This window comes from Cyprinus carpio, chromosome A1 (genome assembly GCF_018340385.1).
Source record: "Cyprinus carpio isolate SPL01 chromosome A1, ASM1834038v1, whole genome shotgun sequence".
NCBI lineage: Eukaryota > Metazoa > Chordata > Actinopteri > Cypriniformes > Cyprinidae > Cyprinus > Cyprinus carpio.
In genome coordinates this window covers 31,100,923-31,165,854 of record NC_056572.1, presented here as the reverse complement: position 1 = coordinate 31,165,854, position 64,932 = coordinate 31,100,923, and the positions used below count along the sequence as shown (strand labels likewise).

At 35.9% G+C, this 64,932-nt stretch overlaps 6 protein-coding genes across 6 annotated transcripts; 2 read left to right on the top strand and 4 right to left on the bottom strand.

Annotated features, from left to right (window-relative positions):
- Positions 1–9,997: 9,997 nt before the first annotated feature.
- srd5a2a (steroid-5-alpha-reductase, alpha polypeptide 2a) lies at positions 9,998–16,712 on the bottom strand. The gene is made up of 5 exons (XM_019120599.2): positions 16,374–16,712; positions 12,529–12,692; positions 12,315–12,416; positions 11,400–11,550; positions 9,998–10,920 (listed from the first exon to the last, which is right to left on the bottom strand). The coding sequence occupies exons 1-5, from the start codon at positions 16,646–16,648 to the stop codon at positions 10,854–10,856; spliced, it is 759 nt and encodes a 252-aa protein (XP_018976144.2). The 5' UTR covers positions 16,649–16,712; the 3' UTR covers positions 9,998–10,853.
- A 2,067-nt stretch (positions 16,713–18,779) lies between these two features.
- Positions 18,780–27,739, top strand: psen2 (presenilin 2). Its single transcript, XM_042762047.1, has 11 exons — positions 18,780–18,915; positions 20,242–20,406; positions 20,556–20,764; positions 22,282–22,423; positions 22,526–22,593; positions 22,837–23,057; positions 23,562–23,660; positions 23,822–23,872; positions 24,018–24,137; positions 24,374–24,489; positions 27,111–27,739. The coding sequence occupies exons 2-11, from the start codon at positions 20,275–20,277 to the stop codon at positions 27,264–27,266; spliced, it is 1,314 nt and encodes a 437-aa protein (XP_042617981.1). The 5' UTR covers positions 18,780–18,915; positions 20,242–20,274; the 3' UTR covers positions 27,267–27,739.
- Positions 27,740–29,568: 1,829 nt separating this feature from the next.
- On the bottom strand, positions 29,569–31,257 carry dpy30 (dpy-30 histone methyltransferase complex regulatory subunit). The gene is made up of 5 exons (XM_019094861.2): positions 31,161–31,257; positions 30,838–30,878; positions 30,686–30,733; positions 30,393–30,544; positions 29,569–29,828 (listed from the first exon to the last, which is right to left on the bottom strand). Exons 1-5 carry the CDS (start codon positions 31,168–31,170, stop codon positions 29,756–29,758), a joined length of 324 nt encoding a protein of 107 aa, XP_018950406.1. The 5' UTR covers positions 31,171–31,257; the 3' UTR covers positions 29,569–29,755.
- A 671-nt stretch (positions 31,258–31,928) lies between these two features.
- spast (spastin) lies at positions 31,929–44,287 on the top strand. The gene is made up of 16 exons (XM_042762031.1): positions 31,929–32,400; positions 34,811–34,894; positions 35,250–35,333; positions 36,506–36,586; positions 36,687–36,847; positions 36,962–37,101; positions 37,890–37,983; positions 38,226–38,360; positions 41,311–41,386; positions 41,470–41,561; positions 41,647–41,729; positions 41,808–41,850; positions 42,596–42,675; positions 42,769–42,839; positions 42,936–42,976; positions 43,439–44,287. Exons 1-16 carry the CDS (start codon positions 32,073–32,075, stop codon positions 43,562–43,564), a joined length of 1,719 nt encoding a protein of 572 aa, XP_042617965.1. The 5' UTR covers positions 31,929–32,072; the 3' UTR covers positions 43,565–44,287.
- Positions 44,288–45,122: 835 nt separating this feature from the next.
- Positions 45,123–53,640, bottom strand: ugp2a (UDP-glucose pyrophosphorylase 2a). The gene is made up of 10 exons (XM_042762023.1): positions 53,241–53,640; positions 52,554–52,681; positions 51,538–51,645; positions 49,891–50,076; positions 48,876–49,009; positions 47,784–48,108; positions 45,985–46,164; positions 45,636–45,878; positions 45,324–45,428; positions 45,123–45,247 (listed from the first exon to the last, which is right to left on the bottom strand). Exons 1-10 carry the CDS (start codon positions 53,254–53,256, stop codon positions 45,140–45,142), a joined length of 1,533 nt encoding a protein of 510 aa, XP_042617957.1. The 5' UTR covers positions 53,257–53,640; the 3' UTR covers positions 45,123–45,139.
- Positions 53,641–56,949: 3,309 nt separating this feature from the next.
- Positions 56,950–61,259, bottom strand: mdh1aa (malate dehydrogenase 1Aa, NAD (soluble)). The gene is made up of 8 exons (XM_042762016.1): positions 61,164–61,259; positions 59,828–59,924; positions 58,671–58,846; positions 58,389–58,511; positions 57,918–58,094; positions 57,634–57,747; positions 57,198–57,287; positions 56,950–57,080 (listed from the first exon to the last, which is right to left on the bottom strand). Exons 2-8 carry the CDS (start codon positions 59,889–59,891, stop codon positions 56,958–56,960), a joined length of 867 nt encoding a protein of 288 aa, XP_042617950.1. The 5' UTR covers positions 59,892–59,924; positions 61,164–61,259; the 3' UTR covers positions 56,950–56,957.
- Positions 61,260–64,932: the final 3,673 nt, after the last annotated feature.

The window sequence follows — 64,932 nt, the reverse complement described above, 5'->3', positions numbered from 1 at the left end:
TATAATATATATATATATATATATATATATATATATATATATATATATAATATATATGCTGATCCTGTTTTATGTGGAGTATATTGTGCTGAGAGTCCATCTCTCTCTGTGAACTGAAAGCACCACTGTGTTGTTTGTGTGTATTTGATCTCACCCTACAGTGCAAACTGATAAAAAAACACACTCAACTGCACAGAACCACTAAAGAACAAAAATGACCTGTTCAGACCCTCTGAAGATCAAAAACAAAGTGGCCAAAAGTAAAAGTCACAGATGTACTGCCAAGCACATGCACACTGCATCGAGTTTTTAACACTCATACAGATCTCCACACCTGCGATCATTTCTGTGGTATTCATGATGTAGAATAGTTTCCGTCCAAGACTGCTTTGTTCTTTGTTTCAGTTTGATGCTGTGATGCAAATATAAATGAGGTGATCGATAAGTTACATGATGTTTTTGCAGTCAAGTATTTGCAGTGTTGTTCACTTTTCAGGACCTAGAATTCGACTGGGCATGCTCTCAATCAACTTCGGGCGGATACAGTTCATCATAAAAACTGAGTTTGTCTGCGTTTCATTTGTCCCCCTGCCTCTTGTTCCCGTTCAAACGACTGGGAGTTTCAGGCCATACCCAAAATTGATTCTGACCACTTAGTCATCATGGCACGGTGCATCCATCGTGCTTACAATGCATTGTTCATTCACAAGAAGCTCCAGGAAAAAAGGTGTTTCCATTTGGGTACCATTCACATGGCTGTTATCCTTGGGCAGAACTGTCAGTGAGCCCACTCCCTGCATGTTAAGCAGCCCCCACACAGTGGTGGGATGTTTACTGTTGGCATGAGCTGGACTGGGTAGCGCTCACCTTTTCTTCTCCGGAACAGTTCCACATGCCCCAAAAATCAAAAGGTTACAGCGCTGACCCAGTCCTCGCAGTCCAAAATATACTTTCTGATTCAGATCTTGCCTGTTTCTTTTTGGCTGTCTTTGCTGGAATTCTTGACACCAGGCCATCTTCCTGTTGCTAGGGTGCGTCTCTGCCTGACTGCCATTGCTGAGCAAGCTCTAGGAAGTGGCACTCATTAGGGGGTTCCTCTTTAGGAGACAATCCTGGCACTGCTGCTGTCTTGGACGCCCTGTTTTTACAAGGCTGTGGGGAAGTTCTTGAAGGTTGTTTAGGTGCAATCTCAGTAGCCACAATATCACTTGTGTGAAGCCATTTTTATGCAAGGGTTTTCTAGGTCACCATGTTAACAATGGAAGACATCATTTCAAGTCACCCTGGTTAACTGTTCTGCTATTGTAACCCCAATCAGTTGACAATAATGAGTTGATGCTCGTCAACATTCTCACCCTGAGTTAACAAGATTTTACTGAAATGATGGGGCAGGTTTTAATGCAGTTGCTAGGGTGTTTTTTGGGACTGTTGCTTTTCATGGCAAAGAAGGATATGCAATTCTTGATCACTGTTCATGCTAGCAAATTGCTATTATACAAAACATCAAACTCTTGGCAATATTTTATGCAAAACTTGGGACTGTAGTAGTTTCTCCAAGGCAGTTGCAAAATGCAAAAAATGGACGTTGACGCAGCAGTGTTTTCACTTCTATAGAACAGCGTAAGTGTTTGAGTACTGCGCTGTTTCCCGTCTGGTGACGACATCATCAGAGTGTTACTCTGGCTGACCCTGAACGTTTAAAAATGGATTCAGATCTTGCCTGTTTCTAGGCTGTTGCTGGAATGATTTTTTGCTTTTTCCAGGTTTAAAAATGGATTCAGATCTTGCCTGTTTCTAGGCTGTTGCTGGAATGATTTTTTGCTGTTGCTAGGGCCTGCTGAGATGTTCTGGAAGTGTAGAGGGTGTTGCTAGGGTTTTCTAGGTTGTTGCTAGGACATCACAAGTCTGGTCTGTTGCTATTGTGTTCTAGTGAGCTGTTAGAGTGTTTCTAGGGTGGGGTGTTCAATGCAGTTGGAGTGTTTCTAGGGTGGGGTGTTCAATACAGTTGTGTTGTAAGAAGTTGTTATATTCTATCTGTTGCTAGGGCATCTCTTGTTTGCTGGGTGTTCTTCGCAGTGCAGTTGCCAGTTTGTTTAGGTGTTTCTAGTTTGCTGGGTATTTCAGGCCGTGTTGCTAGGCTGTGGGCTAATGCAGTTGCTAGGGCATCGTTAGGCTGCTGTCACTGGACTGTTCTAGGGAGTTGTTTGCTCTGGGGTGCTGCAGGCACATTGCTAGTCTGTTGCTAGCAAGCCATTCGCTGGTGCAAGCTGTTGCTGTGGTGCTGTAAGAGAAGTCTTATATGTTGTTGTGGTATTTCAGGCCGCTTCTAGTGTAGCTCCAGCCCGTACATAGTCTAATGCTTGTCTAAGAAAGATTTTTTGCATGCTTCGCACAATTTGCTATTCTGCTGATATTGCTTGGCTAAAAACAAAATTAATTAGAAAATAACACATTTAATTAGAAAATGCAGAACAGGTGTGGCTATTTGTAACAAAACACATTTAATTAGAAAATGCAAAATGCATACAGAAGTATTTTCACTAGTTTTAGTACCTTGTGTGTGTGTGTTTCCTTGTTTGCTTGCAGGTAAATGAAAACTAGGCACATTACCCTTAAAACTTCCTGTGAGTGAGAAAGAGCGGGGAAAAGAGGAAAAGAGTGGGTGAGAGAGGGGAAAGGTTTCTCACTAATAGATGTAAGTCATTGCTGTCATCAGGGAAAATGCCCCACAGCCGCTTCAAGTAATAATGGAGAAGCTGCAGTACCAGGTGTTACACTCACAACACACCTTGCCAACACACAACACAACACTTGATTTCTCCATGGGGATATATAGCCGGAGGCTGCTGTCCTTCAAAAATGGTAGTCAATATGAAAAAAACTGCAACATCACTGACTAACCATGCGCTCAAACACACGCGTATATGCACACATAAGAGTGGACTTCAAACACATACAAACAAAAAGACTATATGATTAAAAATCAATTCATCAAAAAAAAGTTTGCAAACAAAGGGACCATTTGAGCAACACATAAAGCTTCCAACCACAGTTTGCTTTTTTCTTATGTGCCATATCATTTTATGATACTACAATTAAAAAAAACAGTACAAAAATATACTTGGAGTCCAGATTTATATATTAAATATATATTGGATCCAGATATATATATATATATATATATATATATATATAATCATATATAGAATATATATATATATATTATTTATTATATCATTTTTAATTTATTTTAATTTATTTTATTACCTAACCTATTCATTAATACTATTTTTGTCACTTCTTTTTATTGTATATGGAAGCCCATTTCCACCACATTAGAAGAAACACATGCATAACATACTTAGTCAAAATTATGTCATAATTACAATATTAGTCAAAATTATGACTATGTATTTTAATAATTAAAATTGTGATATTTTATGTCATAGTACATAAATCATAATATGTATTATAATATGAAACTCATAATTTTTTGTTTTGTTTTTATCTTATAATTATTAGTTAGTTACTTTATCGTATAATTAGTATCTCGTTATTTACATTTTTTTAGGTCATAATTATAATTTGCCAAAGCATGATTTTGCTCTTGTTTTTCATATGTGGCAGAAATGGGTTTCCAAAGTTGTTTGTATTAATGCTTTGGCAGTACTTGAAGTACTTGTATTGAAGTATTTTGAAATTGAAAAATTTATTTAGTTGTCTGCACATGCCCCGGGAGAACCGCTGCTAAACGGTGGATTAGAATGGGATTGGGGGGGGGGGGGACTACATGTGAGGCGTGTCACTGTAATACAAATTAGTTTCCCACACTGACTACATGTGTATGTGTGTGTGATAGATGACTGCCATATAGCCCTGAGCTAGCCAGTATATAGCCAGTTTAAACTGTTACTGCCCTCTGTCATTCCTTCAAAAGCTTCCATTTCTCTTTCTACTCATGGCATGGTAAGACTGGAAACTGTTTGAAGAGAGATGGAAATGAATGCAATAAAGCATCCTGCTAACTTTTGGGAAATAAACAATCACCTTAATACCAGGAATGACTATGACACATATTTTCTGTGACTTTGTAGTGATCTGTTACGACAGTGAATGCAGGCTAAACACACAAAACTGAGACAGACACTCCCTCTCATTTATCTTTATTTAACATCTTATAGTAATAGGTATAGTTGTCATCTTAACACACACACACACACACACACACACACACACACACACACACACACAATGTGGGGGAACCTGGCACGCTCTCGGTGGGATTACTTGTGGAGTTACAGTGTGTGTGAGGGCAAATTCTCATGGGAACTGCAGAGATGCTGGCCTGTTTTAACAAATACAGCGTGTTTACCACACGGGCTAATTAGAGAGAAAGCCTGGTGTCGAAATGAGTGGGAATGCTGTATTGTGAAGGATATTTCAGTCCCACTTCATACAAAAAGCTCAGAGGATTGCATTTATAGAAACGTTAAAGGAAAAGTTCACCCAGAAATGAAAATTCTGCCATTATTTTCTCACACTCGTGTAGTTTTTTTCTCCATGAAACACAAAAGTAACACTTTTTAAGGATCTTTGATAGTTTTATTCTGAGAAACAAGAACTAACGTTTTCCAAACGTTCCCAGTTTCCAGTTGTTAGTTCTGCATCAAGTTGTGTCGTTGTACAAAAAAAGAGCTATTTCCCATCTATCAGGGAACATTGTCAGAACTATGGCAAACATTCTGGCAAGGTTCTCTCAAAGTTATAAATGTTCTTCCAGTAACACTGATAGAATCACAAACTGTCTTAAAGGTATAGAGCATTCATGGAATTAACACAAAAACTTCCTTAAATTCATAAAGCACTCATAAAATTAATAAAAAACATTCTTTGATTCAGAATGTTCGTAGAACATTCAGGAGTAACATTCGTATAATGTTTGCAATGTGATAAAATGGAATGTTCCAAGCAAAAACGGTTTAAAAACCTTAAGAAAAAAAATCCAACAGAACATTAAGAAAAAACATTTTAATATCTTAATGGAAATGTTAGCAAAACGTTATTAGGACATATTTTTGTTAGCTGACGTTCCTCCACTGTAATTTGCAATCGGTTACAATTAAGTTTTCCGGGAATTTCTAGTCATGCCAGTGGATCGGAACTGTGTGAAATGATATCGCTTTTAATGTTGGAGTATCAAATCCTTCAAAAGCTCCACACCCTGTCATTAGTGTCTTTAAACAGAGAAGACCCAGATGCTGCACATTCCAGGCATTATAAAAGATAGTCACAGACTATACTATAAACGACATAACAGTAAAACTGAAAGCTCAGGTAGACTGTCATTACATTTTATTGATGTTTTTGGAACATTATGCAGCGGAGGAAAATTCAGCAACACCTTGTTACACAGGAATGAGACACAGAGACAGTTCTTCTTATTATAAACGCTCGGCCAACTGTGTTCTCGGCTAGCTTTGCATCAAATCAGTGGTTTAGGGTTTTACTAAAAACTAATTCATAGTTCATACAACAACCTGAAACACATTTAGGTCCTTTGCATAATGTAAACTGCATAATATGCTGTAAATAGTATTTCCATTCAAACTCCATGCTCTCTGTCCATACATTGCACACACATTGGCTCATTATTTTTTAAAGTGCATGCACTCAGAAGTGTGATCACTACCATGCTGCTGCCTGCTGAATGAAACTATAACATGAGTACATAGCTCCCTCTGCTGGTGCTACAAAGGTGTGACAATTTTTCTCAAATTTAAATCCGCCTATTTCTGTTGGGAAAATAATATCACTCCGCATTATTATTATTATTATTATTATTATTATTAATATTAATAATAATAATAATAATAATAATAATAATAATAATAATAATAATAATAATAATTTGTATATCTTTATCGCGCCTCTTCGAATAATAAACAGGCATTATCACCCAAAATATATTATTCCGTCAGCATAAATTTAAAAACCAATGCTCATAACCATATACTATTAATAATTAAGACAGCATTTACATTTGTAAAAAAAAAATAATAAAAAAATAAAAAGCCCACTATTATCATACTAATAATAGTGGCCTTTGAAAAAAACGTATTGTAGTCTAGCTTTTTACAAATAGCGCGATAAAAAATCTCTGAACGACCAAAAGGCAACTTTGGTAAAGAGTAATTAAATACAATAATTAAAACAGCGTTTTAATGTTTGGACTGGATTCAAATATTTAAGTTAAATGGGAAAATGTTCAAATTTTTTGGTCAGGACGATTATTGGCTACCTACGTCTCCATCTTCAGGACCCAAAATGGTGGCGGCGTGAGCGTAGAAGCAAACAGCTGAAGGTGAGAGAGTTATATAGTTATAAGCATGTGCACATATAACATTATATCACCGAACAGAGATTTCATTTGTCAGGCCGTCTATTTACGTCTAAACCTGTCAGAATGGTAAACGTCATATTACTGGGTCTAAAGTGTATGAGAATGTTAAATAACACGCAGAAGAGAGACCGGGGCAAGTTGTCACACAGTGGCTCGGGAGAAAATAAAAAAAGGCACTTTCATAATGTACTTAAAGTGCGTTTTTGTTCGCGCACTAATTTTGTACTTAATACTAAAAATGTTTTTTTTTTTTAGTACATCTTAAGATAAACTTAAGGTCATCTAAGTTAAGTGTACTCAACTCAGCTGTTTTGACACCATGAATATGAACTAAAATGCACAGATAACAACCGGCATAAAGTTGGCTTGACGTTCGATATTCGCAAACCTAGGGACCGTCTCTAAAGTTACATGCGGAACTACTATACACTTCTCTAACGTCAATAGCATGCAAGGAGAATGACTAACAGTCATGAAAACAACTGTTAACTGTTCATCCAGGTGTCAACTATAATGCACACCTTTCATATTTTTTGATAATTATAAAAATAAAGTGTAAATCAAATGGAAAACAATTGCTACTTTTCATTACCGAATGGACTTAAACACTAATTTGAAGCTCAATAGCATTTGAACAGCTTTCATAAAACATCTAAAGTTTTCTAGGTGTCAGCTATAATGCACACCATTCATAACAATTAATCAATTAAACTGTAAATCAAATGGAAAACAATTGCTACTTTTCATTACCGAATGGACTTAAACACTAATTTGAAGCTCAATAGCATTTGAACAGAATGACTCACTTTCATAAAACATACTGTAAAGTGTTCATCTTCGTGTCAGCTATAATGCACACCTTTTATATTTTTCATAATTATTCAAATAAACTGAAAATCATATGTAAAATATTGCTAATATGGCATATTTACATTTAAGCCCATTTGGTAATGAAAAGTAGCAATATTTTACATTTGATTTACAGTTTATTTGAACAATTATGAAAAATATAAAAGGTGTGCATTATAGCTGACACCTGGATGAACAGTTAACAGTTGTTTTCATGACTGTTAGTCATTCTCCTTGCATGCTAATGACGTTAGAGAAGTGTACAGTAGTTTCGCATGTAACTTTAGAGACGGTCACTAGATTTGCGAATATCGAACGTCCAACGTCAAGCATTTTATAAAAACAAAAACATCATACAAAAATATCTCTTACCACTTGTAGTACACTTGAACCATCTTTCATACAGTAGTGACTAAACACATTTTTAAATACAAAGAGAGTATATTAAAAGCACATTTTAGTTCATATTCATGGTGTCCCGAAATAGCACAGTTGAGTACTCTTCATGATCTTAAGTTTAAGAATCATTTTTAGTATATTAAGTACAAAATTAGTGTGCAAAAATAGAGCACGTTAAGTATAGTATATAATGGAAGTGTACTCTCTTTTTGGGTTGACAGCTGCCAAGAACCGTCTCTTTCTCTTGTTCCACACGACTCATGTTTTTCATGTCTTTTTATTTCTATAGACATGAGTAAGCTCCGGAGCTTTTGGCATAACTATAAAGTGCTGATTGTTATGGGCTCTGGCCTCGGGATGGTTCACTGGGGTTGGTACTCGATCAAATCCAATCCACTACTGAAGAAGAGCAGGGAGGAGTTTATCCCCGAGCCGGGCATCGTGTCGTACATCTCTCCGTCCCCACCGCCTCTGCCTCCTCTGCCCAACAAGAGAGCCACCAAAGACCAGGAGTAACTGCGGATGCAGCTCAGCAAGGTGGGAAGAGTGTAAGGTTAACTGTTAAAGGGATAGTTCAACCAAAAAATTAAAAGCTTATCATCATTGAGAGATGTGGTAACTGCAACCTTGAGCTCTGAACTGTCATTATAATGCTAGAAGATTCCTCAGAGTGTTTGTTCTCCATGCGAGGAAAAGAGTCACACGGGTTTGGAAGGAAATGAGTGAGTAAATGATGACAGAATTCATTTTTAACTGACACTTAGATAAGTGTGTGTGTGTAATCTGCCCTTGAGCTCTGTCTCTCAGGTCATAATGTGTGTAATGTGTATACACAAGAGTATGAAAAACATGCCGCTCTGTCCTCTGTTTAAATTGTGTGCATTTAATCTTATCTCTAAAGATTACGTGAACGCTTATTGATAATGTCAGATTTGGTCAAAGTGTAGAGAGTGCGATTTTTATGACGGCAATTCTCTATTTCGACAGCGGAAGATTGCCATGACGTGTCCAAATTTGAGTTTGTTATTTTTGTATTTTTATTTAAAGTTTTAGTAAATTTGTCGTCTTTTTTTTATTCATTTGTATAATGTCTATGAAGTTTCAATTCACTTTTATTTCAGATTTTGTTAAGCTAAATGAAAAAGAAAGAATGTGGCAGTTTTTTTTTTTTTTTCTAATTTTTTTTTTTTTTCAGTTAGCATTTATTTCAGAGGACAAGAATGTGGTTTGACGATGATAACCCTGTATCCAAAACACTTCAAAACAAACTGAACTTCAGAACTGAACCATTATCATTAGAGCCCTGCATTTCAGCCCGGGCCCAAGGAGCCCTGACTTCTTTATGCCCCTAGGGCCGGGCTTTGGGTCAATTTTAACGTGATAGCTAGATAGACGCGGGCTGGACTTTGGGCCTGTTTTAGGCTTCTCCTTATTTTGATATTTTAGATATCCCTCAGTTATGGTGATGAAAAAGATTTGCCGCTCTGGTGGAAACAACAAGAGACCACGCCACGAGACCATGTGATTAGTTTAGTAAAGAGATATTTGAATTATTTATTAATAAACCAGTGTTAGTTAGTTTCGCAAAGATGAAGTTGACGATCCTGAAATGCATCTTTACAGATTACATAATGAAAAAAGAGTTTTTGTTTTCAATTTGAATTATTTCGTTTTAACGTAGTAATTCAAAGCTTTCTATAGATATATTTGTCATTTCTGTGAGGCAAGTATTTGCTGAGTTTTGTGAAGCGCTTCTGTTCAAGACCGAGATGGCAGAAAGCGCATCCTGTTTGTTTTCTTTATTTTATAAATGCACATTGGTTTGTTGATATTGTGAGTGCACACAAATAAAAGTAGACCCTTTACAGTTCTGAATGTATTACTCTTACCTTTATGAGCAAAAATGACGGTGTATTTTAAGTTGTTTCCACTGCTACTAGGAATGCAAGTGATCGCGCTTTAGCTTCCACTCTCCGCACAAACGATTATGCGGCTAATAGTGCACATTTATCTAGGTTAAATGTTTAAACTAACATTGTGATATGCTTGAACTGTTTTTTATCTTTACATTTTAATTTAGGCAAGTCGTGATGATTTGAGGAAAGGCTAAATTGATCAAAAATAGGCTATGATCAACTCTCTGTCTGCTGCTGGCCGTAACTTTAAAAACTAAAGAAAAAATGCTCTAAATTTTTTTTCTAAATGAACTTATTAAAAATTACAAAACATAAATGAAATATAAACACTTTACCATTCCATACACAACGGAAATATTTTAATAGCTGAAACAGTAGTATAAGCTGTTTTGAGAGGAGGAGGGAAAAAAGACAGGCTCGGGTCAGACAAGGGCATGGTTAGGGCCTTTATTTGCAAATATAGTGGGTTATTTCTTTTCTCAGGTTATAATAAAAATAGCCAAACACATCCTAGTTTGTACAGATGTTCAACTCATGAGTCTTGTTTAGCATGTTTGGTTTAGGGGTGTATTTAGATTAGCTTATCTAGTCTATGAAATGCTTCTTGACAGCCCTTTATAAGTATCGTTCTCCTAAGAGTGACCAGAAGTCATTCATTTTCATTAAAACAACAGCAGCTGTTTGTGAAGTTAACAATATGCAAATAACTAAAGATCGCAACACTTCTGTCAGCCACTGATGTGTCCTAACTTGCATTTTGCAGGTTGTCCTCTTCTGAAGACGTTAGTGTACTGTGAGGACAAAGAAGATGAGGAACCAGAGCTGGCTGAGGAAGAACTGGTTCTGGGTTGCCGGATGTGCATTTGCTAGTATTCATTTAGGCACGTGGCTCCTGCAGAAGGCAATGAAGAGCTCAGTGCAGACTGAACGGCAGCTCAAAAGCAAGTCGGCTCCAGAGTGAACTTTGAACAGCAGCATTGCATGGTTTTTTTTTTTTTTTTTCACTTGACTGGTTATAATTATTGATGACTGATGAAGTCTTTTATGACAAGTCTGTGAAAATGGGAATATAGTATGTATGTAAATGACCATTCTCCACTATGTACAGATGTAAACATGTTTTAAATGATGTATTTAAAAAAAAAAAAAAAACACATGTTTCCTTGTCTGGGATGTGGTTGTGAGTAGAACTTGTAGTAAGATCAGCACTTGAGGTTTCTTAAAGTATGCAGTATTTAATCTTGTTTCCGTGTCTGGAAATGTTGCGTTTTTCCAAATGTCATACTTTATTATAGCAGGAAAGGGATCACAGCCTTTCTTGATTTGGGGTAATCTTTAAATTTCTCCAAGTAATACCTGTGAAGAAAACAAGGCATTTACTTTCAAGTTTGCATAAGATAAAAACATAAACCCTTTTATTATAATCCATAAGGTAACTGTGTGCCAGATGCTGGATTCTCGACCAGGTTTATTATAGTTAAGTAAAACTAAACAATCAAAATGTTACTTGAAATAAAAACTCTACTAGTTCATTTCAGGTAGTTGCTAAGACAACATTTCTCATTTTTATTTATTTTAACTTGAGGTATAAAATGACTTAAAATAACTAATAAATAAAAATTAATAAGAATATATAAACATATAAAAGAAAAACTAATAAAAGTGACAAAAACATGCAAAATTACCAAAAGTTGAACTGAAATTTTTTAAATCAATTCTGTTGATTATTAAACAAAGTAATCTAAAGCAGTTATCTTTGGAAGGCAGCATTTTGGAAAAGCTTTCACATCTGACTCTAGATTTGGGAGAAAGGTTTGTGTTAGCTGGTACAGCACCTGTGATGGTGGTAGGCTCGAGGCCCAATGGAGCAGAAAGTGAATAGAGCAAAGGAGAATGCAGGAAAAGACCAGCTGGCCACAGCATATCCACACCATTCAACAATCTCCCCAAAGAAGTTAGCGCAAGAGACCAGCTCAAACATTCCTCCTAAAGAGAACACAATGTCAATATTTAATGCAGAACTCAATTCAGGAATAAGGAGGTTCAGTCTCACGCGGATCAATCTTTTTAAGAATATGCCTGGGTCACATTTCAGCTCCAAAATATTGTTGGACAGTCTAAATGACATGCCCCACTTCATTCTTTCTGTTCGCAAATCTTTGGCTCAGTTCACTGAGTTGTTCAAGGTTTAATAATTTTTTTTTATTATTAATAATAAAAACGAATATAATAATTTTTTTTTATTATTAATTAAAAAGTTAAATAATTAAAATTATTAATGTTTATATTAGTTTAATATCATATTAATTACATTTATAAATTAGTAGATGTTATTAGTAATGTCTTCATTAATTTAATATAATAATTATAAAGGTAAATTAAATATACAAATTTAGAATTAAAATGTATAATAATAAATACGTACTCATAATTCTAACATTATAAACACTTTAAAAAGTGTTATAATTAATTTCTTATTTTTCCAATGTAATTAGTCCTAAATCCATTTGAAGAATGTATATATATTAAATTTTAAAAATATATTTATATTAATTTAATTTATTTTAATTACATTTATATCAGTAAAATTAACATTTATTAAAATCTAATAAATATGTGATCACATTTATAACATTATAAAATAATGTTATAATTATATATATTCATTTTTTTTACTTTTTTTCCCCGCATAAATCCATTTGACTGAAGAATTTAACAACATAATAAGCTCATCATAATCAAACACTGACCTCTAGGGATTTTATAGCTGACCTCTCCTGGTTTCCTCAGGTTTCGTAAAATATAGTCGCTGTGGATGTTGATGGCCATTCCAGTGAAAAACATCAACAAACCTGGAAGGGACATTCATGTTTTTACAGCTGCATTCACTGACTCCATTCAAATGAATCACGTACTGTACTTCATCAAATGGATCTAAGAGTGTGTTAGCAGCATGTACAGTACCAGTGATGAGGCGTGTGTCTTTGTGCCATTCGCTGTGGTACTGAGAGCAGTGGAGCATGTAGTGACCCTGCAGAAATCCGTTCACGGAGCAGAAGCTCACCGCGTACACCACAATGTGCAGAGGACACGGCCTGCCTTTAGTCAGCATGGAGTATAGAAAAGTCCTGCAGGAGCAGCAAAGAGTGAGGAAACAGTTCACCACAGAGGGATTTGTAAAAACAGAAATCTGTTCCCATATCTCACTGAGAGAAAATGCAGGAAACGCCTCTCTCACATATGCAGTTCCTTGATCTCCCGAGAAACAGACAATACCTACATACACGGGCATCTTCGAGACACCCCACAGAGTGGAGGTGCAGGAAACGCCTCTCTCACATATGCAGTTCCTTGATCTCCCGAGAAACAGACAATACAAACATACACAGCCATCTTCGAGACACCCCACAGAGTGGAGGTGCAGGAAACGCCTCTCTCACATATATGCAACAGTTCCTTCTCATCCCCCCCTCCTTCCCCTCACCCATCCTCCCTCCCATTTGGTTCACTCAGAATGGTCAATAGTATTATGCTGTACACAAATGCAAGTAATATTTACAGTCATGTTTGGTGTAATTTGAATTGTCTCAGGGCGACTGGTACAATGGTCTCAATCTTATGAAAAGTAGAGTTTAAGAGTTAAGAGATATTTTGCTTACTTTAATGGGAGTGCCCTTTCAGGGTATTCCATGAAAATTACCTTCTGTTCCATTGAGCCACCCAGGTCTGGGACCTGGCTTAATGCAAATTCCAGCTGTTACATGTCTCCATCTCGGGGGATGTTTGTCTTGGTCTGTAATCTTGGTCTGAGAATTACTTCAAAGAATTGTTGCAACTCAGGGCGATTCTGTAGCCAGAAAGCCAGTAGTGTGGTGTGTGTCTCTGCACTCCATACTATGTATTTCAGGTAGGGGGTATGCATCCTTTCACTCTTTTCGATTCTGAGGTACCAGTGCGGCCTAAAAGATTGTAAAGAATTGTTGCCTGAGATAATAACACAGGGTTACATTTGATTTGTAGACTCTGAAATTATTTTCTCAAGTAGATTAAGTGAAGGTGTATGTTACCGCAGATCTGCGTCCAGGGTTAGTACATACTAAATCTCAGGCTAGATGGAGCATGAGGCACATCAGGTGAGATTAGAGATTCCTGACTAACTGCTTGACTTTAGTTAAGTTGTTATGCAGTTACATTAACTATGGGGGGCTAGACAAAATACTATTGGAGTATTAGCATGGTCTGGGCATATTTCATAGAACTAGCCATAACCTCTGGTTATTGTCTCACTATATTCAAGTTGTTATATAATTAGATTAATTATAGGGGGCTAGGTAAAACACGATTGGAATAGCGTATTTCACAGTGCTAGCCATAACCTCTGATTATTGTTTGAGCTTTAACTAAATTGTTACATAGGTGACTGTAGGGGGCCAAACAGAACCACTATTTAAAGAATGACAAGCATGAGGCGGTCTATTAAATAGTTAGTCATAATCTCTGACTAATGATCAGACTGGAGAGTTTGTGATCGTGGGGTACATGTATACATCGGCTGGCATGAGACACCCTGAGCGACATAGATTCCTAATGAACGAGTAAATCTTAAGAGTTTAATTAGAATAATCAAATGTCAGAATAATAATAATAATAATTAGAGACAGGCAAACAACCAATTTGCCTTTCAACCTAAAACATGTAACCTTTAATTATATTTTTTCGGGATGAACATGTGATACCTTTTTTTTAGGATTTGAGGTCATATAAAAATGGACTCAGATTAGAATTGGATTTTTTTTCTTTCTTTTTTTAAATTGAATAACTCTACGCGCTGAAAAGACCGAACAGGCAAGAAACCTTCAGCCAGCACTGGATACCTTCCTTGGACCGAGTGCCTGGACCTTACACCATGTAAATGCATGGGAGAGAGAACAATAGGTCAATTCATGTTTTCGCTTTTTTATTACCACTGTTTTTGTTGGTTGCCAGTGCATGTTAAAGGTAGGCCTAAAAGATTGTAGTACTTCAGTAGGTTGGTATATTATCATTATATCAATTATTTAAATATACACTTTTGTTTGTTTGTTTGTGTACGGTACATTTAAGCTCAATCTGTAAAACCTAAAATATTGTGGTAAAGACCTGGCAACCACAGCAGCGTTTTTCTCTGTATGTGAGGATGTTTATTTCAAGGTAAAGTGTTAGCTGCTTTTTGAATCAACAAATGACTTGATTCTCTCTTACGCTGCATCAGCAGAGACTTACAGGATATGTTTGCAGAAAATGTCATGTTTTGATTAGAGATTTGATAAGCTTGCTGTAACATAATGGTGGCATTTCCCCTAAACAAGATTCTTCATCAGAAATGTGGCTAAAAATACAGCTGAAATCTAAGCAACTTGACAATTGAGCAATCAAAGTTACATTAGAGGCTGGCGAGTCAGTTCACTCTTCAGCCATTATGGTAATGGATGTTTTATTTATGTATTTATTTATTTATTTATTTTATGTAGGCAGTAAGCATGCAAGCATAGTCCTGTTTAATTGAATTGGGCAAACTTAAACTGTGTCTATATTAACATATAAATCAAATAAATTGACAGCAAAAGAATACAGGAAATTATGCATTTTAAGAAAGAGGTACGAGCCATGTTGCCGGTTCCTCCTAGAAAAAAAGCAGCACACAAAAATAAACCTAAATAAATCCAAATGCTTTATACTTAAAATAAGCCTAAAATATCGCGATTTGCACCTTCCCTTTTAATTACCTCCAAGCCGGATCGCTTGATGAGCCAAGCCCGAACAACAAGCATAAAGACATTAATGAGTTCACACACATGGCAACATTTTAAACGCGGGTTCTGCTAAGTAGCTAAAATTGCTGAAACCGAGCACAATGAGCGTTTACTCGCCGATTTTTTTTTTTGGTGTCATTTTTGTTTTTTTACACACTCTGAAATGTACAGAGTACATGTCCGATAGTTGCCACTCCTGAAATGTACAGAGTACATGTCCGTATGTGAAGAAGGCTTCTTGCTTAATATCTTCGGAGGTGTGGTTACAATATGTTTGCATCCTGTTCATTCCACTGGACTCAATTGCAGCATAACTGATAGAGAAGATAACTAAGTACAGGCATATAGCCTATCTAGAAAACTGTCTAAAACTCGTTACCTTGCTATACTTCATTACTTAGCCTACTTTCATTAGCTGCCTTTAGACATCCAAAGTACAAAGTGCATTTGTGCAGGTCATCATTGCTTTTTTATTTACCCATTTTTCCAAGTTTACAAGTTAAAGTGCACCACTTTGTCTAAGACTAAAACAGGATATTTTAAACAGAGTCACTGAAGATGGACAATCTTCGCTCAAGTGTGAACACAGTCAAGAATCAATTCAAACTGCTATTTTCAAATGCTTATCTATATTATAAAAATCAGCTTAACAAGGTAACAAGTGTCAGCCTCACAAAAGAATTGTATTCATTCATTTTTTTAATTCAGTGTATTACAGGCTATTAAATTATGTTTTGCATATTGAATTTAAGATTGTGACCCATTATACTTTTAGTATAATTATCAGTACATTTTACAACTCTTTAGTGATTCTACTTTATGCACCACTTACTTTTGTAACTTTCCTATTGCAGAACTCAAAACCACAAGAACAAAACCGCGTTTAGTGTGTTAATCTGAAACAGCTCTCCCAAGCATTCATAGAAAAGTTCCTTGCCAGTGTGCTTGATATGCTATTGTTGGAATTAATGCATTAATTAAAGCACTGCAGTATATGTGAAATATGAACAATGTTACCTCTGAAAGTAGTGCAAGCAAAAGGTCCAGAGCAGTAAATGTCTTCCTATCCCCGGCAAGCTTTCTGTCGTCAAAAACAACAGCACAGGAACGAGGAATGATGGAAGTTCTTGAATAAACCATCCTGCCTTGGCTGGGACCATCATCCCGGTGACCTTTGTGTCCACATAACGTCCATATGGTGTGTGTGTGGTAATTTGCCGCAGGAGGTAAAGCACTCCACCAACTACAAATGTCCAACTACAATAGTGAATAGTGTTTTCCTGGCACAGCATTGCTGCTTCTCTCTGTTTCTCAATGCACTACAGTGTTCCCTTCTCACTCTGCTGATCTCTATAGTGAAAAAGAAACCACCCCCCGAAAACCCTTGGGTTCCTCCCACCAGTTTTTATTGGCTCTCAATGTGCATGAATTGTAAGGTCCATCCTACTAAGTAACAGTAAGACTTAAGTCATAAAGAATCCCATCACAGCACCCTGTGGTTTTTCACTAAAAGTCTCCTGAATTTTTCAAACAACTTCTGAAATGAAACAAAAAAACCTCCATAAGCAGTCATGTGTAGTCTAAATACTCTAAAGATGTTGTTGTCATTCAGGGTGTTTGCCAAGGTTTTCTAAATGGTTTAAAGTACTGAATTTAATCATATTTTTCCACATAAATTGTCATAGTAAATGTCAAAACAGCGTTTATATAATACATTTTTATGCCAGAAGGTAATCAGACTCCAATGACCATTTAGAACAAATTTAAGATAAATAAATAATTGAAAAAATGTTAATAATTTTTATGTCCCAGATCATAAAATGATCAAATAAATGGATGATATACTACAATTACTACTAATTATTATTAAAAAATAAAAAACACTGGTAAATGTAAAATATAAAATGAAATTTATACAATATAAAATGTATCGTAAGAGCATAAGATCTTAGAAAAGGATTAAACAAACATTGATTAAACAATATATTTCAAGGTGTAATGTCATTTATTTAATTTTAAAGTCTATGAATGTGAACTATTTTCACAGCACCTGTTAGTTTGTGGATATTATACCACATAACCTACGATCTTGTTCTCATTGGTATTGACGCATATACTGTAGTATCATTCAGGGACTAACTATAATTACTTAGGCCAAATAATTAAGGAAACTAAAATTTTGATTACACTAAAATAAATGATTCCTCACCCTATTGTCTCTCTCTCTCTCTCTCTCTCTCTCTCTCTCTCTCTCTCTCTTTCTTAGGGAGGGAGATAATAGTCGTATATCATATGAATAATATGATAAAAGAATGACAGGGTGAAAAGTAACCAGAAAAACAAACAAAAAAAAAAAACATATGCAAAAATACATAAAAGCAAAATCACTTTTTTAAAACGAACTCTCACAAAGCCTGTAAATCTAGAATTTCTGTCTGAGGGATGAAATTAGAGAGCTGAATTCAAGAAGAAACATTAGAAGACAAGACAAAGAAGAATCTGATCTTTTTCTGCTTAAGAATGATTCCCCCCTCCCCCCAGACTATAATATAAAGAATTTGGCAACATATTAGATACAATACATGATTAGTGCTCTTATAATAAGTATCACCAAGGAGTAATTCACTTCTGTTGGGCTGAAAATTAAGAATTTATTCTTATTAAATGATGCTTTTATTTTTTATTGAAGAAATGATTAAAGATTACAATAATTTTAACAATTAAATCCATATACACAAGAAAGAATGTTCTGTAAGAGAGCATTTGAGAGAAGAAAAAAAGAAAATAACAATAAAAACACATATAAACAACTAAACAATAGTTGAAGTTATCTTATAGGACAAAATCAAGGACTACAGCTGTGGAGCTACACAAGAAAAGACTCATCATGAAATCTAGCAGTGTGTCATTCTTTTGCTTATTAACTTGCATTAGAGACTTTTTGCAATCTAATCTAAAAGACAAATCATAATTATAAAACAAATGAGACAAGTCTTCCTCATGTCCGTTACAGAAAATGCAAGTATTCTGTAGTATTGAGAAATGTACCTCTTTAACTTTCTTCAAAATACTTTGTGAGGATTTGACCAGGCCGCTTTCCAATTTTTTAATTCCAAATTAAAAAAATTCCTCTAGGCAACATTTTATGTTTGTTTATGATTTCTAATATATATAAAAACAACTTTGCATGTAAGGCCTATATCTAAATATCTATATCTTGTATCCAGATTTCTGTTTAAAATATCTAGATAGGTCTTCCCAATTTGTTATTTGTATTATTATTTTTTTTATTTTTTTTAATAACAACAGTCCAAAAAAAATAATAATAACGTTTTCTGGCTGATCTGAACAAAACGAACCCCTTAAACAATTAAGTTTATTAAGTAGATGATGATTTGTCGACGTGAAATGTGGTCAGCTGACGTCACGCGCCCGCGCGTCACGTGGGGATCAGCTGATCGGCATCACTTCCTCGTTGGAGTTCGCGATGTTTTGACGGAGTCCTGCTGCAAACATCGCTGCTGGATCGTCATTCATGTAAACACGGTCACATTTGAAGGTATTTATTTGAGTCTTCTCGTCAGTGCACTTCATCAGATGTGGTTTTACTTTAGACGCGGGGAGGGACTGGTTTTCCGGACACATTAGGAGGATCACAATAAATGCTTTGATGTGGGTTTTGTGGAACATTATTAGAATATGACAGTATCATGAGTAATAGCAGGGGTGTATTACACTCATAACTGCGAGAAAACGCGCATATCTGTCCCAGAGATTATTATTATTTTATAAAAATCAACGTTGTTTTTTTGTGTGTGTTTTAATCTAATCCACTTACAGAAGAACCGTGGTATTATTATAATACAACGTCAGATAATATATGAAAATATGAAATGGAAGTGTAAATGGAAATGTAACCGACACAGCTGGGTGTTATGAATTGATTTCCTCCTGTCTGTTTTATAAAAGTGTTCACACTGAAGCTCCAATCTATGATATTTAATCACTAGAGGAACATGATATCTCAGCACCATATCAGCTATAGCAGATTTCACAAGAATACATGTTCCAAGAATATTTGCAGATATCATTTCAGTTATTTATGAAACAGTTAAGTGCCCATCTTCAGCATGCATCACTAAAAAGCATGTTGAAACAGTTAAGTGCCCATCTTCTTCACCTCAGAAAAATCTGAGCCCTTAAAGTTTGTGCTGCCAGTATTAATTGATTTAGACAGATACAGATAATAATAAAAGTGCTATGATTGGCATATACAGAGATTGTCAGTCATATATATTATGCATTGTGTAAGGAAAACTTTCCCCCGTTTTATCTATTTTATATAACTTTTTATGCTTTTATTGTCCTTTTTATATAGCTTCCAGTTTAATGTATTTTTTTTTTACTTTTCAAAACATTTTTAAGTAATCACATTCCATAATAAAATGGTTCTTATCGCATTGCAATGTAACTGATCAGCATATATATATATATATTTATATATATATATATATATATATATATATATATATATATTTAGTATATTTCTTAATATTTATGCATTTCCTGTAATGCCATAATTTTCGTAAAATGCAGTGAAAAATTAAGGCATATTTAACATTTACTAAACACAATCATATTTATGGATAAATATAACCATGCATAATAATTAACAGCAGTATTTACTTGCATGTGTTCTTATTACACCATTTTAAAGTATGTAAAATGTTGCACAGAGACTTCCACGATCAGTGTTGAGTGGTGATGCAAATGAATTATTGAGCCAACTCTTAATTTGACATATGTAAGCTGCTGTATGGTTTTCCATCATGCTTTATGGTAAAGGCAGCTTTTATATTCATCTGGCATGATGCGTTTGTTGCAGCTCTGGGCGTTTGACTTCTGTCAGCTTCTCTTCATGAATACCTCGGACAGTGAAGAGGACTCTTACAACGAGAGGTCCGCTCTGGTCCAGTCCGAAAGCCCAACCATCCCCTCGTACAACCAAGATCATGATATGTCTCTGCCCCAGGAAACAGACAGCAAACGGGTAAGTGGACATGAATTCTCCTTCCTCTCTTGTGAAAGAACTAAGCTTGACGTGTGCTAATATATAGAGTTGTTACATTGCATCCGATCCATATCTGCATCCACAAATCCCATTTTTCTCATCCTCACCCGGTCCTGTAATCCCTGCAGCGGCGGCCAGTCAGCTCAGGTTTGGACGAGCCAGGGCTGGTGGAGCGAGAGCGGGCAGCCACTCCTGATGGAGAGGAAGAGGAGCTGACCCTCAAATACGGCGCTAAGCATGTCATCATGCTCTTCATCCCCGTCACGCTCTGCATGGTGGTGGTGGTGGCAACAATCAAGTCTGTCAGTTTCTACACGGAGAAGAGCTCACAGCGGCTGTACGGGCTTTGTTACCTCAGAGTTAAGCCAAAAACTCTGTCATTCATTATTCATCCTCATGTCATTCTAAAATTATATATTTCCACAGAACTGTGTTTCAAAAGAGATTTCACAAGATATATTTCCTCTTAAAAAAAAAAAAAAAAAAAAAATATATCAATATATATATATATATATATATATATATATATATATATATATATATATATAGCATATATATATATAGGGCTGTCAAATGATTAATCACGATAATAAAAATAATAATTTTGTTTACATAATATAAATAATTATTTATTATGAGATATACTAACAACATAAATTATTATATTAGAAAATATTTACAGTAATATACTGAAATTATATCTGCTTTCAATTTTAACTTATTTATAAATATATATCCATATATAAACATAATATGTTCTTAAGAAATATACTTGCATGTGGGTGTATTATAATATCGCTAAATATACATATACACACATAATTATGTAAACAAAACTTTAAAATGGATGTGATTAATCGTGATTAAAAATCATTTGACAGCCCTAAATTTTATATTATATATATATAATATATATTATATATATTATATAAATATATAAAAACAAAATAACTGTCTCTCTCTCTCTCTCTCTCTCTCTTATACTTATTATATATATATATATATATATATATTATAATTCAACATTTAAAATATTTGTTCGACTAAAAAGTTTAGGATTCAGCAATTTTTTTTATGCTTTTTAAATTTATTCAGCTCCAGTTAATAAAATATAAAGCACATTATGTAATGACAAATAAAATGTAAATTATTTAACATTAAAAAATAGAGAAATTATAATATTAAAAACATAATATTAAAAAACAAAAATAACTCTCTCTCTCTCTCTCTCTCCTCTCTCTCTCTCTCTCTCTCTCTCTCTCTATATATATATATATATATATATATAAATACTACCATTCGAAAGTTTAGGATCAGAACGATTTTTTATGTTTTTTAAAGGAGCTCCTCCAGGCTATTATTTGATCAAAATACAGGGAAATATATTATTAAGATAAATAATGTTTATCTATTTATATATATATTTATATATATATATATATATTATATATATATATATATATATTATATATATAACTATAATCAGTCTTTAATTGTTCTGTTTTACTACCACCTTTAAAAACATTCTATAATTTTTTTAATATTAAAAACCACCAAATGAAATTTTATCATGTTTTTAATATTATAATTTTTTAAATGTAAAAAATCATTTTTATTTTCCTTCATTTACCTTTTTGTTTTTCATATTATGTTTTAAATATAATTTTTAAGTATTATAAAATGAGAAGAATTTACTTTCCATGATATTGTTATCATATTTCTATGCTATGTAGGATGTGTCACAAAAAGTAACAGCCAACAGATCTGAGGGTGAATGAATGATGACAGTGTTTTCTTATTTGAATCAATCCTTTATAAAGAAGTAGAAACATATGGTTTGTGTGTGTTTTGCAGCATCTACACTCCGTTCGAAGAAGATCCGAACTCCGTCGGTCAGAGGCTCTTGAACTCCCTCCTCAACACCATCGTCATGATCAGTGTCATTGTCGTCATGACGATAATACTGGTGGTGCTTTATAAGTACCGCTGCTATAAAGTGAGATCCTCTTTATTACTACAACACTATAGACTTCTGTGGTTTTGACTGTGGCTTTATGATTATAACACTATAACTAAACTGCTCCCATCATGTTTATAGTTCATTCATGGCTGGCTGATTCTGTCTTCACTGATGTTGCTCTTCTGGTTCAGCTTCATGTATCTGGGGTGAGATTCTGCAGAGATTCGTTTTCTTGTAATACTTGTACTGCATGTAACTGAATCTCATACAGGAGGATGTGTCAGTTCTGGATGATATAGCTGAAATCATGATATCTTCATTTTTTTTTGCCTTTTGAGAAGACTGCGTGATTGATTTCAATAGATTCAATCATCTATATTCCTAATTTAGTTCCTTATTTATAAGTAGTTACTACGTTCCTTACTTTTGTCAAACCCTTTCCTTTCCAGCGAGGTGTTCAAGACTTATAACGTGGCAATGGACTACCCAACGTTAGTGATGATCATCTGGAATTTCGGCGTAGTGGGAATGATCTGCATCCACTGGAAAGGGCCGTTGCGGCTGCAGCAGGCGTACCTCATTGTCATCAGTGCCCTCATGGCTCTCATCTTCATCAAATACCTGCCCGAATGGTCAGCATGGGTCATACTGGCAGCCATCTCCATATATGGTACGGTTCCAGAGATTGATTGACAGACCGCAAACCTTCTGCATTTGTGTCTCTGTGTCACTTCCTATACTGTGACTCTCATTCACATTTAAAATAAAGATTGTTTTTTCTTTAAGGGGTTAATAATCAGGCCAAAAATGAACATTCTGTAATTATTTAATCTGTAATCACCCTTGTTCCAAATTTCTATGACTTTCTTTCTGATGTGGAACAATGTTGCTAACAGTTTAAGTTACCATTGGTTGAAGACATTTCTGAAAATATCATGTTTTATGTTCTGCAGAAGAAAGAAACGCTTAAAGGTTTGCACCGACATGAGTAAATTATGACAGGATTTTCATTTTTGGATGGACTATCCCTTTAACTTGTTTAATGATAAAAAAAATTCAGTTCTTAAAGGTACAGAACATATTTTTTTTTGTAGTGGCACAGAAGTGTCAAAATGCTCATATCTGTGGGATTAGTGCACATGATTGTTTCACTATTTGTGTGTTTATTTTCCAGATCTGATAGCGGTACTGTGTCCAAAAGGCCCGTTGAGGATGCTGGTTGAGACTGCACAAGAAAGAAACGAGCCAATTTTCCCTGCGCTCATATATTCATGTATGTCTTGAAAAATGAATCCAAGAACATACAGATTCACAACAGTTGGGATCATCTAAGAATTACACTAGTTTGTATTACCACATGGGTAATCAGCTAGTTTAATCACTTTAAGTCCGGTCAAGATGGGTCATGTACTAATAAAAGTTTCTCTTTCTCAGCTGCCATGGTTTGGATGGTTGGAATGGCTGATTCTAATAATCCGGATTCCGGTGAGCATCCAATACAAAACACTTTGACCTAGATAAAAGTAAATAATCCGTTGTTCCCCAAGACAATGAAATGCTTTGTGTGGAAAATGGAATCTAGTACCCTGTAACCTAGATATTGGTGAATAAGCTGTTGTTGTCCTCCCAGCTGATGAAAGGCAGCGTAATGAAGGCGGAGCCCTGGCACAGGAAGGGGTGGAGTCAGAGGATGATGCGGCTCTGGGAGGGAGGCGGCGGTGTTCAACAGAAGAGGACCTTGAAGAAGACCGTATGTGGTTTCTGTGACTACAGCCTCAGTGTCATACAGATCATGTTCTCTGCTTACAGTACTTCACCTATAAAGCATGTAATTTAATTATTCATATTTCGTGAATGTCCAGTCACAATGAGGTGAACTAGTTCAAAAAACCAAACTTAAAAAAAAGGAAAAATTAACAAACAATTCTAAATTACACATACTCAAATGTCACATTCTTAAATTCCTTCTCACAGTCTTTCTCACAGGAGGGGTGAAGCTGGGTCTTGGTGATTTCATCTTCTACAGTGTCCTGGTGGGAAAGGCGGCCGCCAACGGAGGAGACTGGAACACCACACTGGCCTGTTTCGTGGCCATTCTCATTGTGAGTGTCTCAACTAGCCTTTAAAGGGTTAGTTCACCCAAAAATGAAAATTGGACCATAAATTACTCACCCTCAAGGCATTCTAGGTGTATATGACTTTCTTCTTTCAGACGAAATCCAGTCGGAGTTATATTAAAAATTGTCATTGATCTTTCAAGCTGTTTAATGCCACTCAACGGGTGTTGCAGTGCATCAGTCCAAAAGAAGTAAAATAAAAAGCGGCCATCCATAAAAAAAAAGTGTCTCACATGGCTCTGGGGGGTGAACGAAGGCCTCCTGTAGCGAATCAATGCGTTTTTGTAAGAAAAATATCCATATTCAAAATAATAATCACTTTAATGTAGCTTGCGCCAACAGTTGTACACAGAAGCAGCTCCGGGGGCATGACGTAGAGGTCAGCATTATGCATACGCCAGTGAGTTTCGTGAAAACCAACGTTTGTTAACAGGAGCAAAGGAAGCAAAGTTCCCTTACTTTAGCAAAGGAAAACCAGTATCCTCTTGGCTTTTATCGAAATCCTCTGACATTCTTCTTTACAAATCCTCGTTTTGTACTTCTAATTAGTGACCATTGTTTTGTTTTGATCTCTCCCCTGTGCTTCCACATTCATCACTTCTGAGCGGCGCATGCACAAAGCCGAACTCATACGTCATCTGCCCGGAGCTGCTTCTGTGTACAACAGTGAGCGCAAGCTAGATTAAATTGATTATTACGTTTTAAGTATAGTTCTTTGTTCACTCCCTGGAGCCGTGTGAGACACTTTTTTTATGGATGGGTGCTTTTTATTTCACTTCTTTTGGACTGATGCACTACAACACCCGCTGAGTGTCATTAAACAGCTTGAAAGATCAAAGACCATTTTTAATATAACTCCGACTGGATTCGTCTGAAAGAAGAAAGTCTCATACACCTAGGATGGCTTGAGGATGAGTAATATATGGGCTGATTTTCATTTTTGGATGAACTAACCCTTTAAGATCCGTCATGTACAGACTAACATACACTAATAGAGATGTTTTTTTAATGTTTAAAGTCTATTATGCTTGCCGAGTCTGAATTTATTTGTGAAATTTATCAGTTAAAAATGGCTTTTATATTCAAATATATTTTCAAATGTAATTTATTCCTGTGATTAAAGCTGATTTTCAGCATCATTACTCCAGTCTTCAGTGTCACATGATCCTTCAGAAATCACTCTAATACAGTAGTAGTCACAACTTTATGGACGAATTGGTGTCAGAGATATTAAATATAATATTAAAGTCCCTGTAAAGGCAATTTAAAAAAAAATGTCTAAATACATTATACATGTTAGAAATGTATTGCTAAAACATATTACAAAGACTGTGAACTGTAAAACACTGAATAGTGGAGTTAGACCGTTAAACAGTTTCTCACCATTGCTGTGATCCGGATTTTTTGGGCGGGGCTAAAACGGGGGATTGATGACGCACTGCGTCCCCCTGAGCTCCTGGCCCGCCCCTAACAATATAAATAGAGCACATTCGCATCAGTTCGCTGCTCAACCGCGAGTTACTGTCATACTGTTACTTACTCTGGAGGCTCAAACATATATGGTTTTGTACAACCAATTAAGCTGTTAGGAGGATCCATTCCGGCTGTAGCGGTGACAGTTGAGTGTGGCGACTGCAGCTTTCCCGCGAGTGGGCGTGGTTTCAGTGCAGCCAGCGGACACGCCCCCAGCATTTGAGAGCTGAGACTACTGCTCATTTGTTCGAGATTTTGATAGCTTATTTTATATACTTACCGGCTTTTTATATCATTCAAATTTTGCTGGGTGGCTAATAACACATTGTTCTGTGGTATGACAAACTCAGAACACATACTTAAATTTGACTTTACAGGGACTTTAACAAATGGCTTTCATCTGTTCAAAGAGTTACTATGCACTGCCATTTTTTAGAGTGACAGAAACTTGACTTCAGTAGACACATTATTACAAGCCATTACATAACTAGTTAACTTTACAACAACGAGAAAACAAATTAATTTTAAAAATTAAGTTTATTTGCAAAAACAGATCATTTTCAAAAATCATGTTTTTTATAATGTTATCATGTTTTTGTGTTTTATTGTGTTAGTTTAGCTGTTTTAAGTTATTTTTTGACCTAGTCAAAATAACCCAGCTGCAGTTTGATTGAGATTAATTGGAATGCATTAATTGGAGTTATCTGTTTTTGCATATGAACTCTTCAAATATAAACCTCTAAAATAAAAGGAAATCTCTAAATGCATTGCCACAAGTATATACTTTTAAGTACCTCTTATATATTGTTATATTATTATAAAACTTATACTTTTATACTTATTAAATATAAAAAAGTTTTTATTCATATTGTTTTTATATATATATATATTTCATTCAGTACTAAAGATATTGATAATAATAATATATATTTCATTCAGTACTAAAGATATTGATAATAATAGTTTAATTAAACATTGACTGTTGTAACTGTTTGCTATGTATTTTTATTGCTTCCTACTGTATGTTGAATTTTTCAAATGAGTGGATGATGCCTCAGTGGGGCAGGTTTTGAAGCAGAGCCTAAAGAGTTTAATTTAGGGTTGTTGGTGCTGATATTGTGGTTGCTTTGCAGGGACTGTGCCTGACGCTCCTCCTGCTGGCCATTTTCAAGAAGGCTCTGCCAGCTCTGCCCATCTCCATCACCTTCGGCCTGGTCTTCTACTTCTCCACAGACAATCTGGTACGGCCCTTCATGGACAGCCTGGCAGCCCACCAATACTACATCTGACAGAAACCCACTGACACATGAAGGATTATCAGAACACAGTCTTTATGTTTCAATGAGATTCAAACCTTTTTAGTTCCTTTGAATCTGCGCAGGTTTCTGATACGAGTGAATTAAGGTGTAAAATGAATCAAAACAAGCAGTTCTGGCGTTTTGGTTTTTATTGAGAAGCTGCACATCGGCTCTTTAGAATATACAGTAGTTTTATTATTCTTTTTGTATTTACTGAGAAGGTAAATGACTTGGCAGTGTGACCTGCATCCCGACAAGTGTCAGTGAAGGGTCGTTTTTCATAAATAACAACTTGTGAAGTGATGAAAAGATTGCTGCTAGTTTCAGTGGTGAGACAGAAGCCTGCATCCAGCAGTGTGAGTGCTGTAGGCTTGCCAGGGGTTACAGTATAATAAACTAATAACACAAATGCATACTTTTTATTTTTAGAATCACTGATATTGTGGAAGGTAAAAAAAAAAAGGCTCATGAAAGTGTATAATGTAGGTTTATCATGATGTCGGCAAACAGGATGTGATCCTAAATCAACATATTTGTTGGGTTTACATAGGGCTGGGTGATATATTTAATATTCACAATAATTTTGCTGGCCATATCAGATTTTTATGGCATTCACAATGTTGCATTTTAGTTGCAGGACATTATTCTAATACAACCTGAAATCCAAACCTAAAATTAAACATGTTAACATTTTATAGATGGCTAAAACTGAAATCTCGAGAAGTTAGACTTTATTTACAAAGACATAAATGTTTTACATAACAGAAATAAAAATGCTAGGTTCTCTATAAATAGACATTTTATTACGAATACAAAACCAGACCAAACTGCAGAATGTTTTGATAAGTTTTAATGAAAATACAAGTGCTGTGATGAAAGAGTATGAAAGTGTTCATGCAGAGATAGTCTCTCTTAAAAATATTCAGTGATTATCCCTGCATGACATATGTTTAAGTCTTATGTTTTATTAAAAATATGTTAGTAACTTTACAATAATGCGTTAAATAACAATGAGCAATACATGTGTTTTAGTAATTTTTCTTTTTTTTTGTAATAGTAAATGAATAAAAATACAATGTTAGTTCATGTTAGCTCAGGTCCATTAATTAATATGAACAGAGGCAACTTTTGATTTTAATAATGTATCAGTAAATTTTTAAATTAACATTAGCTAATATTAATATTTTTTTTTATTTTTAGTTCATGTTAACTAATGCTAACAATTCGTATTGTAAAGTGTCACCCAAATACATAAATACAAAATCATGTCAAATGGCTGTAAAATTTAATAAAAAAAACTTATGATATATTTAATATTTCCTAAGCTGCATCACCCAGCCCTAGTCCTGGAAAGACATAGCAAAGTCATGGTCACTGATGTAATTTTGTGTTTGAAGATTTTAATTGAAACACACATTTGCAAGTATTGGATAAGTCTATGGTTTACATTTGATCTACAAACTCTTGCTGACAATGTCACAGGCGCTGTCAAATTTTAAAATAACCACACCTTAAAAATTATATCTACCATTTCTTCTATACTCATAACAAATATTCCATCCCTTATAATGTTTTTCTGCCCTGCTTTGCTGTTTTTCTGTGCCATCGAAATTGCACCCGAGAACTAGTGCACTGGAGGTGCAACACATTACAGAGACACGAGGACAGAAACTGAATTCTTTTACTCTAGTTTACAGAGTTTCAGGTCAATAACAATGTATTCGTGTTGTTTTTCCACAGCATTATTAGTTTAACATCATATTCAATGTAAAAATGCATCTGTAATCTAAGTATGAATTTCCTCAAATTGAAACTGTGTTGGTCGTATATAGCGGCGAGAGTCATGCTTGTGGCTTTATAAATGTGTTCCTTTTTTATCAGCTGTTACCTGAATGGAAACAAACCATTGCTATCACACGTTTTTATACTGCTTTACGAATATAGAGACCTTTCATGGACATGGTGATTACAGCTGCTTGAGAAACAGATGTGCTGTGAGTGGTTTAGGAATATTTTGCATATGCTGAGAGCGTTTAATCTTTATACCGAAGAAAGAAATTATATTTACTACAGATTAAAATTTTAATTGTTTTTATATGTTCACAGTTAAAAGGAATTGTTTTCCTCTCTCGATTTTGTTTGTTTTTGTCATGCACAACGCTTGGTGTCGTGTAATAATAAAATATCAAGCAAATAAATGGGAATAAAGGATTGTTCCTGAGCTGGATTTTTGCACATCCCAAGCCGATTTAGTGTTAATTACCAAATAAAGAAAATCCATACCAGTGAAACATATATGGCTGCTTGAACATTTTATTAGAGCTTAAAAAAACTACATTAATGTTGGCAAACAAACAGTTTGAAGAGTGACCATTACATTTAAATTCACAAAAAAAAAAAAAAAAAAAAAAAAAAAAAAAAAAAAAATACACACAAAAAAAAAAACTGTAACCCTAAATCTTCCACCGCACACTGTGTCTTTAATTTCGTTCCTCAAACTGGGACTTGTTCTTCAGTAAGAATGCCGCTAAAAACTCTATGGGATTTGGAGGCCTGAAGGAAGATGGATAGTGGAATTAGATACATTAACTTAACTGATACAAGGAAAAGAAATTTAATTTTGATTAGACAAGAGGAATGAATTAAAGGAATTACTATTAAAGGAATAGTTCAACCAAAAATGAAAATTTGCTAAAATGTACTAACCCTCAGGGCATTCAAGATGTAGATGAGTTTGTTTCTTCATCAGAACAGATTTGGAGAAATTTGACATCTTGTGAATTTTCGCTTCATGAGAAGTTAACTGATAGACTGGAGTGATGTGGATTACAGTGATGTTTCTATCAGCTGTTTGGACTCTCATTCTGACGGCACCCATTCACTGCAGAGCATCCACTGGTGATGTAATGTTAAATTTCTCTAAATCTGTTCTGATGAAGAAACAAACTCATCGACATCTTGAATGACCCGAGGGTGCGTACATTTTCTTTTCTGGGTGAACCATTCCTTTAAAGCAATCATAATCCAAAAAAATAAATAAAAAGATAATAGTAATCATGTTCATGCAGTTTTGTGTTTGGAAAGAACTTAGCAAGAAGTCTGAGCACTGATGCAGACCTTTCCTTGGCCAGAACTGACAAGCCCTGCAGGAGAATAGGAACCACAGTCTGATCCAGGTACGCTCGTGTAGGAAGGGTCTGCAGGGTCTGAGGGTCCACCTTTTGTTTGGTGACTTTTTCAGCGGTTGTTTTCTCATTCTCCACTATTCTCTAGAGACACACACACATAGAATACACTCAAAGAACTAATGCTCCATTCATGTGGCAGCCGATTCAGAACTGTTTTCTAATCCAGTCTTTAAGACATTACACATTTAAACACAAATTCACAAAGTAGTACTAATGTTGTACCTGGATGTTTTCAGTGAGGCCATATTCTGCGTGTGGATTTTCTGGGACCTAAAATAAACAAGAAACACAATGACAACAACTGATAGAGACAAAGTGCTCTCTCGTATTAAACACACAGTCTTGCTTTTATGTAATATTGCAATGCTACTCACAGGAGTGTGACCCTCCATGCTCTGCTCGGCATCAGGGTGTTCTGGAAGGATCAAAATTCAACTATTAAGCCACATTAACAAGTTTAAGAACTCATTCGAGTCGCGCATATGTGCATGTAAAGTCACGTAATGTTACTGTAGTGAATGGCGGGATTCAATGGGCCACTGCAGAAAAGCTCAACGCTCGCAATAATGCACACAATCAGAGCTATAACTCTCCCTACCGTGTGTTAACACTGATTAGGTCTAAAACTGCAGCAAATATAATCACTGCGCAATTAATCAGTGCAAAATGAACCACAAAGCTCAGAAACAGCGCTTACCGTCCGCCATAGTTTGTTGTCGGTTTCTACGCAGTTGACGTTGCGCATGCGCAAAACACGTGCTTGAATGACGCGAGCGTATGTTCTAAAAAAGGGCGGGGCCTTGTGACCAAGACATTTCATGTGATTGGTCAGATGCTATTTTTTTTAACTATTTACAGTGTTTTATGTTGTGTTTCTCAGTAGTATTATTAAGAAATAAAGCGTTATCCAAACCACTGCTGAATAAAACGTTAACGGTGTGGTCACGAGACAAGTGTTACATTACTCCGCGATTATCAAGGTGGACCAATCACAGTCGTTTGTGAATACGAGCTATGGATACTTTTTTGTATCCACGTAAAAATAAAATACAAACGTAAAATTTCTTTAAAAAAATCATTATAACTTATTGGTTATATCCATATTAACACAATGACAGAAAAATGTTCATTCACAATAAATACTGAATACTATTTTACAAAATCTAAAAAAATAAAAAATCAAAAAAAAAAATTAAAAAATATAAAAAAAAAAAAAAAGTACTTAAATATTTAAAAAATAAAAATAATAAAATAAAATTTATGCTTCACTTTATCAACATTATATTTAATAATAAAAGCGCAAGATTTGATAGCCTGCTTTCATGTATAAATTAAGGGAAAAAAAGAGAATTTAATTGCATGTCCTAAATGAAAATAAAACTTGGATGCCAACCGCCGTTAAACATTTTTTTTTTCGCTTAATGCCCGCGACGTGTTAAAGTGTAACGTTACGTCATTAGCGTGAGACCATTTTCACCAAACACAGCAGTGACTTCCGCGATCGATGCGGGCAAAAACAAACAGGAGAACCGACACAGCCGAGAAATATAACTCTTCCTCGTCAAACCCACGGCGGCCAGTTATGGTATGGAGAGCCCGAATAGGGTGAATGAATTCTGGGTACAGAGCGAGACAGATAGGACCAGCGCGCGCAGGAGGACGCACCTGCGGACAGGTGTCTGACGGAACCGGCCAGAGTCCGCTGGACCGGCTGCGCTCGTTCATCCGAATCCTCCGCAGGCTCCCGGTGTCGCTGCTAAGAGCTCTCCTCCTGCTCCTCCTGTGTCTGACCCGGCCGATCCGCCGAGCCATGGCGGCCAGAGCCAAAGACCGCGGCTCCGAGGGCTGCGAGGAAACCGGAGACCGGATCCGAGACTACCACAAACAAGCGTTCGAGTTCATCTCTTTGGCTCTGCAGATCGATGAGGACGAGAAAGGTATCTGGCTTTAGTGCTGTTATGTATCTGAAATATGTGCAAATATCTGAGACCAAAAAAAAGAAGAAAAAATTACATTTATAAGAAAAAAGACATTTATATAACAACAATTTTGGTGTGTGTGTGTGTGTGTGTGTGTGTGTGTGTGTGTGTGTGTGTGTGTGTGTTGTTAGTTGTTTTATAAATGTATTCTGTACATGTGTCGGATTATGAATACTTCACAATTAGGCTACTGTTAATATAACATGTATAGATTATTGATTATGATTATATATATATATTATTGTTATTGTTATTGTTATTATAATGTGCAGGGTTTCCATTTTTTATTTATTTTAAATATTTTATCTCTATTAAATTATTTATCTGTAGACCAAGTATTGTAAAACTGAAACTCAGTTACGGTGCAAATGTGAATGCCATAGTTCGTATATGAATACTGTGATCATTGAGTATCCTGGTATTATCATGTGGCACCATTGCTTTGTCATGCTACTGCCTCACTTTTTGTAAGGCTCTCTTGTGTTTTATTGTTTATGTGAACTGGAAATATTTCACTGCACCATTCCAGAAATGCAAATCGTCTTACACCTACACACCTACGCTAGAGTTTATGTTAGGTTTTACTTTCACTTCATCTGTCCGGGAGCGGCCCATTTGTTGGCATTTCACGAGTCGTATGTGAACTAGTGCTCAGAAGATATGAATATCCAGTGCAAATGTCAATAACTAGAAATTGGGCTGGATAATTTATAATGGATGTTAATTTATAATTCTAGCAACACCTAACCAGTATTCAGCTGATTAGCCACTTAAGCTAGTTTGGACCATCCACAAAAAATAAAATAAAATCAAATAACCTGCTTTGGTCAGTTAGAAACGTTTTAGTGCTATCAGGAGAGACTATAAAGTCATTGTTTCTGTTGTTTCTGTTATACTCCTGCCTAAGAATACGTTTCTGAGATGATTGACCTGGGATCAGATTTTGGATGTCAGTCAGCCTTGATAAAGCGGATCCCAAAGCTGTCTTTGGAATGCAGCCATCATCACCTAAATCAATACAGTCTAACAGCCAAATTCATCATCACAAGCAGCTTAATCAAAGGCAGTCGGATGGAAAATGAGGCCCCATGTACTGACGCACGCTCTTTTAAGAACTGAATCAGTGGCTCAGTTTTGAATATTATCCTCGTCTTATATTTGTTTCATTGCATCGGCTGTTTATTTCTGATTAAGGCTTTATGTAGTTCACTTAACCCTGAGTTAACATCTTTTAAAACTCTGTCGCAAAGCCACTTTTAACCAAAGTTTCCACACTTGTAATGTTAAAAGCGGCGAGTTACAGCAAGACGTATAGCGAAAGACTACCAATCATAAACCACCTTAGTGAACGCCTTATCAAATATTAATAAAAAAAAATGGCAATGGTTCCAAAAACAGTTAAAATTCTTTATAAAAAAAATATTAAATCATTATACACTACCATTGAAAAGTAATTATATTATTCAGCAAGGATGCATTAAAATTGATCAAAAGTTTTTGTAACTCTTGTATTGCTATAAAAACAGTCTATTTCAAAAAATAAATGCTGTTGTTTTAAACTTTCTATTCATCAGATAACCTTAAAAAAAGTATCATGTTTCCACAAAAATATGAAGTGGAGCTGTTTTCAACAGTGATAATCATAAGAAATGTTTCTTGAGCAGTAAATCAGCATATTAAAATAATTTTTGAAGGATCGTGTGACACTGAAGACTGGAGTAATGATGCTGGAAATTCAGCTTTACGTCACAGGAATAAATTACATTTCAAAATATTTTCAAATAGAAAATAGTTATTTTAAATCCTATTAATATTCCATTCTATTAATTTATATATTTTAAATTCAAAATAAATTTTTTATAACATTTAAAAAATTCAAAACTTTAGTTTATGTATTCAGTTTTTGATATTATTCTATCTATGCATAACAAATATTATTATTTTATGTTTAAATGTGATTTAAAAAAGATTGTGACCTAGATTTGTTCCACTCGTCATGTGGCTATGTTGTTTTTCGCTTTGTACTCTCATGGAGAGATGCCAGCGGCGTCAGTGAAAACAAAGAACAAACTCTGTTCAATAGGTTCATTGACCGTTTCTCAATCCCATCATGCCTAGGGCCATATGGCTGGGCCTGCATGACATTTAGCATGTACTGATTTATTTTAAGAGCATATTTCCAATTTAAAGCTCATTTTGCACTGACAACATAATACTGACTGTAAAATTGAGTGATGTGAATTGTACCTGAAAGTTTTACTTTGAAACCCAGCCATGTTGTTTTAGGCTTGCAGTGTTGTTATTTTGCATGTACAGAATAGAAATCAGTCAGTAATGTGTCTAATCTACTCTGCGTGTGGTGTTGTAGGTGATAAGGAGCAGGCGGTGCAGTGGTACAGGAAAGGCATCACTGAGCTGGAGAAAGGCATCCGTATCCAGGTCACTGGAGCTGGTGAGATGATTCAGTCATATTGATTTCCGGTAGTGTGTAAACAAACTATGTGATTTCAATCAAACAAACTATCTTTTTTAATTTAATTACATAACGCAACCCATACTATACTACGAATAAATTAAAAATAAAATCATTTCATAAACTAAACTAACAGAAAATTGTTTGCAAGACTATTGCAACATTGATTGTAAAAAAAAAAAGTCCTGATGCGTTGTGTGAGCCCGGTTTGACCCTATTTTCTTTCTTAATTTAAATAAAGTACACTTAAAGATCAATCAGTTCCCAAGTCCCACCCTGCAGTTTATTTTCTTCTGAAGACATTTGAGAGAAAGTCTTCATCTGGCTCTTGTAGGTGAGAAGGCAGACAGAGCAAGAAAGCTTCAGAACAAAATGACCAGCAACCTCACCATGGCCCAAGACCGGCTGGAGCTCCTGGGTAAGCGGATGCAGTGAGGGCACGGGGATGTGCTACTGATTCATGAACTCTTCTGAGAGATGATGTCATTTGTTGTGTTTGCACACTCTCCTAAGAGGGACGTTCGCTGCACTCTTCTGTGAAAGCCTGCCTGTGCTTCTGTGCGATTGTTAAGGGATTCGAGTCTGTTTTATGCTTGATCATATAAAGGTGAAGTGTTGTTTCATGTTGGAAACAAATGGGTTGAAATTAGGGCTCACTTATAGTTGCCTCTACACATTGAGATAGAAGATGATTAAGCATTTTAAAAAGACACTTCACTTTTATTGACTCAACCATTGTTTCTCACACACACACACTTGCATTTGTGGTTTATGGGGACTCTCCAGAGGCGTAATGGTTTTTATACTGTACAAACTGTATTTTCTATCGCCCTTCACTTAAACCTACCCTTTACAGAAAACTACTGGCAATTTTTGAATTTCATAAAACAACGTTTTGTATGTTTTTTAAGCCTTTTGTTTTACGGGGACACAGGAAATGTCCTCATAAACCATGTTTACATTGTAGTACCATGTCATTATACACATTTGTGTCCTCATAAACCATATACCAGTGCACACACACACACACACACACACTTTTCTTATTTCTCTCTCAACGTAAATCACTTTCTGTGTGTTTCTGCTTTGGTTCTTGCATGAATCTGTCAAGAAAGCAATTAAGAACACGTCCAGGTCACCCCAAAATCTAAAGAAAAAAAGATTTAAAGCTAATGCAAAGAAAATAATGACTATTGTTTTATTTTATTTTGTTATTTTTTTTTAATTTTTATTTTGCTTTATTTAATTTAGTTTTTTTATTTTTTGTGAACTTTAATTTTTATGACATTTTTACTGTCATTTACTTTAGGGCCAAACAATTATGTAAACAATACTGTTTTTGCAGTAATGAAAGTAAATTGTGTGTAATTGTCCCAATAATAATACAAATGATAAACAATAAAATAATAAAATTATAGACTTCAGTTTACTTAACGTATTTTCTGTATGTTGAGGTGAAATGTAACTTGGACATGTTTTGCACCGTCTTACAGTTTTTGTTCTGCTTTGTTTTTGTTTTTTCTGGAGTTTTTAGTTTCCCCTTAAATCTCTCTCTTTCCTCTGTCTGTTTCCTTTTCTGCAATCACAAAGGCAAACTGCTTTCAAAGTCCCCAGCAGAGGGCTGTTCTGATCACACTGGCCTGTCTTTCTCCAATGGGAACCTGCGTCCAGGTGGGTGTTTGCTTTGGATTCTGGGAGATCTGTGTGTCAGATTCTGATCAGGGAGGCTCTACAGTGATGTTTCTGTGTATGTACGAGCATATGTTTGTAGTTGCAGGCAGTGGAGCAGTTTCCAAAAAGAAGGACACTCTCACAATCACAAATCCATCCCATGTGCGACCCAAAAACACACCCAAATCTGCCCCTGCTGCCCTGCGCCGCATACCTTCAACCGGTCAGGGCGGCAGGACCGGCCCTCAGAGCAACCTGAAGGTTCGTCAGACATCAGACCGTCTGCATAGTGTAACGTTTAGCCACGTGCCACCTTTAAATGCTGTCTCGACTAGGTTTTGTGGCTGAACTTTGTTGTTGTGTTTTGTTTTGTAGGGGCCCCCAGCAAGAGCCGGTAACAGACAGAACACCGGCAACACTGCCACAGCGTCACCTCAGAGGAAAAAAGACATGAAGAACTTTAGAAATGTGGACAGCAAACTGGCCAACCTCATCCTCAATGAGATCGTAGACAGGTAACATTAGTGCATTTAGAAATAAACACATCAGATATAAATATTTGAACGCATCACTGTTTTTATCAGAATTGTCAGATATCTTTTGTGTTAATTGTTTGGAAAAAGTATGCATGTAAATATTAATATTCATTTTTTAAATTAAAATAATGCATATATATGATATACAGTATGTAACTATGAGATATTTTATACACACTATGTGTACAGTACATATCAAAAGTTTGGAATTGTTATGAATTTTAATGTTCTTTAAATGAAGACTCTTCTGCTCACCAAGACTGCATTTATTTGATCAAAAATACAGTAAAAGCAGTAATATTGTGAATATATTACAATTTAAAATAACAGTTTTCTATTTCAAAATATTATAAAATGTAATTTATTCCTGAGATGCAAAGCTGAATTTTCAACACCATTACTCCACAGTGTCACGTGATCCTTCAGAAATCATTCTAATATACTGATTTAGTGTTCAAGAAACATTTATTATTATCATGAATGTTAAAAACAGTTTGATGAAGGTTATTTGATGAACAGAACATTAAAAAAGAACCGCATTTACACATCCACACTACTATTCGGCAGATTGGTGTATCACGGTTTCCACAAAAATATTAAGCAGCATAAACTGTTTTCAGCATTGATGGGAATAATAATACATGTTTCTTGTGCAGAAAGATAAATATATAAAAAAAAAAAAAAAATTAAAAAAATAATAGGAATTGGCAAAACAGGCACTGCAGGAAATCGTAATCCAGCGATTTCCGTGGTTGTGTTTGTTTCAGTGGTGTTGCGGTGCAGTTCGATGACATAGCAGGGCAGGAATTGGCAAAACAGGCACTGCAGGAAATCGTTATCCTGCCTGCTCTACGTCCAGAGGTTTGTCTCCACGTCTGTAAACATCTGTATCATCTCAGCTTGTGTTGCCTAAGAATCTTAGGCTGGTTAAAACAAACAAATGATCACTAATCTCAGGGTGGTTAAATCATCCCTAGACATGATCTATTTACATTCTACAATATTGGTACTCTCTACTGCTAATATTATAGAACAAATTGTATTTCTACATTCACAATTTACTGTTACTGTGTGTATAATGACACATCTGTTGATCTCCTCAGCTGTTTACTGGTCTCAGGGCTCCTGCTAGAGGCCTCCTGCTCTTCGGCCCGCCTGGAATTCGTGGAAATGGGAAGAACCCATCCGGTAAAACACAAACAAAGAGCTTTTTTTTTACACCATCAATTCATGAGACAGTTACTAATGAACTATTACTTCTTCCTCTTCCTCCTCGACCATGGGAGTCTACAAAAATCAGAATAACAATTAAAAAGAAAATACCAAAACACAATTAATCAGAACTGTACATGCACTCCCCCCACCCACAATTACTGCCGGCCCGAGACTCGAACTCAGCTCCTGCTCTTCGGCCCACCTGGAAATGGGAAGACCATGCTGGTAAAACACAAAAAAAGCCTCTTTTTCCCTCACACAAAAAGAAAAAAAATGCATTTAAAACACAAAAAAACCCACATTTAGTCTGAAATTTTAAATACTTGAAAAAAAAATGAACATCTATCACAAACATCCCACAAACATTGCTCAACGAACAGTAACAGACACACCACACACAAAAATTAAGCAGACTGCAAAGCTAAATCACCAGATAAAATACACTACTTTAAAATATAAAAAACAAAATTTAAAATAATAAAAAAAATATTAATTCATCATAATACATAACTTTAAAATATAAAAAAAAATATTAAAAACACTACTTTCACTGCTACACTTCTTCATAACTCCAAAATCGACCAGATCTGTGTTAACTTTAACTTAACCAATAAAAAAAACTCCAAAACTAACATAACCAAGAAAAACTTTCCCAAAATCTACCATATAAACTCTAACACATCCCGACACAAAAACATAAAAAATATTACCACTTTTAATCACTGTTAATTTCTGTAGCTGAACTTTTGACAGTATGAACTCTTTTGACATATCGCCACAAAAAACATAACATTATCCCATTCCTTGTCCAGCATTTGGAAAAGCGTTTTTTGCTACTCCTTAATAAATCTTGTCCAATTTTATTCAAATTTCCAGCATTTGGAAAAGCGTTTTTTGCTACTCCTTAATAAATCTTGTCCAATTTTATTCAAATTTGGCTCAGATGATCATTAGACCAAGCTGCGTAGAAATGACCAAAACAATTTTGATATTCACTATCTTAACTGAAAAACATTGTTGTACCATCTTATCTTAGCATGCTAATCTTAAGATATGTTTTTTCATACTTTGGTTCCGTTAAGGACTAAGTAAGCTTAGCATGGTAACTAATGCTTTTGTGTGTTCGTTCCCACACTGAAAGCTCTCCTTGGCATCAGGGCTGTTGTGTGATAAGCCAGCAGCCACTCCAAACTGAAGGTTGTGTTTAAACACTGTATGTCTTTCTCATGTCTTTTACACATCAGCATTACATTTTTAGCATGCAAGATCTCTCCCCTTCATCAGAATGAGCATGTGGCCTCTATGGGACGCTCCATGTTACGCAGCAGGCTCCCCAACCAGATGGTTGTGTGTTCGAATCCTGAGTGCTGCGGCTTGTACTGTACTTTTACTATTATGCTAAATGTGCTGTATTATTTTTTTTGTGGTCTTTTGGCTCTTCATTGCTTTTCTTCTGGTGCTCCCTGAGTTTCAGTGTTTGCTGAATATTATTGTTAATAACAAATGCAACTGTTCATTGGTGTCTAAATATATGTTGCTAATCATATTACAGTTGATGGCGTTTTATAAACACAATAAGCAACTCATAACCCATGCATTGCAAATCGCTTTTATTCTGTCTTAAAGGGGTCATCGGATGTTACATGCATTTTTACAAGTTGTTTGAATTGAAATGTGTTGGCAGTGTGTGTACACAACCACCCTATAATGATAAAAATCCAAGCAGTGTTTTTCTTTTATCTCGTTAAATAATTTCCCCTTTCTCAAATCGAGCCGATGCAAAAGTCAAAAACGTTGCATCGAATTTTAGGTGTTTGCGTTCCAGTTAGGGCTGTCAAAAAATAAATAAATTGAATTTTGAATATAAGTCGAATTTAAAATACAAATCCACATTTGGATGCAAAAAAACGTTGCTGCGTTGATTTTAGGTGTGCGTTAAGCAGGCAGCCTTATCAGTGGCGCACCTGATGCGATGACGATGCAAGTGTATTTTAATGTATTTGTTATCTTGTCCAGTTGAAGCAGACACATCAGCCTCTTCTACTACAAATGTTGCAGGGAAAGGGATCATCATTGCAGAGAAGATCTTATTTACGTCAAAACTGAAACCAAGCTGTTCACACAGAACGCATAAGCCCTAGTTTTTCTAGAGGGACATCTATCAAAAACACAATCACGACTAGCACAAGAGAACCACGTTTAGAAAGCCATGTAAAATTAATGCAAGTTCAACTTTAAAAAAACATATCTCGAGACTTAATGCCATAATTTTGACAGCCCTAGTTCCAGTTCACTTTTTTTATGCCCTTCACTCGCTAGCTTCCCTCCGTCTTGTTTACTGGGATGTACGTCATTGATTACAATGCATGAGTGCGTGTCTAAAAGTGGAGTGAAACGCAGCCAAGAATGTCTCCTAAGCCAGTGAGGTGTTTTGTTGTTGGATGTAATAATGAAGATAGCAATCGTCATTTACTCCTGACATCTGAGCCGCTGAAGAAGCAGTGGAATACGTTTGTTTTTGAAGGGAATGCACCTCCCCCCCCAATCTACCTAAATGCGTTTATGTTTGCGCAAATCATTTGTGATCCAGCTTCACCAACAGAAGTGAGTATAAGGTTTTTAATGAATCTTTGCAAATCGCCTTTCCTAATAATATGCTAATTAGCAAGTTTCTGGATGAATGCGGCTAAAGTAAACAGTCCCTCAGAGAGTGGCTCGGAAGAGAGGGGCGGGGTCAGCAGAGCTCATTAACATTTAAAGGAAAATGCTACAAAAAGGCTTGCTCTGAAAAGAGCTGTTTTTGACCGGGTGAAAAAAAGGGTGTTGTTTTATACTACCATTGAGAAATTTTAAACAAACTATGTTACAGACTTTTCATTAAGACCCTAAAGAATCATATCAACTTGTGGAAAATGGGCATCCGGTGACCCCTTTAAGAAACACTCATTCATGTTGTGGTGTGTGTGTGTTCAGATGGGAGAGGGCGAGAAACTGGTTCGAGCTTTGTTTGCGGTTGCTAGGGAACTGCAGCCGTCAATCATCTTCATCGGTGAGAACTGTCACTCGGACTCATTCATGTTTCAGAAGTGGTGTGTTTCTGCAAATGCATCATTAATGGTGATTTTGGTGCAGATGAGATTGACAGTCTGCTCTGTGAGAGGAGGGAGGGCGAGCATGACGCCAGCAGAAGACTCAAAACAGAGTTCCTCCTCGAGTTTGATGGAGTAAGTGTGTGTGTGTGTGTTTTATCTGAAAATTCACAATTTCCGATCCCAGGTGACTAACTCTCCTGGTGTGTGTGTGTTGTAGGTGCAGTCAGGAGGAGATGATGACCGTGTGTTAGTGATGGGAGCCACTAACAGGCCTCAGGAGCTTGATGAGGCAGTTCTTAGGTACCGATGACCTGCAGTCACACACTTACTTTCAAAGACTTCACAATAACATCCTCTAATGTGTTTTTCCCCTCACAGGCGGTTCGCTAAACGCATTTATGTGGCTTTACCTACAGAGGAGGTACTGTGTTCAAACCGAGGCTGGCCAGAAGCTATCGGTTCTCTTTTAAATCCTGACACTGAATTTGAATTCAGTCAAGAAATATTTGTCATGGACATCATATTTTGCCATGGTTCATAATATGGGTGGTACTTTATTAAACAAATATGTACACACATGCACTACCATTCAAAAGTTTAGTATCGGTATGTTTTCTTTAATGTTTTTGAAAAGTCTTAAACTCATATGTTTGCTCAAAAATATTATAAATATTGTCAAATATTATTACAATTAAAAATGGCAAATTTTAGAAAATATATTAAAATGCAGTTAATTTCCTGTGATGGAAAAGCTGAATTTTCAGCATTTTCCTAAATAGAAAGTTCAAAAGAACAGCATTTATGTGAAATGGAAATCTTTGGTAACATTATAAATGTCTTCCAGACTTTTGAAAAAAAGTATTAATAAATCAATTTTAGTTTTTTTACTCATTGATTGTAATAATTCTATTTTAGTTTTTTTACTCATTGATTATTAGTATTATATATTAATGTTGGAATTAATAATTAATACATTGCTAATTAACTAAAAAATTTAACGTTTTATACCACAGTTGTTTGAATTTCATTTTATCCATACCTCCTTAAATTCAGCTGCATCTTATTCACTACTCGTTTTGATTTTCCAGTTAATTAGCACTAAACACACACTAATAGACTGTGTGTGTGTGTGTGTGTGTGTGTGTGTGTGTGTGTGTGTGTTTTAGACTCGTCTGAAGCTGCTCAAGAACCTCCTCAGCAAACACAGAAACACTTTATCTCAGAAAGAGCTGAGTCAGTTAGCCAGGTGAAACACAGCTTCATATTTTGGTAGAGTATGCAAATGAGACTAATGGCTATTAATGGCTAGGTAATTTTATATTGTACGGTGTATTTTCAGGATGACTGAGGGTTATTCCGGCAGTGATCTGACCTCACTGGCTAAAGACGCTGCTCTTGGTCCCATACGAGGTACATTCATACTTCATGCAGATAAATATACCAAGACATTTGGCTTAGAGGTGGACTTTTTGCTAGATAATTGTGTCCTGTTCTTTTTCGACACAGAACTGAGGCCTGATCAAGTGAGGAACATGCCAGCCGATAAGGTGGAGAATATTAAGCAGTGTTATATTAACATCATTCAGATACCCGTTATATTATTTTTAAAAATAATTCTGTTTTGATTTTGTCATGTTTATTGTACTTTTCGTTATTTTAGTACAAGTTAAACTAAATGAAAATGAGATGAAATGAGATATATAGGTTTTGTATATATTATTATATTTCACATTTTCACTTAACATTGTATCGTTTAATTTTTAGTTAACTAAAATTAAAATTATCCTGTAAAACATAAATATGAGCTAGCTAAATATTAATTCCTATTTTTCCGTATATACAAAAATTGGATTAGAAATGTGAAAAAACTTCCAAGATTGTAATTGGGCGCCGCTCGCTGATTAAACACTTATTTATACAAAGTGTTCTATTCCAAATACTATTTTTTTTAATGCACTTACTATTTTTAAACATACCATGTAGCATGTTGTTGTCTTTCTTCTGTTCAGATGAGGGACATCAGTTTCTCTGATTTTGAAGATTCGCTCAAGAGGATAAAGCGGAGCGTCAGTCCTCAAACGCTGGATCAGTACGTCCGCTGGAACAAACAGTACGGAGACACAACAGCCATATGACACCCACACGCAAGAAGGTTTTTTACTAAAGACGTGGAATTAAAAAAAAAAAAGAAAGAAAAAGGAATTTGTATAATTTTGTCTTTTCTGCGACTTTGCTTTTGCCTCTGATCTGGAGACGGAGTCGTTTGGAGCTCAGGCTGAGATTTGCTTTGACTGAATTACACCAGAGATCAAGACCATGTGGATGGCAAAGCATGACAAAAACCTTCCCCTTGATTGGTGTGTGAATGATAAAGCACTTGGCGTCTTTGGTGTTCTAGATGCATTTGTTCCTCTCTTATTTTGTTTTTGATTCATGTATCCAGATAAATCGAATCCTCAATGGCGGTGTGATGTGCTGAAGTCAATCAAGTAGCACGTGGGGATTCCGTTGATAAATGAACGATATAAAGGATGTATTGTTTGATCTCATGATTAGAAACCATTCAGACTGCATGTGTATTTGGGTTGATCAGCACTCCTCGCGTTTTTTTTCATTTGCAGGCACTAGAGGGCATCAGTTGAGACCGTATTCGTGAATGTCTTCTGCTAAGTAGTACTGAAGTCATGATATTGCTCCATGTACAAATGTTTTTCAAGTCTGCTGTGTCTTTAATAATGTTAAACTTTAAAAGGTTTGCAATGAGTATTTGGGAAACGTTTTGATTCAAGTGCTTAACAGATTTGTGTACATGTACTAACGGTGTTGTTTTAAATTGAAAAAAAAAAATTGTTTTGAAGAAATCCAAATATAAGAAATTCAAATCAATTTTAAAATTCAAAAAAAAAATAAAAATTAAAATAAAAAAACTAAATATTTTTTATAAAAAAAATATCATAAAAAAACAACAACAAAAACTTTGAATCAAGACAAAGTGAAACAATTTTATAAATAAAAAAAAATCATCATAAAAAAAAAAAGAAATTATCATATAAATAAAAAATATATATATAATTTGGTTACACTTTATATTACCACATCCTTGTCAAAATGAAATAATGAGTAATAATAAAAATAATGTACTAACTGCATGTAATTTTTCATGGTTCTAGTAAGAAGGCATGGCTTTTATTATTGTATTAAACAAAAACACATACTTACTGAAAATGTTTCATATATAACAAAGTATGTGTAACAAGGACTGTAAAATTAAAGTTACCTAATATTTATATAAATTTCATTAATCATTAATAGAATAATTCTAACGCTTTTATGCTCACTTGAGTTATTTGGTAGATAACAAAAAAAGCAACATTTTGAAGATCAAATTTTTTTTTTAAATCGAACAGATTATTTTCTTAAAGCGTCGTCTCCTGTTTCCATCCTCTGCCATTTCTTACACTTGTCTTCAGTGTTTTATTGAGTGAGCTACATAGCAGCAAAACAGTGTTAGAAACCCATTATATAATACAGCCCTTTGTAAAGTTCAGTCAAAAGCATTTACAGTAAATTCTGATTGTTTTCATACAGGCATTTAATGCTAATCCTCAGATGGACACACGTTTCCACACACACACACACACACACACACACACACATGTAAATGTCCAGGTGAAATGACGAATACAACCGTACCCCATTTTACAAAGGCCTCAGTGGTCCAGGATGCGCAGGTTTCCTGAAACGATTTTATTCTCCAGCATCGCTCCGGCTGGGATGTCGATTCTGTCTCCATGATTAGCGATAATGATAACCGTTCCCTGTTGTACAGAAACAACGAGTCACAATATGAACACACAATGTGTGCAAACACTCACAAAAATCAGACATCCACACCTTGAGTGTGACTTGTTTTCCGAAGGTAACGTCTCCTGAAACCGTCAGGTGATCCAGCTCCAGCATGTCTGGGATGCTCTCAAACCTTTTCAGGAAGTCTCGAACCTAGAAAGTTAAAAGAAATAAAAAAAGATAACAATAAAAAGATTATTCAAAAACTGCATATAATTAAACTTCCTGTCTAAGTGGGCGGCTCTTGTCCAGAATAAGCAGCACGGTGTCAAAGTCCTCAAAAGCTCTCTCTTCCTGTCTAAGTGGGCGGCTCTTGTCCAGAATAAGCAGCACGGTGTCAAAGTCCTCAGTGAACCTTACTTTAGTGAAGGAGCTGCCCAGTTTGACGTGAGGTGTTGTGGGAAACTCTCTCTTGGGGCTCATGGTCAGAGAGCCTGCGTTCATGCTGTACAGGTTAGACATGACCAGCAGGAGGTCCGAGGTGGTTTTGACGGGCAGGAAGCGGCTGCGGGGCACGTTGATGCCGAGCACGTTGTCGAAGCTCTTCATGGCAGCGCCCACAGCCGTCTCCAGCTGGATGACATTCAGACCGCCGTCGAGAGTCTGAGAACAGAACAGAACAGAATCAAAACAAAACAAACAACCACACAACACAACCAAACGTCCACACAAGCATTGTTCTCTGTAATGGAAAAGGCGTGAAGGTCACCTTAGGGTTGACAATGATCTCCATGTCCATGGCGTTCTTTTCGTGAAGCCTTTTAATGGCCGGCAGGCTGATCCACAAGTTGTTGGTGTTGAAGATCTTGAACTTGGTGACTGATTTAAACTCATCTACGCGATCTCCAGCAACCTGAGCTAACCCCAGCACCCTCACATCACCACACAACTATATAAACAACACACACTGAAACAAACACAGACAAAGAGACTGGACTTAAATCACACAAATACCTTGAAGATACACTCCCAGCGGCAATCTGTTCATGCTTCGCTTCGGGGTATAAAGAGGTTTGAAAGCACCCAGACAGGAATGTTCAATGCAATTGTGTTGACAGAGAGAAACAAGCTATAATTCTAGTTTCAATATTATTTATTCTTCAGTCATTATTCTGTAAATAAAACAAGTATCAGCTGAATAAAAGTGACCCATATTTGGTTTTTGACCAGTGATAATGGATAGGATTCATTAATTTGGACATGAAGCAGCACTGAGATCCCAATATCCCTGGGATCGAACCATTTAGGGCCTTCAAAATGAAGATTCCAAAAGAAAAAATTCTGAGGAACCAGAATCTAGAATCATACGGAGATATATTCTATACTTCTTGAGTTACATGTAGGCAAACTTCTGAAAAAGAATCATTATTGCACTCGGACAGGTGTGTTCAACTGTTTTGATAGAGGGAAACAAGACACATTTCTAGTTGCAACATTATTTGTTCTTCAGACCTTCAAAAGAAAAAAGCATAAGCTGATTGCAAAGTGACTCACATTTGGTTTTTGACCACTGAAAATGTATACAATTGAATGATTACATACTGAAAACACAATAAAACTCCAACATAACCATAAATGAACCAAAAAGTTCTTAAAAATTTTAAAAGTTTGTTAAGACCCCAAATCTAAAAGGGCATTAAGATTTAATTTTTAATACTTCTTGAGTTACAGACATGTAAAATTTGGTAAGAAAAACTAAAATTTGGTAAAATATACTAAACAAAACATATTTAACAAAAACATTTAACAATACCAATTTTGCTAAAGTCAACAGATTTTACTAATAGACTTACCAATCTCTGTGTAAAAGAAGCATTTGACGCTGCCATCTTTCTGTAGTCATTTTAACCCCCTGTAATTTGGCTCCAAATCTCAGGTGAAAATTTTCATTTTGACCCCACTTCAAAATAGTGGCTTACTCAGTAAATACACATCCATGGCATACTATTTTGGCTTTCATCACTATACATGTTTATCTTCCTTTAGAAAAAAGTCTGACAAAATCAAATTTGTGGGCACCTCACCACCTCTGGTTGAGCTGACATGGATTGACCCACAACGAAAATGACAGCGGTGAGAAAACAGCAGTTAAGAAAACACAGGTGCCCAAAAGTGGCCTGTGATGGCCTTTGATTTGACCTGCCATGCCACATCACAAAAAATAGGTGCCAGAGCATATCGTAATTTGTATTAAACATGCTTTCAATAAGAATTACAACTTCATTTTCTTCTATAAATCAGCTCTTCAGTTTCTTTATGTTTTTACTCATGGAGTAGTTTATCTACCTGAGCAAACTGTTTCAAACTCCCATACATACAACTTTGTTTTGATCTGATTTTGTTCAAAATGATGTCAAATCAGTCTGTTCTTCGATTTCGCCCGAAGTACATCACAGCCTTTAGAGGACCATTTCAATCAAAAACAGTCATTTATTAACCCTCAAGTCAATCGAAACCAATCTGAACTTATAAAATAATCAGTTTTGAAGAATGTTCATGCTGCTCTACTTTTGTACCCCACTGAACTCCACTCACCTTCACATCAGCTCGTGTCTTATCCGTGACCTCCATGACAAATTCGCAGCGTTTGTCGCTGGGCTGGCTCATCAGGTGGTTCAAGATGTGCAGGTCCACCGTGGCGCCCAGATTGTCAATGTTAGACACAAAGATGTACTCTTTCCCTTCCGCGATGAGCTTGTCCAGCAGGCCGGAGTTGTAGAAGCTGGTGTAGATGTCTCCATGCCCAGGCGGGTACCAGGCCTCTTCATTCTCACCTGTCAGGCCCATGTTAGTGGCCACTGGTAACAAAGACTCCTTATTGATCCTGGGATACCTGCGCAGGACAGGTGATAATGGAAAAGCAGTCAAAGCTGTGAACTAACAGGGTGAATCAATCTTTAAATATTAATACCTCAGTTACTGATGTTTTATTGTAAAGACTGATGTTCCCAAAAGCAGGTTAACAGTTTTTTGGATATTTCGATACATTTTCATATTTTGGGGTAATTTTTACAATATACCACAGAGTTCTTTTTTACGTTGCAATTAAGTGTTTTGCATCTGAAATATAAAATTTTATATTAAAAAGCACTGAAACAAAAAGATTTTCATGACTTTTGTTCCATTAACACTCCACTAAAATACTTAACTTGACAACAATCAAGTACAATATTTTCCAAAAGTCACACTGGCTAAAAATAGCAGTAAATATCAGTGAATAGGTCACATTTCATTATAATTTCAGAAATAATGTGAAATACTGGTTAAAATAAGTAAAAAATCTGAAACATTTAAGCACATTACTCCACAGCAAATCCTTTAAATTTAATTTAGATATGAACAAGAATGAAAACATGTAAGTATCATTTTAAACAACATCTATTATATCAGGCCTAAAAAAATTTATTTAAAGCAAAACTGAAAGGACTGGCATGTAGGAAATGTGAAATATTAATAAAATTATACTTCTCTCATTCTACGCATGTTTTGCACGCTTGACACTAATGGCTTTATATAAGTCACAGCATGTTTCAGATGATAAAAAAACAGGTTTATTCCATAAAATATGGCACGTTCATATTGCTCTCAGCGTGTGTGTACCTGCTCTGGTTGAAGGTGTGTATCTTGACGCGGTGATGTGTGTACTTCTGCAGGATCTTCTTGGTGTCTTCATCTGTGTTGAAGGAATTCATCAGCACCAGTGGCACATCTGCATTATACGACTTATTCAAATGCTGAAAGACAGACATTCACACAAGATCTTCCATTTGATACAGAAAATATTTTTTAATAAATGACTAAACTGATGTGCATGTATTTTGTGTGATATATCTTCAGTAACTTACTGTATGACCATTATACTAAAGCATCTGATTGCATAAAAGATGCATAAAAGTCTTAAACTCAATTGAACTCATAAACAAAGAATGCAAAATGCTTGTTGGTGTTTGTGTGCAGGTTATGTAGTAAATAGTCTGAGCCCTCATTTGATCCCCATTTTAATGTAAAGGGTGTATCATAGGTATTACATAAAATAGTATTTCTCAAGATATTTCTCTAAATGCCTGCAATTTTGTCATGTGGAAAAAACCTGATGTTACACAACTTTGGGGTAAACGGTCATTGACACAGAGGGAAACCTTTACCAAGGTCTGAAACCGCAAACACGGTCTTACCTCATCTTACACATTAAAGCCAAAAAGAAATGTCTAAACCCATGTACTTGACACATCATCCACTGTTCTGAAGATTATTAACTATTATGTTCAATTATAATTACTTATGCTCAACTCCACATACATCAAATGTTTGGGGTCAATACGATTTTTAGAGGAATTACTTTCATTCAGCAAGGATGTATTAAATGCATCAAAAGTGACAGTAAAGACATTTATAATGTTACAAAAGTTTTCTATTTTTTTTTAAGCAGCAGATGAGCATATTAGAATGATTTCTGAAAGACCATGTGACACTAAAGTCAATTTGAATTCAAATAGAAAACAGTTATATGAAACCATAATGCCTTGGTGAGTATAAGAGACTTAACATATACAAAATCTATAAAATTCAACAATCTCATCAGAGGTTTTCGCTGGAAACATATGTGATGTAATACCTCGATCTGCTGTACGGTCAGGTCCAGGAAAGTGTTTTCGTTGCGGACGCTGATGAGACTTTTGGGTCCTTTGCAGCCCATGCTGGTCCCCAAACCTCCATTGAGCTTCACCACAGCCAGCTTATTAAGGCTGGACGCCACATCGGCAGGAAGACCCTTCAACTTGATCTTCTCATAGGGCTGAATCTGTTGAGAGAAATACACACAAATGATTTATATAGGAAACACACAGATGCATTATTAATCACTCTCTCAGGACACAGAAACCTTGTGTGGAGTGGACTGAAGAAAATTAATTATCTGAAGTGTGCTTTCTTCATACTTTTCACTTGATTAGAAATGTACTGCAGGCCCACAATCTGGATTTATTAAAGGAAACCCCTTATGAAGATAACAGGACACACATTTTAATCAAAGGTGAGAAAGACCGCGGTTTAATTTTTTAGTGCAGGTTTATTTACTCCACTCAAACAGAGCAGAGCTGATGGACCTTCAAACTCGAAATGTCTCCTATCTAGCAAAGGCATTAACCTTGAGATCATGACATGAAGAGCAGAAAACTGTGAGAGCTACTGAAACAGAGTCTTGCAAACAGCATTCTTCTGTATGAATTATAAGCTGATTTGATTTGATCTCTTGGATTAGGGTCTGCTCTTTTGATAACAGCTTCCTGATGCAGACCTTGCACACACACACTGACCTCATGAACTAAAATTGTGTAAAGCAGTCGTCCTAGTTTCATCACAGCAGCAACTGTTACATGTCCACCAGTGTGACAAAACAAAACATATGAGACGTCGATCGAGAAAATGACACACACACAAATACTCAGCTGACCGATCAAGCATCCAGCCAGTGACTGAAATAGAACCATTGAGAATTATGCTACACGATTCAGTGCTGATCTAGACACAGACGTGGTGTTTTTTTCGTAATGGGTTTGATGACTCTCAATCTACTTGAGCTGATTTCAGATCATTCGTCCTGCTTTACTATGTGCTGTAACGTGAGTTTCACAACGGCTGGTTGAAAAGAAATGTCAGGCAAGCTTGTGGGATGCTGGAAGTGCTGTGCTATTCATAGTCTAACCTTCAGTGTGGGATTTGCAGAGAGGCCGTGGGTTATTTGGGGAAAGCATCAACAGGGAAATGTCATGGACTTGATAAACCAACCATACACATGCACGTTCTCCGCTATTCAGTGAGAATACTCCAGCCCTTCAAACAACTTATACTGATAAAATATGTTGTATTATATAAGGTAATAATGGTTTAAAAAGGACATCTGTCTAGGACTGTGCAGCTGAATTGCTCTATATGTAATGTGCACCTTAAATGTAGTAATCTAAAACTATTATTAAATTAAATAACATATATAACATATATAACATATATATATATATATATATATATATATATATATACATCTTCTGGGATGTATATTTTCACACAAAATATATAAATTTAATAAAAAAACATTTTGAATTTGAAGATCAGTGTAAATTTAACTTATTTTGTCTTCTGGGAAACATGTAACTATCTTCTTATTGCTGAAATATATGTATTTTTAAAGCTTTATTTTAATTTCAAATTCTTTATAAATCATCCGTAGAAGCCACACGAGGCATCAAGCACTCTTTGGTCTCACCGAGTCTTCGGGTGGTCTCTGGATCTTGGCCCAGTCAACAGATGGCCCCTTCTCCTGAAGGAAACGGTGAAAGAGCTTCTTGAAGCCCTCAAAGTCCTTCCTGGAGATCTGCAAGAGGCACAAATAACCATATTACAGATCAAATGTTCACAATTTCCATCCATTTTTACCTTTAGCTCTACAGTATAAAACGAATTTCAATATAATGTTAATCATTAAATTACTCACAGAAAAGAAAACTTTTTCTATTTGAAATCAACAAATCGAAATTAGTCACAGAAAGGCAAACGTTTGTGAGGATTTTGGGAAGCTTGACGCTAACTTGTATTAAACCTGGAATATTTTATTTTTAGTTAATGGTTTATTAAATTAATTAAATGCTTTGGAGCTGATTCAACACATGTCAGTGTGATTAATCAAATCCCTAATTTCCGGTATAACACTGTGCAGCATATAAGCATAATTAATACTCTGAAGAGTCTCCTTTAACCTTTAGACTAAACCTTCTGGCGATGCATCATGGGACGATAGGCTGTAATTAACTCACACCGCCTTCATTAAGTCACCGTTTCATGGGCTGCTGCATAAAAACTAATTAATGAGACTAACTGCATAATGTGTGTGCCGTCACTGCTCACATTAAGAGCAGTTTCATTGGGAATAAACATCTTAAACAGTTTTCCAATCTGTGCATAAGACTCAGCTCATTTTCAATTTGGTATAAGCAAATATTAATGGGTCAATGATAAATAACAATGTCTTCTGATATATATTTTTTTAAATGCATGTACCAAAATATAAACATTTTTATGCATGTTAGTTCCATGCATTTTTGAAAAAGATTCATTCTAATTCTAAAATAGATTTAATGTGTTTGATCTAATGGCTTTGAAATTGTCAAGTGGTACATACGTGAGCAGTGGGTTAGACATATACATGCAGTCAAGGACAGAAGCACCACTGGAACGTGTTTGTCACCTCAGCCGAGAACATAGTTTGCAGGACAAGGGTCTTACCTCCGCCTCTGATGGCTTGGCAGTGGTCAGCAGCTTCTCCAGCTCTGTGAGCATCGAGTTCTCTTGCTGCAATCTCAGCTTCTCCTGAAACTCCACCATCCCTGCATTAGGACTGTTTCTATACAGATCTAGACACACATGCAAACACAGGGAAAGAAAACATTACTGACAACAACCTTAAATGTTGTGACGACATCGCAAATGGTCATTATTTTGATTCTTGAGACTATTCTGTTCCACCATGGTTTTTGGTAACTGGCGTATGATTTAAAGAATTCAGCTAGAATGTCTTAATGTTTTATAAACAAATATCTAATACTAACATTGAAATTTTACTTATTAAAAAAAACAAAAAAACAAAATTAATTGATCATTTACCAGAAAATAATAATTGAGCACCAATATTAGTTGATAATTAAGCAGCAAATCATGAATTCTAAAGGATCAGGTGACGTAATTAAGCTTTGCTTCACAGGAATAAATTACATTTTAAAATATATTTAAACAGAAAATAGTTATTAAAAAGAATAATATCACAATATGACTGTTTACTGTATTTTCGTTTAAACAAATGCTGCCTTGGTGAGCATAAGACTTCTTTCAAAAACAAAACAAACAAATAAATATTCCAAATGTTGACTGGTATACTACATTATTTTTTTGTAAGGCTATGAAGGAACCACTTACCAGCAACAAAAGACATGATTAAAAACTTCTGACAGCTCTCAGACTTAAAAACCAGTATATATCAGTCCTGAATTGAATTCAGCAGTCCAGAAAGGTCCGAATCACCAAGCTAATACTGTTAAACAGTTTCTTCTTTTGCACTAGTCAATGCAGAGGAAGCAGTTGAAAAGATGATTTGAGTAACTCAGATCTACTTAAAAAGAATAGCTACTAAAACGTTAGTGTTCAAAACAGTACAACCAGCTCCCAGCATCCGAACCCTGTGTACAGCTTAGGCTCTTTGAAGTCAGATGAGATTTCAGACAGATTCACAGACTGTCGTGTCATGCACAGGACACCCGATCAGGGCTTTGTAACACACCACTGAAAGAGATGCGCAGAGAGATACAGAAAGCGCACCATTCTTTTAATAAAGTCCAGCACTGCCCACCCGTCACGTCACGGAAAAAGTAAACAAGTCCAGAAACGGTGAACAACTTTTGTAGACACTGTATGTATGTGGCAGGTGTATTAGGCTACTAGTCACTTCCAGTGTAGGGCTAGTTACTCATTACTAGTTACTCCTTTCAAAAGTAATATTGTTACTTTACTTATTACGTTCCAGCAACAGTAATTAGTTACACTACTAGTAACATGTTGTAACTGTTGTTGCCCACCACGACTTCAAGGGAAGTCGTGGCTAATGTTAGAGAGTCGGACTCCCATCGAAGGGTTGTGAGTTCGAGTCTCGGGCTTTCAGGAATTGTAATATTGCATGTACAGTTCTCTCTCCACCTTCAATACCATGACTTAGGTGCCCTTGAGCAAAAGGCATCGAACCCCCAACTGCTCCCCGGGCGCCGCAGCATAAAAATGGCTGCCCACTGCTCCGGGTGCGTGTTCACAGTGTTGTTCACTGTGTGTGTGCACTTTGGATGGGTTAAATGCAGAGCACGAATTCTGAGTATGGGTAAAATCAAAATCCAAACTCTATCACAATCAAACACAAACAAAATCCACATTGGATCGCTGTCAGAATTTATCACAAACACTCAATAGTGACAATCAGGTAGAAGTGTTGTATTAATCTCATTCATATGTAGCTTGAAGCTAATTGTAATTTCTCCATCACCTAACAATAAATCAATCAAATCACAAAATCACATAATTAACAAAGTACAACTTTCAAAAAACAAAAAATATTATTGAAATATATAAAACAAATCACACATGATGATCAGAAGGGTGTGGGTGGGATGTAATGCCGTTGTAAAGTAAAGTCTCAACTTATTCAGTGTTCAGATCATCTTTTTCCTGACAAAATCAATATAATGCAATATTTCTATCTGCTGAATGTAAGCTTTTCCATATTCCAAGTTTGCCTGCTGCACTGGGGACATCACATGCAAGTCATGAAAATTATGAACATAAATCTAGAGATTATTTGATTGTTGGATTTTAAATCAGTGGGGTTGAGGCATCAAAAGTAATTAAGTAACTAAACTGTTTTATGGATGGTAACTGCAATATTATTACTGAAATATTATTAGTAATTAGTTACACGACGAGTTACTGCAAAATGACTTTGGTTCAACGCAAAACAAATGATATTAAATAAATAAATTGTCTGCCGCTTTAAATGCTTTAAAGGAGGAGGGATTGATTTGCTGTCAACGTTTTAATCATTAATTAGCTAGATTTTTAAAATATGTTTAGTTAAGCTGTGTCGCATTTAGAAAGAATTGTAAAACTTTATCGTTATTGTCCTTGGTGTGAACAAGCCTATTATAAACCATTTATTAAATATATGTTAGTGAAGATGTGGTCTATACTCATTCACATTTACCCCAAGCCTTACCAATCATGAATTGCTAGGTTTTTATTTTATTATATTTTTTTGAACAGGCTAGTTCCTCTTGTGTTGTTTAGTGAAGATGTGGGCTCTACTCATTCACATTTAGAACGAAATATCTTCATCGTTATTGTCCTTGTTAGACCTATTATTTGCCATTTATTAAATAGTGCATTTCATTTGTATAGCTTTTGCCGTTGTTTTAGAAAAGACAGCAAGCCACTTAGCGTTAGCCATTTTACTAATCAAGGTCGTTTTAGCCGCTTTGCAATTCTTCTAGCTCTTTTAAACGCCTGTTTAAATGTTTAAAAGTAGGACTGGAAGTTTGACTGATACAGCACACAGCTATTACATGAGGGGGAGGTAGCTTTTCTGCCTTGAACATTGACCTCACTGTAACTAGCTGCTTCTGTCAGAGCAAAGTCACAGACATCCAGGACTGTGTCATGAACTTTGCCATACAAGAAGAGCTCAAAGGTCATCGCCGACCGCTTGCAAGCAAACACAAGCGCACTGCCCACAGCTCGAGGTTTTCAGGGGTTGGGGAACTAATACTCAAGCACAACTAGACAGCAGACAGGCTTGCTTGCTCATTTTGACAAGCCATGCGAGAATACTCACGTCCACTGCTACACGCTGTTTCACGGGCGGAAGTGGCGCGTGAAATCGATGTGAGGGTATGAGGTTTGTTCATGGACCAATCAGAGCAGGGGGCGGTCTGGCTCGACCAATCAAATTCCAGCCACTTGCGTTCTATTCGTTGATGGCGTAAACATGTGAAACAGCGTCATCTCTTGGCTGTGGTTGTAACATATACACTTTTATTTATTTATTTATTTTCTTGTGTTTTACTTTTTACTTGTATGTTTTATCCAACCGAGAGTGCTTTATTTAGTGTATGACAATTATGCAGGAATATATGGAAGTCCCTCTTCCATCAAATAAAAAAAGTCATGCTTTAATAAATCGTATTTAAGCTAAAGTCATGAGTAAACAAATCGATATTCTGACATACTATGTTATATTTATTTAATGAAAAGTCGAAATGCACATAAATACTTTTATGTCGTATTTTATAGCATAATTCTAACCTCTTGTTAATAATCATGACTTGTCATAATATATATTTTGTCAATTTATATATTGTCACATATATATATATTGTCATAATTTAGACTTTTAATATCGTAAATGTGACTGTCATAAGTTTTAATCACAATTATGATTTGTCAAAGCATTACTTTTTCTTAAGTGGCAGAAATGGGCTTCCATGTGTTTATTATGCCCTTTGACCAATGAATTACCATTTCTCAATCTTTATTATATAACGATCACTAAAATAATCGATATATAATTTATATTCACTGTAATAATTTTCTAGGACACTTCTAGGCTTTGAAATAAGTTTTAAAATGAATTCCCTGATATATAAAGGTTTTCATTCAAATAAAAAAATCCTGGTTTGCTGTCTACAACGAGGAACCTTAATATCTTTAATCAAAAAAATTCACACCTAATAAATGTGTGCATTCAGAGCTAAAGATGAGATGGGCATGACAATACAAATACACAACAAACATTAATTTTCCACATGGCCTTTTATTGTTTTATGACAGATGATTGTTATTTTGGTCCGGACGACTATGTGCGTAACAGTTTTATTTGGAAATGTTCTTCTTCAGGTGCACACCCACACACACAAACAAAAATAAGCAAAATAAAAAAACTCACACACACAGTAAAAAACAAAAACAATGGCATACGTTAAGAGACATGAATATCCACACACGCACACGGTCAGCTATGAAATCTACAGGACTTTACAGTCGGGGATTTAGGGACTTTGAAGAGTCTAACGGCTGCCGCGTTGTTGTGGAGACATCAAGTCACGCTCCAAGGAAGGTGAGTGCTGTGTCTCTCTCATCTACCAGCTCAGCGGCGGTGCCATCCATCTTACCGCGGGAGAAATCATTTATGGAGAGTCCGTCAACCACCTTCCAGGTCTTGTTCTGTTGGGGTGGAAAATATTAGTACTTACCATAGAGACCTTATATTTCTTTGATTTCTTTTTTAAATTTAATTTCATTGTGTTTAGGAACTTAGAACTTTCAGGGATGAAGACAAACCTTGATCATAACAGGGAAGGAGTACATGAGGTCATTAGGAACCCCATAGGAATTACCAGTGGAGTAGACGCCCATAGACACCCACTCACCCTGTTAGAGACACAAAAATAATTAGTTAGCATTAACCCTGTAAAGCCTGATATATGAAATCAATCAAATTTGTATTTTTTTTTTTTTTTTTTACAATACTAAAAGGACATTCCTTGCTAAAAAAATAAATAAATACAAACTACCAGTTAGATGTAGATTGTGTACAGCAGATTTTTGCTCATGTGGATTTTGAGGCTTTAGAAATGTGAAATTTGATAATGTAGCCTTGACAAAGAAATGATTAGGAAAACTGGAAATGTTTGAATCTTCCACTCCACTTGTAACCAGAATCTAATAACCTAGACACTCAAATGATCTCCAAAGGGTTCACGTGGTGCAAGCTCACATCTGGAGTGCCGAACCAGATGTCCCTCATGTGGTCACAGATGGCTTTGGCAGCTGACATTGCACTGGAGAGCTTCCTGGCCTTGATGACAGCTGCACCTCTCTGCTGCACCGTCTGGTGTACAACGAAATTAAAAGAAAACAAAATTTCAAAATTAAAGCAATAATCAACAAAAGGTCAATTTGAGAAATACAGTCACATTAGCACAGTTTCAGCTACATTTTGTGGGTAAAAGGTCCATTATTTCATTTTAATAACTCCACAGGTTCAGATGTCAGACTTACGGTGATGAAGTCACCCTTCAGCCAGCTTTCGTCATTCACTGCATCAAAACCTGACATCTCCTTCCCATGATTGTTCACGATAGCATGGTGCACATCTGGGTACTGAGTTGAGGAGTGATTTCCCCAGATAATCACATTCTTCACACTGTCAGAGGGCACACCAACACGCATCGCCACCTACAGGCATGGACGAACACCGCAGGTGAGCTAAGGTCTTGTATGTACAATGTGCACCAACAATGTCAACTTCAGACAGCTAACAGTCCCTCTAAAATGAGGTCACTGTATCGGTCTTTGAACTACTCCAGAGTACATAACTAGATATGGCTGCTCTAGAACTAAGCTAGATACGGATGATGGACGATAAAAAAGCTTGGTTACCTGCAGCACTGGAAAGCACAAAGACCGAGTTAGAGAACTTCAATAAAGCAGAATAAGAACTCAAGGTGAATGAGGCGGTGGGGTTCGGACCTGAGAGCGGGCCCTGTTATGGTCCAGACGGGTCAGGCAGGAGAAGTTCTCCTTAGGAATAGAGGGAGCTGATTTGGAGGCGATCAAACAGTTGGTGTTGGCTGGGTTTCCGACAACTAGCACCTATGAAATAAAACCAAAAGTGAACGGCAGAACAACAAACACCAAAAACTGACCAGTGACTGACTCTAAATCAAAAGCCAGAGGCTAGAAATCTTTGAAAATCAGAATTCAGTTGCACATAAACTGATTCAAGCTGCATTATTTGTTGCAATCTTGTACCTTGACGGTCTTCTTGGCGTATTTCTCCAGTGCTTCACCTTGGGTTTTAAAAATGGCCACGTTAGCCTTCAGTAGGTCCTTCCTCTCCATGCCCTCCTTTCTGGGCATAGAGCCCACCAAGATAGCAGCATCAAGATCCTTGAAGCCCACCTCAACCTTATCAGTGGGAATCACCTCTGTGAAGGAGTAAGAGAGAGAAACGGAGTAAGAGACAGAGGGGTACAGAAAAACTTATTTCACAGGAATTTTTAATGGCAAGTTTTTAAAGATCGTGAACTTATTAAAAAATGCCCAGCTATTTTTACTATTTTTTTTTTGAAAAAGGAAATTGATTATATTTTAATATATATTATAATTAATCTTTTTAATACAAAACATTTAGCTAAATATTTTCATGATAAAAAAAAAAAAAAACACAATTTATAATTAAAACAAATCATTAAAACAAACTTAAACAAGTAATCCAAAAAACAACTTCATTTCTAAGAAAACTCAAAACCATAAAATCATATAAAATGCAATTATAACACTAAACTAAAACTGCATATGCAAACTTTTAGCATCAGTATTGTGAAATACAGCCTCATTATGTCTGTACCTAGACTATTATTTCTCAGGAGTATATGCTGACATTATCTCTTGACACTTTCATCTCCCATTGGCGATAATAACCTAACAGGCTATCAACATTTACAAAATTTACAAAATTCATTAAAAAACTATATAACAAAATTTAGTACATCACCAAAAACAACAAAAACCTACAAAATGTGACAGAACTTGTTCTTTGGCCTCCTCCTCTCCGCCTCCCATTGTTGTGGCACCATCACGTTTCTCATTGGTCCGTGACTATCCTACAACATGAGCCAATAAGATCAGTCTGTGCCGGTAACACCTCCCAACTCCTCAAATACAGTGAAAAACATGCTATTTTCTGCTGCAGACCTCTTCTGCAGAGTCATGCTTGCTCTTCTGTATTTTAATACATTCCTGATGTTGGCTATAAATAACACAAACCATACAACAAAAAAACATATAAACAGAATAAACCAATTAAGAGTCCAGTGAAAACTGATCCACATCTACCTGATGTCCTATTATAATCATTCACCGAGATAAGGTCTAAACTGATTAAATCAAGAGAAGTAACCCCTCACCCCTCAGAAGTGGAAGAGCACAGTCCTGCAGCTCCATGACGACTCCATCCAGCACGGGCAGCATGGGAGTGATATCCAGAAGCACCAAGATGATTGGCTGACAGGGGAGACAAACAATAAGCATGCTACACTGCATCAGCCACTGACCAAAAACATGTTCGGAATGGACTACTTGCAGTACAACATATACACTTCACACCACACATTCTAAACAATCGTACAATCTGTAACCGTCCTTATATAACTGGATCCAGCATAACATTATTAGATATAATAATCTATAATAGATAGATATAATGCAATATATGCTAACATACTTTAAGCAACTGAGTTGCACAAATACATATACAATTGATTTTTTTTTTTTATACACTACTTACTAACCTTTTCTTTTCTGATAACTTGCTAATCATATTTGAGAACTAACATTTCAACATTGGCTTTGGATAAGCACCAAAAATTTAATAAATAAATGTATAATTCTAAAGAAATTTCAAACACACACACACACATATATATATATATATATATATATATATATATATACATATATATACATACATATATAAAATATATATATAATTTTTATATCATAATATTTTTGTTGTTAGATTTTAAGATTTTAAGTATTAATAATGTTTTTTTTTTTTTTATTGTAAGAGACAAATGATCCCAGCTAAAAAATGTGTTCTAGGAACGTAAAACTTATGTTCCCAATAAGGTACGAGTGTTCAAAATCTTTTTTTTTTTTTTTTAATGTTTCAAAACATGTTTTTTTTTTTTTTTCACGATTATACGAATGTTAAGGGAACATTCTAATTTACCATTTTGAAAACATTACGGGAATCTTATTTTTGAATGTCCCTTGAACATTCTGAAACATTTTAAAAGACGAGAAAACTTTGAACGAACATTCTATTAACGTTACTGGAAGAATGTTTGTTAAGAACTTTGAGAGAACACTGTCAGAACGTTAGCCAGATTTCTGACAACCTGAGATTCGGCTATTTGTGTCAACTGAATTATCGGTTATCGGTTATGCAAACATTAATCCGCCGGTTTCTAATGATCGTTTCCAAACAATAATCTCTAAATGGCTAAATATCGGCATTCAAGTGTTACATACATGCATGCATGCTCACAGTACATACATTAAATAAAGAAAAAACAATAATTTAATCAAACATTAACACATAAAACAATAACAGAGTCGCATATTTTAATCACACATTCTTATATAACACAAGAGCACGGTTTAAAATCCAGTTTGCTCCACTTGCGTTTCCCCCCCAGAGTCCTATTACGCAATAAGACAGCCAGCCAGTCTCTGTCTCACCTGGTCCTTGCCGAACACATCTCCTTTAGCAATGCTGTACAGCAGAGAATAAGCGATCTGTCCGGCTGCGCCAGTCACCAGCACACTAATCGTCCCAGCCAAAAACAAAACAAAAAGTAACTAACCCTACTCAAAAACAATACCAAAATATTTAAACAAATCCACATAATTCTCCGAGGAAAAGATCTGACCAACTGCACATAATGGTTTGAGTGAATGGAAATTCATTTCTGTGTATATTCTAATATAAAGAATGAATGAAAGAGACGGTGCAGCAATTGATGCTCGACGCGACGCACTGTAACGTCACTATGCGCGCGAGACTGTAACTTCGACGTAAATCAAACGCTTTAAGTATTTATAATTTGACGGAATTGCAACAAAATAGTAACGTAACAATGAGTACAAAAGATGCCAACTCTGAGTTAGTTGCACCCACTCCACAAACGCGGAAATGGCGGTTTATTGTTTATACGAACTGCTTCAAAATATTCATTATGAATCATTACGTGGCTCATTACCACAGAACTCACATTTAAACAGATTTCGGAATCTAAATCTCATCTAAAAGCGGTCAGATTAAACTAATCCGTCATGCTATGCACGAATCGGTGCGAATTTGATTTTATGCACGAAACATTGCGAATATGATTTGTGCTGAAATACTGTGCAGGACTAAAACGGAAGGATGAGAATCTCACCATGTTTCAGATCTGATTGTGCGCCAAAGATGTGCTGCTCTGCCTCGGACTGGACGGATGGGTCACCTCTATTCTTGCGTAGAAGTGCCACACGCTTTTACAGAAACGAGGTACACTGGGATATGTAGTTGCTATTGCTATTCTCTCCACCAATCGGATCACAAAAATAACTCATTTTCCCATGAGCATCCGCGCTGACGCCCCCTCAACCTCCTTATATGGAACATAACGCCTTAAAACGTATAAAGGTCGAGTTTTGAACCTCCCATTGAGTCACGATGATAGGTTTGAGTTCTTGATTGGTGTATGCACATAAATAGCCAAGAGAAACAGAATGAACTGACAAACAGAATAAGCATCTTTTATAATATATAGGTTAATTTGTAATGCTGTTATCATGTTCTACTGTAAAGACATTTCTCTTTCAAATATCAATTCATGAACTACTGTCCTTGACTGAAAATGTCCTTTAGGGCTGAACAGGAAACATGTAAGACCACGTGCATTTCCTAAAAAGATCAGTGAGGTCAAATAGCTCATGTGCTTTCACTTCTGTAGTGCACTTTGTGGTTGTCTGCATGTTTTTAACCCTAAAAAAGCCTACTGTATTATAATTGTTGCATGGATTTCTCCTCTAAAGGCCACAATCTACTGCATGCCTTCTGTTGTCTGACTGATGGTTCATTTTTCATAATAAAAGGCCTTTCAGTATAATTTTAAAAACGTCCCCTTTCAGGTTGTGGTTCATGTGTCTTTTTGCTGTGAAATTTGTAATTATATATATATATATATATATATATATATATATATATATATATAAAAAAGAATATATGGTTCATTTTAATATATTGATAGTTTTAACTATACACTAAGAAAGTTTATCTGTACATCTTTCAATTGTCATTGCATTGTATTGAACTACATTATATGTTTTGCCCCAACAATAAAAACTACAGACCTTTGATCAAAAAACCAAGCATTTAAATATCATCTTATTATTGGAGGATATAGAATGACAACTGATATTTATATGCATTTTATGTAAGTATTCTGCTATATATATATACCCTTGGGGTGTCAAACTCAGTTCCTGGAGGGCCACAGTCCTGCACAGTTTAGATGCAACCCTAATTAAACACACCTGATCCTGATAATCAAGTCATTAAGGCTTATTTGAAAACTACATGGTATGTGTGTTGGAGCAGGGCTGGGACCCTCCAGGAACTGAGTTTGGCACCCCTGATCTACACTGATTTACATCACAAGTTACCAGAATTTCATCTTTTTGACCATACAAATATCAGCAACTGTATCAAATTGCATGTTTTAACTTAGTTTGGGCCTCTGAGTTTATTTCCTACTCGGGTATCAGCTCCATATTTTCCTATATCAAACTTTATGGGCCATAAAAGCCTGATTTATAAAATAGTATACAAACCACAAAACACTTAAAACTAGTGCTTTCTTTGTTTTTCTTTAAATGTTTTGTTTCAAGTTTCAAATAACTATATGTATTCACTTAAAATACATATATTTTTGTTGACTATTATTTCATATATCAGGCTTTACAGGGTTAAATCCTGTTTTCATGATACCTTGCAAATACAGTGTTAACTCCAGGGTAAAGGGGAGATCAAGGCTTTTAATAGCAGTTTCTCACTGTGATCTAAATAGAATCTCTTAACATATATAATGTCTATATAATGTGACAACATTCCCCAACCTTACAGTATGTTCTCACAAAAAGTCAACATGTGAAACAGACTTTAAAAATAAATATAACCTGAGAAATATTCACTGAATACAGTGTGCTACTAACCCTTTCTAAAGTTCGTCCATTATGAAAACACAGAACAAGATAACCCAAGTTTACTCTACCTCCGGATTAAAAATGACCCTGGGTTAACAATTCCAAGTGTTAAAAGCCTCTAATGGGCTTGGATCTGTTCCACGATCCCTTCTCCTTCAGGCTCAATTATGCATTTTTTCTATCATAGCAGTAGAGCAGATTCCCTCTGCATTTCACTGGTGTGATCAGCAGTGGTGTGTGTTCAAAACACAGAGCCTTTTAGACTAAAGCATTACAGATCACCCACAGCCTGATGCAGATATCTGCTCCTGTTCAGGACAGAGGCACTTCACAGCCAAGTTAACATTGCATATCACGCTGCTGGAAGGGTGGAGATCCAGACCAGAGCGAGTGCTATCCATGGTGCTGGACTCTGCTTGCCAAAACATCCTAACTTAATCATCAAAGAGGTCGTTGCCCTCCCGCAGTACTAGGTTTTCAAGGTGTGCATAATGAATGAGACTAATCATTCAACTAATCCCTGCTTAGAAACTATGTCATTGAATATGGTTTCTAGCATGTCCAAGATGTTTTTATCTAATCTAGGATGGCAATTGACTGGTTTGCCAGTTCATAAAACTAGCCTGACAGTCTTTAATTGTCTGCTAGTTGTTGCTAGTTTGGACCATTTTAGATCAGCTAATAATTATCTTGGACCAGGTAAATATTATTTTGGCTAGCTTGGACCAGCTAAGAATATGCTCCCACATTCCAGAACACAACAACCATCTTAAGATGGGGTTTCCAGCGTGAAATCACTTGCTTTATAAATGGAAACTATCAAATATATAGCGAATTGTACATGTGCATGCAGGGAATGGATAAATCCTCATATATAGCGCCGATATTGTAACGCGTACTGAGTGTTTTTAAAGAAAACCCGTGCGTTTTGGTGCATTCATGCTGCATTTACGCCTCCGTTGTCAAGGAGAGGCGTCTTACCTGCGCCGAAGCCGTGCGCACCACCAAGTACATAGCTGACAACAGGGTCAACATTTCCAAGCAGTGTGTCCCCAGAAGTGTCCGATGGAGTCTGTTGTTTGCCTCGGAACGCAGAAGTGTGTGTTTTTGGGACGCGGCGCTCGCGGTACCCTGAGCTCAAAGGCGCGAGATAGATAGACAAGAGCCGCTTCCCTCGCGCGCGTGCTGTGTTTTCACTGTCACCCTTCCGCACCTAAAGAGCTTTGGCAGACAAAAATAGCTCGACATCGAGTAATCT

Excerpts from the sequence above, each read along its gene's own strand:
- srd5a2a (XM_019120599.2), bottom strand. The coding sequence starts at position 16,648 with ATGCTGTGCCAGGAAAACACTATTCACTATTGTAGTTGGACATTTGTA. Across the intron at positions 12,417-12,528 it reads AGACACACGCCTCATCACTG|GTTTGTTGATGTTTTTCACT; the intron begins GTACTGTACATG and ends TGTCCCTTCCAG. Across the intron at positions 11,551-12,314 it reads CAGCTATAAAATCCCTAGAG|GAGGAATGTTTGAGCTGGTC; the intron begins GTCAGTGTTTGA and ends TGTTCTCTTTAG.
- psen2 (XM_042762047.1), top strand. The coding sequence starts at position 20,275 with ATGAATACCTCGGACAGTGAAGAGGACTCTTACAACGAGAGGTCCGCT. Across the intron at positions 22,424-22,525 it reads ATAAGTACCGCTGCTATAAA|TTCATTCATGGCTGGCTGAT; the intron begins GTGAGATCCTCT and ends TCATGTTTATAG. Across the intron at positions 24,138-24,373 it reads AGAGGACCTTGAAGAAGACC|GAGGGGTGAAGCTGGGTCTT; the intron begins GTATGTGGTTTC and ends TCTTTCTCACAG.
- dpy30 (XM_019094861.2), bottom strand. Across the intron at positions 30,734-30,837 it reads GCATGGAGGGTCACACTCCT|GTCCCAGAAAATCCACACGC; the intron begins GTGAGTAGCATT and ends TGTTTATTTTAG. Across the intron at positions 29,829-30,392 it reads TCAGTTCTGGCCAAGGAAAG|GCCTCCAAATCCCATAGAGT; the intron begins GTCTGCATCAGT and ends ATCTTCCTTCAG.
- spast (XM_042762031.1), top strand. The coding sequence starts at position 32,073 with ATGAATTCTGGGTACAGAGCGAGACAGATAGGACCAGCGCGCGCAGGA. Across the intron at positions 41,387-41,469 it reads GCCGTCAATCATCTTCATCG|ATGAGATTGACAGTCTGCTC; the intron begins GTGAGAACTGTC and ends ATTTTGGTGCAG. Across the intron at positions 42,977-43,438 it reads GGAACATGCCAGCCGATAAG|ATGAGGGACATCAGTTTCTC; the intron begins GTGGAGAATATT and ends TCTTCTGTTCAG.
- ugp2a (XM_042762023.1), bottom strand. Across the intron at positions 49,010-49,890 it reads TGACCGTACAGCAGATCGAG|CATTTGAATAAGTCGTATAA; the intron begins GTATTACATCAC and ends TCTGTCTTTCAG. Across the intron at positions 45,248-45,323 it reads GAAAACAAGTCACACTCAAG|GGAACGGTTATCATTATCGC; the intron begins GTGTGGATGTCT and ends TCTGTACAACAG.
- mdh1aa (XM_042762016.1), bottom strand. The coding sequence starts at position 59,891 with ATGCTGCCCGTGCTGGATGGAGTCGTCATGGAGCTGCAGGACTGTGCT. Across the intron at positions 58,512-58,670 it reads ACGCCAAGAAGACCGTCAAG|GTGCTAGTTGTCGGAAACCC; the intron begins GTACAAGATTGC and ends TTTATTTCATAG. Across the intron at positions 57,288-57,633 it reads TCTGGTTCGGCACTCCAGAT|GGTGAGTGGGTGTCTATGGG; the intron begins GTGAGCTTGCAC and ends TGTCTCTAACAG.